The sequence below is a fragment of the Pteronotus mesoamericanus genome, unplaced genomic scaffold, assembly GCF_021234165.1.
Source record: "Pteronotus mesoamericanus isolate MK-2021 breed Mesoamerican mustached bat unplaced genomic scaffold, CSHL_Meso_final contig_164, whole genome shotgun sequence".
Classification (NCBI taxonomy): Eukaryota; Metazoa; Chordata; class Mammalia; order Chiroptera; family Mormoopidae; genus Pteronotus; species Pteronotus mesoamericanus.
In genome coordinates, this window is record NW_026555065.1 from 5652953 (window position 1) to 5724768 (window position 71816).

The following is a 71816-nucleotide window of genomic DNA, read 5'->3' on the forward strand; positions in this document are numbered from 1 at the left end:
GCAGGAGCCCAGAGCTCCAATATTTTATCTGGCTTTGGGCTGGGAGCCATAAAAACCAGATAGAAGAGAAGTAAGACACTAGACTGGAAGAGGAGTGAGAAGACAGGAAGAGAAAGGAAAAGGAGAGGAAGAAAATGAAAGAAGGAAAAATTTCCACTGAAAACAAACCTATAAACTAAATTTCTAAAACATGAAGGAAAATATTTCTAAGAAAGACTGGCAACAAAATCAATAATCAAAAAGTGAAATCACCTTTGACAAAAGAAAGCAGAACAATCTACAGGAAAAGTAGGAGGTGGAAAAGAGGCCATTCCTTGGCTAAAAATAAAAATATGGGTTGATAGAAAACAAATATATGTATATTTTAAACAATGAGATACCACTATATACCTGTTAGAAAAGTCAAAATCCAAAACATAACAACACCAAGTGCTAGCGAGGATATAGAGCTACAGGAACTCCCATCCATGGCTGGTGGGAATGCAAAATGATACAGCCACTCTGGAAGACAGTTTAGTGATTTCTTATAAAACTAAACATATTCTTTCTATTGATCCAGAAATCATGTTCCTTGGCATTTATTTACCCAAAGGAGTTGAAAACTTACATCCACACAAAAAATGTGCGCATGAATGTTTACAGAAACTTTACTCATAATTGCCAAACCTTCGAAGCAACCAGGAAATCCTTTTGTAGGTAAACAGGTACATAAACTGGTACATTCAGATAATGGAATGTTATTCAGCAGTAAAAAGAAATGAGTTACCAAGCCATGAAAAGACATGGAGGAAACTTTAATGCATATTACTAAGTGAAAGAAGCCAATCCAAAAAGGCTACATATTTTATGATTCTAACTATATGGCATTTTGGAAAAGACATAACTACAGAGACAACAACAAAACAATTAGTTGTTGCCAGAGGTTAGAGGGTAGGGAAGGATGAATAGAGAATAGAGAATATTTAGAGCAATGCAACTGCTTTGTATGATACTATAATGAGGACTATATGTCATTATACATTTGTTCAGATCTACAGAATGCACAATGCCAAGAGTGAACCCTAATGTAAACTCTGCACATTGGCTGATAATTATGTGTCAGTGTAAGTTCATTAATTGTAACAAATGTATTACTCAGGTGTGGGATGTTATACTGGGGGAGGCTATGTATGTGCATGGGCAGGGGGCGTATTGGAAATCTGTGTATCTTCTGCTCAATATTGCTGTAAACCTAAAGCAGCTTTAGAAAATAGTCTAGTTATTAAAATGTAGGGTACAAGTGAAATAGTGATGAGTACTGACAGGAGTTCAAATCACTACACTGGTACTGACTGAAAAAACACCAAATAAAACTTGTCACCCTCAGAATGTTTTCATGTCTTTTCCTGAATGTGGTTATTGCAGTTTCCAAAGCCCAATTCAAGTGCTGCCTCCTGCATGGAGACTTTCTTGATCAGTATCTCTTAAATGTTCTTTCCTCTTTCTCGATCCTTTGTTTTCCAATTATTGCCCATGTTGTTTGTTCTGATTTAGATTGCAAATCATTGAAGGCATAACTTTGTCTTACACGTGTGAGTTGTTTTTAAAATTTTTTTAAAAAATTTATTGATTTGACAGATTTTGTTGTTCTGCTTATTTATACATTCATTGGTTTATTCTTGTATGTGCCCTGACAGGGGAATGAAACCTCAGCCTTGGTGTGTTGGGATGATGCTCTAACCAACTGAGCTACCCAGGCAGGGTACATGTTTGTGTTCTTTGTGGGTTTGAATTTGGGTGGTGAGTTCTGAACCTCAGTTTCTTCATCTGTAGGTTAGGACTAATAATAATGACATCAAAGTTTTGTTGTGAAGAGTAAGTGTGCTTCAACCTGTAGAAAGATAAAATATAAACTTAGGGAATAATAGACTGGTTCATTAGGAGTAGAGATTAGAACAGTTTATTCCCCTTTAATAATATTTTCAGTTAAAAAACAAGATGTCAGCTATTAAAGCCCCTAGTTTTTTTTCCACTACATGTGAACTAATCTTCCAGTTTATACCTGCACAGTTTTTCTTCCTCCCCATGTCTCTTTCCCTCAACTTGTCAACTTAATTGTCTGGTCACTGCCTTAGTGATTAAAGGCAAAATAAGAATTTAATTCCTGTCATCTGAAGATCCAGCCTGTACTTCCCCTGGATTGGGACTTATGGAAAGTTAACAGCCCTGTCTTGAAATGTTAGAAAGACCTTTTTAAAGAAAGTGATGAAGTCATACATGAGCGCATTCTCAATGTAGCAATGGGAAATTTAAACTCTTGGAACCCGGACCAAACCCTGCAGTCCTTCCATGTCTCATCGCTGCAGATCAGCAGGGGATCTGAAACACTGCTCTTAGCTCTGTTGCTACAGTTGACTGTGTGTCTCCTGAATTAGGTGGAAGAGTGTGATGGGTGTCACACATCACTGATGAGCAAGTTGTTCAGCAGAAGGGAACTAACAGAGGGTCTTTCAGTCAGGCAATTTCTCCCGTGGCCTTAATAACAACTAGCCCCAGATAGATTTGCCTCCTGGGGAGGTGGGAAAGAATTGTCTTTAGGTCCCAAGAGCAAAGAATGAGGTAACAGAATGCTGTAGGCATCTGTTTTAGTCTCAGAGCTCTAAACAATTTTCTGCCACAGATGTTAAAATATCCAGAATCCATGCAGAACAGAACAGATGATATTATTCATCCTGCCTCTGCTGCTCTGAGAGCCTTCTGCAAATCACAGCATTTGATGACTCGTGTGTGGAGCAACCCTGCCTATGCTCACAGGCCGTATTCAATTCACTTTAGCTTAGAAAACCTTTTACAGAGAGTCACTATGGGGACTGGTTTCTACACTGGGGATGTACAAAGATGAATGAGCACCAGCAAATACTCAGGAGCTCACAGCAGAGAAGACAGGTGGAGGAGCCCTGCACATGGCCAAGTATGCTCTGCTCCGCACCAGGGTGCCTGGGAGGGGGCAGTGGGCTGAAATTCAGCCTGTGCTCCTATTCCCAAGCTGTGTGTCTGACTCTGAAGAAGGGCTGCCTTTTTCGAATATGCACAAAGGAGCAATGTGTGCTCCTCGCAGCCCTGGACCGAGGTGCCGATTTGGAACTCATTAATGCAGAAGGTTAAGTGTTATAATAGAGACAGATATCAATAGCTATGGGAAGGGAGGAGAGAGCAGGTGAGTCTCCCTAGAGTAGGAATTAAGGAGAGTGATGAAGAGGGAGGGCACATTTCAGAAGGGCCTTGAAGAAGAACAGGAATTCGCCCTGTAGAACTGGTGAAGGAAAGACAAACAAGGCAGAAGAAACAGTGAGCGACGGTGCAGAGGCTCACCCTGTGACGCCTGTTTTTGGAACAGGGAGTAAGTAGCTCAACCTGGTCGGTGGACTTGAGGCCAGAGGGACGTAGAGCCAGATGGTACAGGCTTTACAAGCCACACTGAGTGTTCTGAGTTTTAGCTCATAGGCTGGTGGTTTTGAAACCTCAGTGTTATTTGAAATCCATAGAAGGTTTGTTACAAGTGTACATGGTGTCCTTGATCATAGCTCCAGAGACAGGTTCTGGTTCTGCAGGTCTGAGGAAGGGCCCTAGAACAAGCATCTTAAATGATTTTCCAGTAGGATTTTGATACAGTGTTCAGAGGAGAAAGAGTGCTGAGCTGGAAGGGTTCAGAGGGGTTTAAGCAGCAGAGGGTCTACTAGGTTCACTGGAACAAAGACCACCAGCTGCAAAATGGATAATGAAGGATTAGTTAGGATTAGTTAGTCCTTAAGAATGCAAAAGACATGTTGAACTTGCTATTGGTCAAGGAAAGGGAAACACCAGAGTGGAAGCTCTGACCAGGAAGGCCACGCATTTACAAGATGCCCCTCAGATGAGGCTGAAGCCATCGGTGTCAGGCCGACATCCCCATGCTGCCCCTTACGCTGTCGGCACCTGCATCCCGGTGCCCGAGGGTTCTCTGCTGCTGTAGCCTGCCCTGCCCACGAGTGCTGCAGACCCAAGGTGTCTGGGCATTAATGCCATGCCCTGCCCCCCAAAAGGATTGATGGGACTAGATGTATGCTTTAGCTCCCTTGTCCCTCAGTGTGATAACTGTCTCCTAGAGTTCCCTGGGGGTTAAGCTCCAGATGGGCACAGTGGTAGACTGCGTGATCACACATCTTTTCTCCCCTCTCACCTCTCCACTGGTGTTTCCTGGGACTGTCTCCTGGACAAACCACCTGTACCGGAATCCTTGTCTCAAGTCCTACTTCTGCGGGTACCCCAACTAAAACATCAGGACACTGGGAGTGTGATTGCTGGGGTCATCAATGTGTCCGGGGATTAGAAAAAACACAGGGCTACCCTGGGGCTTACGGAGCTATAGAAGAAGTAGCTGAAGAGTCTGGCATAAAAAGAGATGAACTCAGGGCCAACTCATGGGGGTTGGTGAGGGGAGGGAAAGAGTGGGCAACCTTGTTTGGAAGCCTACTCTGTGTTTGATGTTAGACATACATGAATATTATCTCTATGAATCCATACAACACCACCATAAACTAGGAGATGTCATCTTCATTTTATAGTTTTGGAAACCATCACTGGAGGAAGTTAAATAACTTGTTTACAATCATGGGACTGTGGAACAGCATAGAGAAGGGATTTGAATTCAGGCCTCTTTGGTACCAACTCTATATTCCCAAGAGCTCACCTAATAGCCCACACATAATAAGTAACTATGAATGAACAGTGTGGTGTTTGTGAAGAAGAGCCAGCACTGTTCCTTGGGCCAGGCCAGGTTTCCCAGGTGGAAGGACCTTAAGGATGTTGAGGTCAGCCACACTGGTTCTTAGTAGATCCAGAAATTTGATTGATCTACATCCCTGGCAGTGATCTGGCTCTGGGGAACTGAATGAAAATAACTAAATTCTCCAGAGACTCATATATGATCCAGGTACTAATCTGTTTACCAGAAATTCATGTTAGTGTATGTGTCCTATGGCTGCTGCAACAAATTACCACTAACTTAGTGGCTTCAAACTACAAGTATCTATTATCTTGCAGTTCTGGAGGTCAGAAGTCTGAAATCAGTTTCACTTGCCTAAGATCACTATGTGGGCCTGGCTGCGTTCCTTTCAGAGGCTCTAGAGGGAAATCTGTTTCCTTGACTTTTCCAGCTTCTAGAGACCTCTCTCATTCTTTGGCCCCTTCTTCTATCTCCAAAGCCAGCAACATTGCACCTTTAGTCTTTCTCTCTTTCCCCATCTCCTCTTGCCTCCCCCTTGTGGTTACATTTGGTTTATCTAATTAATCCAGAATAATCTCTCTATCTCAGGATCCTTATTAATCACATCAGCAAAATCCTTTTTGCCATATGAGGTAATAAATCCACAGGTTCCAGGGATTAAGATATGAACATTTTGGGGGACCATTATTTAATTTACCACAGTTGGCCAGTTTTTTTTCTGTTCTCTGAAGACTTTGTGTAGGGCCAGCCTATGGTCAGAGGCTGCTTGGGGAACCTGAAACCAGAACACTGGGGTGTGGGTGACCTCCACGAACAGGGTCATGAGCCAACTGTGGGTGAGCTGGGCACCAGTCCTCTGTCCCACAAATGGGGAGTGGGACTTCTGACACTCAGACCTCCTTTCTTGTACATGCCACATTCTGACTGTCAGTTAGTGCTCTCTGCTGATAGATGCATGTGGCTCTCAACTCCCTAACCCTGGCATACTTACAAATCAGCTTTTATGGTTGCTTGATGGGACCCGTCTTACCTGGGGTCCCCTTTAACTGTGCCCATTAAAGTGACCTGGCAGACCATGTTACAAGCCAGTCTCTAGAGAGAGCATTCAACCCAGACCTCTCAGCCCCCTGCCCTTCTCTCCTTATTGCTCTGATTTTAACTACATACTCCGGGTTCCAAAATTCGCTTTGCCCTTCCTCTGTGATTTTGACAAGATGTTAAAACTTTTTCTTCTGCATTCTGTGCACAGATTATCTCATCTATTATGTGTTGGTTTTTATGTGTAATCTTGTCTTAAAGTTTGGGGAATGGCTTACCTTAGCCTCATATGTGCTGATCTTTAAAAACAAAAACAAAAACTTCCGATTCACAGTTGTCTGTATCCCGCTCAGTACCTACCTCTTTGAAATTCATTCCAAGAATGTTCCGTGATGTGTCAGGCACTGGGTAAGGGCCTGGGGACACGATGGTGAGCAGACTTGCTCCTGCTCTCAGGGAGCCTAGAGAACAGTAGGAAAGATGGATCTTTATCAATTCATAATCACACTTATGAATGTGTAATTAAAAGCAGAGGTAATTGCTCTTAAGGAAAGAAAAATGGTTAATGAAAATTTAAAACAATAAAATCTGCCCTAGATTGGGGGTCCTCAAGGGAAACTTCCTTAAGAAGTGCCCTCTGAATGGGATCCTCGGGTGGATGGAGGGGAGAGATGGGAAGCTGGGCAGTTAGCGTGCCTGCGGGCAGAGGTGACTGCACAGGGAGCGTTCTTCATAGCAGGAGGAGGAGCCGTCTCTAAGCCCAAACCACCAGCCAGAGGGGGCAGGCCTTAGAGTGCGAGGCTTACGATAAACGGGAGAAGTTTGGGAATCCAACCCCAAGAATGCTGATCCCTTTTGCCACTTGCGACTGTCTTTTGAACTTTAGGATTTGGCAGTCATTCAAACCAAAGAAATATAGGGTGCAAAGGATGATGGAGTCCAGAACAATCTCTGCCTCCTTGTTTCAGATCAGGTGTCTTTAACAGGTATGTCTCAGAATCCTTGTCCTTTTCCCTTTGCAGTTAGAACAGACTCTCTAGTATAATGAGAATCTGCATAAACTTTTTTTTTCTCAACATGCTTTTCAATTTCAAGTAATTCAGTTGCTTCATTGGAAGTGAGTTCCCAAGCTTTTAAACTCGAGTCTCCGGTCCTAAGTATCCTGGTGGCACCACTTGAATGTTCTAATTAAAGTCACTTATTAAAGTGAGTGGGCCCCTTGGGAACATCTTGTGAGAGTCTGCTATCCCAGGGTCAGAGAGCTGGCCTCCTAGCTGAGCAGAGGGGCAGCGGGGAAAGGAGGGTGAGCCCTGGGAGGAGTGCTGAAGGCTCTCACACAGGAAGCATGGCCAGCAGGCTCTGAACCCGGCCATTGTGTATTCTTGTTCAGTTTTATATTATGAAAAGGGAAAGGAATGAGGAAAGTACGTTAACGCTTGATTTAAACCATGGCATCCAACACGCTGTTAAGGCTCCAGTATCTCATAGCTGGGATCTCTGCACCCTGACACCTGACTCTGACCGCACCCCCTACTTCAACATTAACTTCTGTGATTCTCAGTCTGAATCGTGTCGGGTAGGGCTGTTAAAAAACAAACTAATGCCTTTGGTAATTATTTAATTCATTACCACATGAGATGTAAGTCTCCCCAACTCACCCCATTTGTGTCTTACCTGATGGCCCGCAAGGCAAGCTGTGGCCAATCAGGTCCTGTGCTGTCACCTGTTCCACTGGTTCGGCATACTCCTTACACCAATAAGGCACTCACCCATGTTTCCTGTTTGAGCCCAGTCCCCACACCTTATCGTAGCACTGGAACACTATGCTATTTCAGAACATAGACACATCCACCCCTCTGGCTCTCTCTTTTCCGGCTTTCCCTAATCCTGGCTTCCAGGAACAAGATCTTGATGCTGACCTGCTTGGTCAGTGCCTGCACCTCCCCATGGGGTTTTAGGCAGCTACTTAGATCCTCATAAGCGATTGAAAAAGTAGGAACTAATATGACCTCCTTTCTACTGATAGGGAAATTAATGTCCAGAAAGGTTAAGTGATTTATATAAGGCCACCTAGCTCTGGGCTTTTCTGCTTTTCTATAATCTGAAGAATTCATTATGCTAATTTTAGCTGTAAAACATAAAAAAAAATCATTACCCACTTACTTGGATGGTGAGGATTAGACATATTTAGATACAAAATTAATGAGAATAACATAAATAAGCTTGGGTCATTGAGAGCCCAGTAAATAGATTGGGGGCATTAAATAACTATGGACGTTTGATTGGTGTTTCTCACATCGATGTTTCTCTCTCTTTTCCTCCCCCCCCTTGAATGAGAATAAAATAAACTTTTAAAAAAAGAGTTTAAAATGCCATAGACTGAATAGCTTAAGCAATAGAAATTTATATTCTCGCATTTTGGAGGCTGGAAATCTGAGATCAGGGTGCCACTGGAGTACTGTTCTGGTGATGACCCTCTTCTTGGCTACATCTCAGGGCAGTCTCCCCCATCTCTTCCTAGGAGAATGCTAATCCCATGATATCAGGCCCACCCTTGTGACCACAGTAAACCTTAATCACCATGCTGTAGGCCTTATTCCAAATACAGTCACATTAGGGGTCAGAGCTTCAACATACAAATAAATTTTCACTGAAAATGTTAAGGTATAATGGGTTTATTATTGTCACTTAAAAATAAATTAGGAAATACATTTCTCAGTTTTAATTTCTAATACATAAATATTGATAAATATGTAAAAATTAATAAACAGAAACCTCACTTCAAGTGAAGTAGGGAGGCCAGAAAGGGGAGCTCTCATGCCTCATGTCTACCATGAAGCACAAAGGGAGAGCTGTTTGTTTGTAACAGCCCTTGCAGCTTCCTCTTTCCCTGTACATTAAAAAAAAAAATTTCCTCTCCTTTGTTTTAGTGAACTTGTCCATGGCTTGCCATGGTTTCGTGTACCAGATTGCAATTCCTTGTTTTTCCTGAATAAACTCATTTACGCTGGAGAAATACTTATCTGGCTGACTATTTGTTTATGGTCAGTATATTTAACACACAAGAGTAAAAAGCTCTTTGGAATTCGTAGTAATTTTTAAGAGTGTAAATGGCTCCTGAAACCAAAAAGCTTTATTTATATAATGTTTTGTGGTGGTCTTTGGCCTCTACTTGTTTACACATTATACACATCTCTATTCTTTTTTCCTCTGGTTGTGACAATTCAAATAGTATTATTTGGCCTCAATATTACCTAAATACAGTGCCAATGTAGACACTGAAATTATGGTATGGTATTCTGTGGTTATCCAGATAACCCAAATCTGTAAACATAACTTTATTTTAAGTACGCATCAAATGAAAGTTAATGTGAAAGTCCTTATAGGACACCCACAGAACCCTGAGGGTGAGCACGCAGATCCCAGCTGCAGAAGCCTGAGCTAAGCCGGTTCAAGCACAACGGCCCAGAGCCACATGTGGAATGAACCTCAGAGATAACGGCAGTGCTGCTGTTCTTACCACCAATTATGTGGTTACTTCATAGTTTCTTAAAAGCTATACTTAAATATCATTTTAAGAGTAACTCTTCTTATTGCTGTGACTGGAGTCTCGGTTTGAAATGTTTTCCTCTGAGCTTCCTTGATTAACGGTGGATCAAAGATCTAACTGCAGATTTACCCTTAGTTCTTCTTCTCAAAGTCTCCACCTGGCATCTCAGAAGGCTTGTCTCCCTCTGGTAGATGCCCCCTTGTTCTTGGGACAGAGGTCCTGAGTCGTCATCTTCAATTGTCCCACGCTCTGGCTTCACCACCGACAGGTCATTGTGTACTTCTCCCCAGGAACACTAAATATTCATGTCCTACAAAACAGTCCTTTCTTCCCTTAAAAAGTCAATCAGTATTTTCTCCATAAGCCCTGTACTTTGGAGTTGATATGTGGATGTTCACTAAGAGTCTGGTCATGTCCTCATATGTAAGACAATTGTCAAATATTTAGTTCCAGCTCTTTCTACTTACTAGCTGTGTGAACTGATCACATCGTTGAGCATTCTGGGCCTCAGTGTCCCCACGTATAAAATGGTCATAATCCTACATGCACTCCTTGCCATGTGGAGTTGTGAGGCACAAATTTGATGAAGGGTGTGAAAGTATTTTGAAAAATGTAAAATGCTAATCAAAGGCAAGTTGGTAGTACGACAGACATTGACATATTCAATTGTCACTTTATGATTCTTCCTATCAAGGCTAGACAAGAGTGTCATCTCAGCAAAGATCAAAATAGTGAAGATTTAGGAACACAAGATATTTTCCTGCATGGTATTTGTTCCTTTGAACTGTAATATATCATATTGAAACATTGTGGTACTTAATAAAATTTATTTTGCAACATATTACTAATGGAAATGGGAAATCACTAGCCTCTTCAAATAGACCCCGACTGTATCCCTGCCCCACCAAAGGGAGCTCTGTAGAGTAACTAGACTCAGCCGAGAGGGAGAGTATCTGCACCCTGAAAGGCCAGTTTTCTTTCTATAATGTAACTATATTAAAGGCAATTTGGAAGTAAAAAAATAAAAATAATCCAGAATCCTATTATCTGAATACAACTCTGCATACTGTCCCATTACAGCCCAGTTGTCATCCATAAGTACATATGGCTTAAGATAGCCATAGTTATAAGGCATATACCAAGAAGGTAAGAGAGTGAGGTGCACCCAACCTCCGTTCTAGAGAATGGGAACACCCAGAGCTGCCCCTCACGTCCACGTCACATCCAGGTCTAGAGTACGCAGTAGAGTGGATAGTCCTGAAACAGTTTACGTATACTGGCCAGACTTCACCAATGGAGAGTTTCAATTTTGCTGAATTATATTAGCAATGTAAGTTGCAAATATCTGCAGCAGGAAGATCAGATTGGCAGTGTGAAAATTTATTATCATCCAACTACTGGCATCTAGACCTAGTCAGAAGGAATTTTCAGGCAAACAGAATCTGGTGTGATGTTTACATCTGCTGAGAGGGAGCCAGGCCTCTTAGCTTCACTATTTACATCAGTTCCCAGGGGAACTGGAGTGGCAACCCCCCTCCGGTTTTCTCAGTTTTATGTGGCCCATTTGCTACATGCCTTGCCTGAAAGAATTGGTGTAAAACTTGTGAACCAGACTCTTGGAAATAACTCAGACAGTCTCAGATAGAACTGGCAATTTTAGATAGAAAAGCTTTCTCCATTAAAAATCAATCAATCAATCAATCAGATATGTTTTCACTGTTCCACATTCTGCTTCACTCTTAATAAAATGCAAGAAAATGATTTGAGACTTAACTTGGAAAAATTCAAAATAAGTAGAAAAAAATAAAGGGAAATGCTTTACTAAGAAAAAAATTTTTTAATTGTTAAAAATGTTAATGTAAGCAGAGGTGATTTTAGGCATTTAGGGACGTCTGTTCCCAGTCCTACCTTGCTTTTTACATAGCTAACTTCTTTTCTGCTAGGAAAGTAGATTGTAGAAAGAAATAGAATCTCATTTTGTTACGAAGACAATTGTATGAAGCAGATATTATGGTTGTCTTCGTTTTACAATGAAGTCTCAAGGAAGCAAACGGCCTTGCCCCAAAGTTGCCTGGCACCGGGAAAAAGCCCTTGGATGGAGAATGTGTGAACAGCAGGGGGCAGCAGTGTCCTTGGAGTTTGTGGTTGTCCCCTGCAATGCCCGGAAAGCAAGGTCCATAGGTACCTATCTCCCACCCCTCATCCACCTCCTGCTGAGCCAGGGGGCCTGCCTGTCTTCCTGTAGGGTGTCTCCTTGAGGAATGCATGGGGGAGAAGAGTGGGAAAGATGACCCAGGAGTCATTTACAACGGAAAGACTCCCATCTAGATAATTAATGTCTTGTATAATTGTGTGACCTTGGCATGTTACCCTCTGTATTCTTTGATGGCCTTTTCTGTGAAATGGTGATAATAATGATCACCTGCCTCACAGGGTCATGGAGATGATTGAAGGAACACAAAGCCTTAGAGCAGCACAGTGAATACAACTCATGCTACTTGTCAGTATCTGTCTTCGTAGAGGGTTTTCTCATCTGTAGTGGGCCTGCATGCCTATCATCCCATTCCATCCTCCCTCCATATTTTGAAATGCAGATATCACACCCAATTAACAGAAAAGGACTCTTAGATTGAGCCACAGGAAGAAAAATCAGCAGGAGCTTTGATATCAAGCAGATTGGAAGTCAGACTTCTTTGAGGTGTGGGACACGTGCAAGTTACTTAATGTTTCAGAGCCTCGGTTTCTTTGTAAAATGTTGATATTACCTAACTTGTGCATTGATTATGAAGATTAAATAAAACAACAGACATGAAGCCATCTGGTGTAGTTTCTCTTCTACAGTGAACACTTAAAATTCCTAAAATGATGTCATAAGATAAGAAATAGAGTGAAGTTATAATAAAGGCAAATAAAGTTATAATCCCACCACCCAGAAATTATTATTGTGATGTATTTGTATGTAATATGGCTGAGAGCACATCAGGTATGTACAAGTAACTTGACTAAGGTGCTGCTTCTAAAGAAAGTACAGAGCTGGGCTTACACACCAGGCAGATGGCTCTTCTGTATAACCACTTCCTACGTTGCCTCTATGAAGTTCAGGCTTAAAACCCTTTTGAGAAACTGATGAAAAAACATTAAAATCTTTCAAGTTTGAAAACACACACCTAAATTCAAAAACATATAAATCATCCATGTGTAGCTAAAACAATCCTATCACATAGTTAGAGGCTAGAATTTTGCCTGGAAAAGTAGTGCTTCAAGGGGAAAATTTTTTACTTTCTACATATTTCTGTCTGGCCAACATTTTAATTGTTAAAACATTAGTGTTCAATCTGTTACAATTACAGTGGGTAAATTTGGTAAAAGCAGTAAACTAGTCATTTGACAAATTGATTTCAATTGATGAATTGAGTGAATTGATTATTCAGCAAATTGGATTTGGAGTACACTTATTTTTGTCAAATTGGCTTATATCTATTGGACATAGAATAGTGCTTAATATATATACTTGAGTGAGTGAATATGTAAATGAATGGATAAACAAATGAATGCATTGAATCTTGCCATAAACGAAATGATCTTTCCTTCTAAAGATCAATGACTTTACATGATGTTAGCATTTAAGAGCCTGGACAGAAATTCTGGTTCTAGGATCACTCATACTCACTGTGTGTGCACCTTGCTCCAAATCTGCACTCATCGTCTTCCTGGTTGATTTCTGAGAGCTGGTGTTTTCCTATAGGTTCATGTCAAAGCTCACATGCTATGGACTTAGAGTCAGAAGAACCAGGTTCTAATCTCACTTGGCTCGTGTACTTACCAGCCACAGAACACTGGCCAGACAGCTCACCCTTGGACTGTTTCCTCATCTATACATTTGGCATAGTTCTGATGCCTGCCTTTCCCAGCATCACTGTCAAGATTAAATAAAACATGGAGTCATTCTTTTGGAAGTTGGGAAGTGCTAGATGAACGCCAGCTCATTACTGTTGAAACTATTAGACCTCTGGGTCCAAAGTGACCGTGTGTGGGTGCAGTGGAGGGAGTACTACTGGGGGGGCAGATCTCCGGGGGAAGAAGGGCCAAGCAGGTCACTCTTCCCCTTTGCTCTTTGGCCTCTGCCTTTCCGGTCGCTGACACCGATGATGGACACACAGAGCTCCTAAAGTGGCTCCCCCAGGGCGGCTGTCATTGGAGAGAAGGTAAACGTCAGTGGCCTTACGACACTTCCTCTCTGATCACTTCAGGCCCGAGGTCACAAGGTGAGGGTGAGGAGAGGAGTCTGGATTCTCCCACGGTCACTCCCAGGCCTATGAGGCCAGGCTGGCGAGCTCCTCCTCAGTCTGGTCTCTCCTCTGTCCACCACTCATTGCTCTGAACGCAGCCTGTGTGGGTTCCGAGAGGTTGTCTACTGGCCACCTTCGCTGCCTCACAGAAGAAAATGCAAATTCAAAGAAACCTGGCTGGGGAGGGCTGGAGAAACGGGAGAACACAGCTGAGTGTGACAGGAAAGGGCATGGAATGATATAAACCTGGGAACAGGCCAGAGAGACCCCCAGCATCTCCTTGCCTCACATCCAGGCTACCTGACCTATGCAGGCCACTGCCACCAGCCAAGCAGTAATTTACCACCCACCTGTTGTTGTTCATTTTCTCTTTCACAAATTATATGAACCTGAGCAGAGACTTAAGAGTTCATTACACTTGTGAGGTGCTTCTTTCTTCCAGAGAGCTTCATATCCAACATCTAAAAGCTCAAACATCTGAACAGCTCTTTAAGGGTGAAAGCACTCGCGTATATGTGGACTCTGAATGGGAAGGTCCTGAGTTCACCTCATTCAGTTATTATTCACTCTCAGCTGGGGGCCCCTTCTCACCCCCCAGAGGTGAGGTTCAAGTTGGTCTAAACCCCAATTCCCAGGACTGTGAGCAGGGCTGGTTTCAGAGCATTCCTGGCCCCAGGGCCTTTTAATGGTGGCATCCACATTCCACATTCTATCAAACACACTAGAGTATACCCATATTTAACATTAAATGTGACATTTTTTGCTGTTATATTTAATAATCAAAAGAGTTTTATTAATTTTGCTTTTGAGCTACCAGTCACTCCTTTACGATACGATTGGCTATGGTTTCTGGGCTGTCATCATGCGTTCACAGGAGATTTTATAGAGTGAGAAAATCAAACTGTAGTATTATTTTCAAATAGAAAATATTCATAACACTGAATTTTAAAATGAAGTTCACATAATTATATGTTTTATAGACATGTAATTAAAATGTATCACTTTTAATTTTATACTTTTCTCTTTGTATTTTGGATCCATTAAATTTTTTTCTCATCACATGTGTTTTCCCAGGCCTTTGACAAGAGCGCATGCACCAGGGGCCCTGTGCCAGGGGGGCCTGCTGGCCAGATGGCCCTGCTTGTGGCTGTAAAAAGCCCTTCCCAAGGCTTTGGCTCAGTCTCACCTCCCTTCCAGCATCTCACCGAGTCCTTGCTCCTGCATATCGGCTCATGTTTTGGTTTCTGCTGGTATCAGAACAGACACAAAGCTCAGCTCTTTCATTGCCTCCTACAAAATATTCAACGACACAGGACAAGTTGGTAACTTGACAGATTCTGGGAGCCATGGAGAGAGGGCACTCACGTCCTGTGCAGCCTTTTGCCATCTGGTTGCCTCCTCTCATTTCCACCCAGTGCCCACTTTCCCTCGCTCCACTTCCTCCAAACCACCTATGCCAGCCGCGTGGACACCCTGCTCTCTGGGGAGCTGATGTGCCTCACCTCCTTCCCTTTTCTGGCTCCTTCTCTCTCAAAAAGCAGACGTGCCAGGAATGCCAGGAATGCCGGTACCCCCTGCACCCCTGGAATCTTCTCATCCGCTTCACACTATCTGATGCACTCATTCCCTCAGGGCACCCTGAGCAGGAGCCGCTGCTGGACGTACCAGGATGGGGACCTCTTCATCTCTCAGGTTTGAGGCTTTGGCTTGCCTTTGGCTTGTTTTCTCTGTTAGAAAGTAGTAAAGTCAATCTCAATCCTAGTTTCATTGAACCTTCACTTCTGCTCCTGGCCCCGCCTCTGGCTTCTTTGACCTTCAACATACCCCTGAGAGACAGAACTGTGTCTCCCTGGGACAACTGAGGAGGCAGTGGGAAAGTCCCAGCTGAGAGCCAGGCCTCTGGACCGCCAGTCCTGGGCTGTCTCAGGTTCTCCCCGCCACCCCGACCCTGTCTTTAAACTTGGCTTTCTTCAGGGAAGAAATGCACTGCACTGCGAATATCCTTTGGCAAATACAGACTCTCTGCTTGGATGGGCGAACAGGGCCGTGGAGGGTGGGATGGAGCAGAGGGTGCAGGGTGATCAGCAGGGCCAGCTTCTTCTCCATCAGGCACAGGAGGCGCAATGCCCAGGGCCCGTGATGCTTTCAGACACCCACAAAAACGGCTTAACTTCTTTCAAAACCAAAAGGAAAAAAAAAAACCTTTTAGGTTAAAGAAGATGTTTTAACATGTAATAGTAATATATTTGTTTTCATACAGACTTAAAATGTAATTTTATTTTTTTTATGGAGGGAGGGAGCCCACAAAGGCGAGCACCTGGGGTCCACACAGTCGGAATGCGGTCCTGGTGGGCAGGGGTCCCCAGTCTGAACTTTACATGTGAGAGTCCATTTAATGGGACAGTTTTGCCACTGGGGGAATAGAGAGCTGGCACCTCCTGGACTATGAGCGGTCATCTCTTCCACGCGGTGAACCAGATGAACTAATTAAAAGACTGATTTTGTCATCAGGGTCCACATGCTTTGGGTCCAACTGCCCAATCCTCTTAGGGAATTTGCCATAAGAGGAACTATTACACAGAGCATGGAGCTGTTGATTTTCTTCCTGACAAAGGAAGATCACATAAAAACAGCCCAGGTTTCAGATCGAATTGGTTCTTTATCTCATATCAAGTCAGTGGGCAAGGATACACTGCTTTGCCCTGGGCATCAGAGAGAAGGGAAGCCTGCTCTGGGGGGCGGGGATCAACTTCCTCTGGTTGCGGAGGTTTGTTTTCTCCCCTGGACTTTCACCTCAGTCACAGGTCAACCTACAGCTCCCTGCAGGACAGACGGGCAGTCTGTCAGGAGGCTTTGGAGCCTTGCCTGGCTCATTCTCGAACTGGCCACCCCACTGGGTCCCTCCTCTCCCATGTTAGCATTCTCAGCAAGGAAGCAGCATAAAATGGTAAAAAGACCTTGAGCTTTGCACACATACAATCATGTGTTCCAATCCCCGCTCTACTACTTCCCAGCTCTACTGCTTCCCAGCTCTGTGTCCTTTCAAGAGCCTGAATTTTGTTTTCCATTAAAATGGGGTTCTATTACCTATTCATATAGTTGTGCGTACTGAATAAGATAGTCCACGCAAAGCCAATTGAGCCAGTAGGAGCTTAGGTCTGAAAGCAGGGTCTAGGGTATGTGTCCTGAAGCTGTGTTTTCATACTTTTCATAATATAAAGAAATAATCAATAGTTTGTATCGAAGATGGACGTGTGCAGTCCTTGGTACGTTCTCTGTCAGTCATAGAATAGTTTTCTTTTCTTTTTAATGACTTGTCCCACCTACTAATTATCTGCCTTCATGATTCTACCTGCCACCCAATTTCATGAGCATAACAGGAAATGCTAGGTCAGGGACGCCGGATTTTTTTTTTTTTTTAAGCAGTATGCCTCTAGGTTGTTTTTTAAAGATTTAATTCATTTACTTTTAGAAAGAGGAGAAGGGAGGGAGAAAGAGAGGTAGAGAAACATTGATCGGTTGCCTCTTGCAGGCCCCCAGTGGGAGACCTGGCCCGCAACCGAGGCATGTGCCCTGACTTTTGGTTCACAGACCAGCACTCAGTCCACTGAGCTATGCTAGCCAGGGCCGACCCTGGATCTAATGTGAACCTTGTTGCCCCTTAGATGCAGGATCTTGGGGAACTTGTTTTACCAATCTGGTCTTCAGTTCCACATCCATAAGATTAGGTCGTCCTTTGTGAAATAATAAGAAATATGAATCTCAATGTCTATGTGTCTATCTATCCCTCATTTCAGATACAGAGCTTTTAAAACCCTTGTAAATAGGGTCCTGGGAGAACCTTTTGTTCTAAAATTTAGTCTTTGACCCCAGTTCCTGACCGCCTTTTTAATTTTCTGAGTGACAGGAGTATCGTTTATTCTAATGAGGTGATTCTTGAGCCCTCCCCGGATGGGGGCTAGTCCTCAGAACGACCAAGCCATGATCAGAAGCTGGCACTTTCAGCTCCCCTCAACCCTTGCCCCTTTCTCTGGAGAGGGCAGGGGGCTGGAAATGAAGTTAATAATCAACCATGTCTACACGAAACCACCAGGAGAATTCCAAGAGTATGGCATTTGGTGAGCCTCATCTGCTTGCTCGGAGGGCTGCGCATCCTCAACTCCTCAGGCACAGGAGCTCCTGCCTTATTATATACTTTGTAATAAACTGGTAATGATGTTTCCTTGAGTTCTGTGAGCCATTCTTGCAAGCTGTTGAGCCCAAGGAGGGGGTCACGGGAACCCTGATTTATAGCTAGTCAGCCAGAAGTACAGGTGCCTGAAGCGAGGGCAGTCTCGTGGGACTGAGCCCTTAACCGGGGGGGGTCAGTTGTTAACTCCGGGCAGATAGTGTCAAAACTGAATTGAACTGTAGGACACCCAGCTGGTGTCAGAGAATTTCTTGCTGTGTGGTGTCAGAAGTGTTTTGAGTGTGGTAGTAGTTGGCCTGAGGATCCTGGGCAAATGCAAAGTTTGTTCACATTGGGACAAATTGGGGATTCTTTGTTTCAAGGTATTCATGACATACACCACATTACACTCTGAATACGGGGACATGGAAAACCCCACCAGGGCAGGCAGCGTAGAAGTCTGCTGCCTTGCACGAACGCCTCTCAGTTCATGTCCTGAAGGCGAAGTTGACCATTAAATTGCTCGCCAGCAAAGAGCGGGGAGAAGGCTCCCGTGCTGCTATTGGCGGTGCCCTGCTGGGACGTCCTGACTAAGGTGGGAGGGAGAATGGAGCTTCGAGGCTCACACTGGTGAGACCAACAAATTCTCTCGGCCAAATCCAGGAGAATCTAGAATTCCAAAGAGCCAGGGGAAATCACAACTTTCAGACCAAGATCAGGCCTCATCAACCTTCCCACCTGGGAGCTGACATCTAACTTGAAAACCCCTGTGCTGCCAGCTCAGCCAGCCCCAGTTCACTTTCCTTGAAGCTGACAAGCTGCAAACCCAGAAGTTTAGGGAGAGTCCACATGGGGGCCTGAATGGGGGGCCAGAATGACCATTCCACATTCACCAATAAACTTGAGAGTGGGGTGGGGGACAAGGGAAGAAATACCAGTTCTGGAATTCTTATCCTTGTGTGTTCCCACCCCCTACGCCTTGCAGGATGGAAGCCACTCAGCTGCTGAGAGTTTCCCACTCATATTGTTGGGACTACCCAAAGTAAGTCACTTCCTTCTCTACCCCTGGGAAAAAATCTCTCCCTTGCTTGGACCATAATTCAAACAATCTGCCTCCAGCAAACTGAGACTGAGGTTAAGTGTGGAGTGCACCAGTGCCAAGGGTCTGAACCCCAGGAATTTGTGAGCAGTGAAAAGATAAGAGGAGGTAATTCTGGGGTAATGTAGTGCCTGCTTCAGACAAACTTGACCCCCACAAGCCCAGGAAGAGAACGTTTGCACTTCTCTAAACCTAACTAATTTTTTAAATAGAAATACAGAAAAGTTAAAATTACGATTTTATTCTGAAGATTTCTATTTACACATAACTATCTTATAGCAAGTGTTGCTTTCTCAGTAAAATTAGAATATATCTAGTGATTTTGTAAAAAATACTAGAACAAGATGATGAGATAAGTATGAGCACAAAGAGCCTCCCTTTAGAGTAGGGGGCCAACGAACGTTTTCTGTAAAAGGCCAGATAGTCAGTACTTTAGAATTTATGGGCCACAAACCTATGTGACAGCTTCTCAGTCTGTCCTTGTTATACAAAAGCAGCCATAGACATCACATTAAGTGAGTGGATATAGCTGTGTTCCAACAAAACTTTATTTATAAACACTTAAATTTGGATGTCACATCATTTTAACATACCATGAACTATTATTCTTTCTTTCAGATTTTCTTTCCCAACCACTAGAAAATTTAAAAACCATTCTTAGTTCTCAAGATATACAAAAACAGGTGGTGGGCTAATTTGGCCCGTAGACCATGGCTTCTCCGGTTTAGAAGATTTCCAAGGCAAAAACGCAATGAAGGTAAAGCTTTGTTTTCGGTTAATGTAATCCTTTCCTTATGGCTCTGGTACTTTAAAATAAGACAAGTGGGTAAGCAAAATGCAAGTCAAAGAAACACATTATTAACAAAGGAATTTCAAGAAGAATAAGGGAAAATATTTTGAAGAAGGTCCCTAATTGCCACCGTGTAAACAACTACTGACTTTACCTTCAGGGGGAATAAGTTTCATCTCTGTCAAATTCAGCAGACTTTTACTGACCTCTATTATCATCTAGGAATACACCAAGCGCAAAGACGATGAAGACAGGCCCTGCCCTCTCATGGGGGCACAGCTATTAAGTAATGAAGTGTCCTTCCTACTTAGGAATAGGATTAAATTGTATTTGAACAAAACATCTTTGAGCATTTTTACTACCTGCCAAGCTTCTGGGTTAGGTGCCAGATGTTTCTAGATAAGTACATTCTGAAGATATAAGTGGTTTTCTTTCTCACTTTCACTTTGTTATCTCATTTTCTTGAGGGGAAAACAGAGGCACAGGGGGTCAAGATGGAATATCCACAAGGAAAGCCAACGCCTTAGCAGGTCTGGGACTAGGGTGAGGTGAGGGAGGCCTCTAGGATACAAAAGTGAAGCAGGCACCCAGGTGCAAGTAATGGCATGACCTTGAGAATGAACACCTTCTTACATTTTTTATTTAGTACTTTCCTTGCCTCCCTCTAATCCTGGCTGGTGCCTTAGCTCCTCCTAAATCCTGCTGTGGTCCTAGGAGGGCTAGAATAGGTATTTGTGGGTTTGGGATTCCTTCCTAAGATGCCCCTGTTTCCCGGTGAGGAGTTACTTCTTTCTCACTGTCCAGTCTTGTGGAACTTTCCAGGGCCTCACGCTTCCAGAACATGGGTTGGTGTGGGCATCACATGTTCCCTCCCTGTGACTCCGGAGCCGAATGGGTTGGTTTCTGTTTCTTACCCCCACCGGCGTGACAACCCCAGTCTCTCTGAGTGACGCCAGTGTTATATACCTCGTCCCACCTCAGAGCTCGAGCCTCGCTACTCCAAGCGCAGCCCAGAGACCAGCAGTGTTCGCTGTGATGGGAGCTGGCAAGAAAAGCAGAGCTGCAGCCCAGCCTTTACCATAGTCGCAATCTGCATTTTGACAAGATTTTCTCAAATCTTGCTGCTGTCAAATCTTAGGAGCGTGCTGTACTCACTTAAATGTGGGAAGCTCAAAGCTACCCCTTTCCCTCACCCCCCACCACTGTATCTCCATCGCTGCTGCCCTGAGCTTCACAACCGCAGGCTCCTGGAAAAGGGGCTGTTTCTGGAAATACACAACTTGCTAAAACTCAAGAAAGCTCAAGGCTGGCTATGCCCTTCCCAGATGGGCCTTGCTCCCTGAGGACACCGCAGCCCGGCGCTTCTCAGACACATTTCGCCTGGTCATTAGCTGATGGCTGACGCTAAAATAGAAGAAAAAATTAGGCACTGAGTTCAGAAAGTAAGGACAGCACCCTGCTTTGAAAAAATCTCTCTGCAGAGAAACCCCTCCTCTTTAAAATTTTGGGACAGTGGAAGCAGGAGACCCAACAGTCCATTTCAAAGGGTAAGGTGCCCCTACAAAGTCCCTCAGGCTACTATGGGATGGCGGTGGCTTTTCTTTTCTTTCTTTCTTTCTTTTCTTTTCTTTTTTTTTTTTTAAGAGAAGGGACCTGTTCTGTCTTCCTTTTAGAATGAGCCAGGAGTGAAGAAAGGGTATTAACGACACTCATAAATGCTGACAGCCTGCCAAATGCCAGGCCCTGGACGTGTTTTTTTATTCTTTAACATAACCATAAAGGACAGGCTTTTCTAGAGAAGGATCTGAGATTCAGAGAGACCAGGGAACTGGCCTCAGATTTCCCAGTTGTTGGCTGGGAAGCACCAGGGACTAAACCCAGGTTTTATCAGTGCTGCAGACTCCCCAAAACACATGAAACATAGCACATAAGCTGTCACTGGTTGGTGTGGACATGGGTGACTGTGTGTTGGAGAAAGGTGGGGTGAGGTCCTCAGGAGAGTCAAGGGCACAGCGAGAGACTTACAGAGGAGCCCAGCACTTCACGGCGGGGATCAAGGCGTGGATGGGGCGCGCAGCCTGCTTAAGACACGCTTCCCACATTTGTCATTCAAAATAAAATTGAGAAATTCACTATAAAATAAGTGGAAGTGGACCAAAGATATTCCGATTTTTTTCAATGATGACTTCTTCAAAACTTTTTTTGGGAGGGGGACTATAAAATATTAAATTCTATCATTTTTTTTTCCTCATTCTTTTGGGTGTCTTGCTTTTGCGGATGCACTCAGTACACAGCCCTGAAGGACCCATCTTAATGCCAGCTGTGAGGCTGAGGAACGGCTGCCCAGCAATGTGGATGGAGGTGGTGCTGGGACCCTCTCCCTGGAAGACCAGTGGGGTGCAGCATGGTTAGGAGGTGAGGAGGCTCAAAACTCCAGTGAGTCACTTCCCCAACGGATTTCTGGAGCGCTTGCTATCCCCATTCCTGGGCTCTGAGTCAAGAATGTAATTGAAGCCTCAGGACAATAGAGTGTGAAAGGAAAGATGTTCCCTGGTGTCAGATACCCTGACCAACCAGCCCCAAAAACACAGAGCAGGTGCTTGGCTTTTGTTGCTGGTGTTGGCTGGGTCCCTCTGCCTGGCCCCACACCCTAAACCTCCCTAGACAAAAGCCACAGCTATGGAGCTGGGCTCCTGCCGTATTCAGGCTCTGCTTTGACTGAAGCCAGCCTGTTTCCTCTTACTGACCCCTTGTTTCAAGGTTAAAGGTTCAGAGGCAGAAGCCACATCCCAAAAGAAGAAACCATGAAGCAGGACCTCAGATCCTCAGGATTTCACCGGAGGAAGATGAGGATATTGTTATTGTCTGAAGAAAGCTTCAGGTGCCCTAGGTAACTTTTCTGTGTCTGGGAATAGGATCAGTAACCAGGTGAGCTGGGTTTTCATAGTGTCATTGAGAAGTCCCCAGGAAACTAAACCCGGAGGCAAACCCTATCATGCCCTGGTGGAGACACAGGACCTGGGCATTCTCAACTGGATGCCACGAGGAGGCAGTTCCCAGACAGCTGGTGATGGCTTGTCATTCCCTCTGTCATTCAGAGTCTCCTCAGGCCCCTCCCGACTGGCCTCCTTGTGATTTCAGGAGGACGATCCAACTGGGCTATCTGGCCCTGGACCATCCTGATGAAATAGACATCAGAGGCAGCTTTGAAGGAACAAAGGCAGCACCACAGGGCAGCCTCGCAAGTGAGAATGGAAGCAACAAAGGGCAGCCTTTTCTTTGAAGTCTGGGGAGGCGTGGTCTAAGGGCTGATTTCAAGGATACAAGACTCAGGTGTGTTTAAATAATAACACGGCAAAAGAAGTTGTCCATCATTGAGAGTTTCCTGTGTCAGGCGCTGTACTGGAAACTTTATGTGCAGCATCAATCACGCCCCGAATGCAGGTACTGTTTTTTTATCACCCTCATTTTGCTGATGGAGTAAGGAAGGTAAGTAGCTTACTCAAAGTCAGGCGACCACTAAGTGGCAGAGGAGACTTTCAAATTCGTCTTTTGGCAAAGCCTGGGATTTTAACCACTATCTTAGACTGCAAGCAGTTTAAGCTTCTGTTATCTTTTCTTCCTCCTTTCACTGTTCATCACCACTAATTAAGGGTCTTCTCAAAACTGAGGCAAGAATGGCCCTGGCCAGTACCTCTGAGCCCACACACCCATTATTCACTTCCACCCACTTTGGGTCTAGCCATGAGTTACAGGAAAGAGCAGGGTGGCTGCTGAGAAAGCATCTCTTCATGTTCAAGTTTGTGTGTTCTGTTGGTGGGAGGAAGGGGGGAGGTGCAGAGAAACAGAGATAACATTCTAGATTTCTTAAAGGCCTCCACTCCAACTGGTTTGGGGAAAATTTTTTTTTTTAAAGTATTTTTATTCATATCTCCTCCAGTCTTTTTTTTTTTTTTTAAAGATTTTACTTATTTATTTTTAGAGAGGGGAAGGGAGGGGAAAAAGAGGGAGAAAAACATCAATGTGTGGTTGCATCTCATGCGCTCCCCCTACTGGGGACCTGGCCCACAACCCAGGCATGTGCTCTACACTAGGAATCAAACTGATGACCCTTCGGTCTGCAGGCCGGCGCTCAACCCACTGAGCCACGCCAGCCAGGGCTATTTCTTTTTTTAAAGAACTCGAAGCCTGGAAATCAAATGGGTTGTCTGATCCAGGCTGGAGCCGAAATCACTACATAATTAAAGAGCTATACAGGGTGGGACAAAATTAAGTTTACAGTTGTTCATATGGAACATAATGCAATAATTAATAAACAATAATACAAAAATAGCCCCGGCTGGTGTGGATCAGTGGACTGAGTGCCGGCCTGTGAACAGAAAGGTTGCTGGTTCGATTTCCAGTCAGGGCACATGCTTGGGTGTGGGCCGGGTCCCCACTTGGGGGTGTGTGAGAGGCAACTGATGGCTGTGTCTCTTGTACAACGTTTCTCTCTCCCTCTTTCTCCCTCCTTCCCCTCTCTCTCTAAAAATAAATAAATAAAATCTTTAAAAATATACAAAAATAAACTCTGTGCTTCATGTACTCAGAACTGTAAACCTATTTTTACCCCACTCTGTATTTAGGGTATACTTAAAAGGAAAAGCTTTTTCTTTTTTTTTTAAAGTATGTTTTCATTTCCTACAAATCAGAACATATTCAAATTTCCAAAAATTCACATCAGTTCTAGTTATGAAAGCAACAAATCAGAAATAACCTAAATGATCAAAAAGAGGAGAATAAGTTATGGCCCTGTAGCCAGATGGAATATCATACAATATCATGAGGACTAACTTAGCAACAGAGGAAGGGGCTTGTGCAAAAGTTTTTGAATAAAAAATCGTTTCAATAAAAAGCTCTGCACACAGGCAAAATACATGGAAAATATTTTAAGTGGTGGTAAGGTTATGAGTGACCTTTTACTTTGTGGGTTTTCTCTATTGTTTTTGTAATGTTTTGTGACAAAAAAATTCAAAATATATACAATTATATGGTGGCTTGTACCTTATGTGTACATTTTGGCTTATTTACCTTGAAACCCCATATCCTAATGTGGCAAAGTGCTTTCCATTTGAACTTGAAAATTGCTGCATGAAATGTACATTTCCTTTAAAATTTAACCCATATTTATTGCTCTTATACAAGTTTGAATTAATTCTTCAAGTTAGTCTTTTTCATCCAGATTTCATTATGCCATGTTTATCAGTAATACTTTCTCTTTCTTGGGTGGGCACCAAAACTAGAAAAGCACTTAGAACCCCAACAGTTCCTATCACATGGCAGTGAAACCTAATCCTCCCTGGCACACACCTTACTTTTCATCTTTCCTGGAAGGCTGGAAAATGGATTATCTGGAGATCCCCAGGGCTGCTAGCCCATTAGGAGGGCTGAAGTCTGGCAACCCCAGCAGATTAGGCCACTGTGTTCTCTAAGGACCACAGGAGTGAGCACTAGGAGTCTTCCCTGGAAGAAGGGTTAGTGGTGACTCTCATTCCCTCCAGATCTCCCTAATGGAGTAGAAAGCAGATTTTATAGTCTCTAAGGGTCTACATAATTATTTTTTTATACTCTGTGTTCTGAAGGTTGAGAGATATTCTAAGGATAAAAGCAAAGGAAGACCAAAAATTAAAAAAAAAAATTAAATGGCATAAAACAAGGCGTGGGGGTGGAGAATTTTAAAATTAAGTCCATCAGAGGAAACCTACAATAAAGGAAAAAAATGCTTGGTGACTAGGGTAAATAGAAAAATCAAACTGGCAGAGATATTATTTCTAAGGTTTGACTGGTAAGGGTGAGTTGTGAGCTACTTGTGGCTGGAGGCATTTTCATTGATTTTGGACGGTTGATAAATCTTCCAAGAAGGGGGCACAGTGTCTGTTTTCAATGTATTCTTGTTAACTCTCAATTTGCTATGTAATCATATCCTTTTGTTAATGTGTGTGCATTCTTCTCTAGATTACAGACTCCTTGAGGACAAGAAGTCTATCTACTTTAGCTTTTTCTATATTGTCCTATATCCCCCTAGATCTTAATTTCCATATATTCTCTAGTGACTAGAAGACAGTATGAAAGCCCTTCCTGTATTTAAGAGAAAGTGAGCAGAACAAGAGGTTAGAGAAGCAATTTTCAAATGGTGTGCCACAAACACCCGTGTGCTGCAAGAATCTTTAACCATGCAATACCTGACTTCTTAGGGGTACTAACCTCTTCTCCCTGACTCTCAAATAAAAAAATGACAACAGCCAACACAACAATTGAAGTCCGTGTGAATGCCTTGTCTTGAACCATAAATATATAGATCATATAATAGAGCTGCATTGTACTGGTCACATCACATAATGAGATTGCATTAGAATGGTTAATTCATTTTTTAAAAAAGATTTTATTTATTTTTAGAGGGAGGGAGAAAAAGAGGGAGAGAAACATAGAAATGCATGAGAAACATTGATTATTTCCCTCTTGCATGCCCCCAGCTGGGAACATGGCCCGCAGCCCAGGACTGTGCCCTAATGGGGAATTGAAATGGCGACCTTTTGATTTGCAGGCCAGTGCTAAGCCACTGAGCCACATTGGCCAGGGCTGATTGGTTAATTCTTGATACAAGAAATCTCTATATACAAGTATAGGCACCTGATTTTTTAAAAAGTCACTTAGGAGCAAAAAGGGTAGGTAATTACTATTATTTTTTTTTGGAAATCAATAAAATTATACCAATTTTTTTTCAGAGCAGCAAAAAGTATATATTTTTGTGTGCTGAAGACTTTTAGTAATTACTTTATGTGCACCATGAGAGGAAAAACATTGAAAATTGCTGGGTTAGAGTAATAAAAAATGTAGCCGAGGGAAGAGAGCGCAAGACAGAAAACAGTAGACATTCCAGGTAGGAACTTTCAAGAAGAGGATTAGTGGTTGAAGAGATGTATTTTTCCAGGATTTGAGACTAGGAACACTTCATTGAGACACATTTTCTTTATACTTAGTACATTCCTATTCCTAGGCAAATTATTCTGCCATGTTACCTTTTAATTTCTTGGGAAGGTGCTAAGGCAATCCTGAAATGTTCTAGAAAGGGGTACTTTCTAAGGACACAGCAGGAAGACAAATCACGGAATGGCAATCTTCAGTTGAGTAATCCAACAATTAATCATGCCCTGGCTGGGTGCTGAGGTACAGGTATGCTAGCCATCCCAATGATGTCACCTTAAAAACAAAAATGAAAACTCTGCTGCCTGGGTACTGGTTCACATTTCTAATAGGCTTATCACTGGGCTTTTAGCAACACTACTGAACCATTTTGGATCAGATAATGGTGTTGAAGGGGTTCAGAATAGGCCTCCGCAAGATGTGCCACTTTGGCATGTAAATTATTTTGAACTGAAGATAATTGAGACCCTGTGGGCCCATGGAAAACTTTTAGCTCTCAAAGTATTCAAACTTGGGCTTTGCACAGAATAAGAGTTATTTCTAGAGATAACTTTTTTAAGACTTACCTACAGAGCAGGGTTGACATCTACTTACTGAACATCTGCTTTTCGTACTGTCTGCAAACTACCTTTCTCCCTTCTGAAGCTCCAAAGTGTCCTAGCTCATCCTTACTCAGTCATATGTACCTCATTTTAACCTTCTATCCCTGAATCTCTCATGTATGTGAGGTTCCCCCTATGAACGAACATATGCAATTAAATTTCATTATTTTCTCTTGTTAATGTCTCATGTAGACTAGCTAAAAGAACCTTCAAGGGCAGAGGAAAATTTCTTCCTCCTGCAGTGTCCTTAGACCAAAGCATGATTCAAGCAGTTACGTGGCAATTTGTTTTATTGTGAAACATGGTTTTCACAGAAGTGGGCTTGGGATGGGATGGGGGCTGGTGTGGGGTGTGGTCAGTATATCAAAATCTGGTTCATTGGAAGCCTACGGGGCTATATTATCCCACCGCATGTACCTGGGAGTTTAATATCCGATTTATGGGTCTAGGCATCGAGAGTTCCCCACTGGAAAGAGTTCCAAATCCTCAGTATGTCCTGAGTTGAAAACAAATCAGGGTCCCTCACCTTCTCATCCCCACCCCCATGCAACAGCTGGCCAGAGGAGCCGGCTCTTCTATGACTGTGGCCCAGCCAGGTCCTTCGGGAGACAGAAGGATCATCCCTTGGAGGGAGAGAGACACACACACACACCGCCTCCCCCCCCCCCGGCTTTTACCTTTCCATCACTAGCTTTCCCTCTGAAGACAGTGGATTCGGAACTGGTCCTGCCTTGGAGGGGCGGGCGGGGGGGCGGGAGAGAGAGAGAGAGAGAGAGAGAGAGAGACACACACACACACACACACACACACTCCCCCCCACCCCGCCCCTTTTTTACCTGTCACTAGATTTCCCTCTGAAGACAGTGGATTCGGAACTGGTCCTGCCAGGTGGTTCCTTAGGAACGAGGGAGGGTTGAACTGCCCTCATTTACATCTGCAGCAAAGCCTATGAGCAGGATTCCACTTTGTGTCTCCTTTCACTCAGCAACACATACTCATGCGGTTCATGAATGGAGCAACAGAAACTTACTTTCAAGGGCCAGTGTTTTGCTTAAAAATGAAATTTGAATCTATTACTTTGAGACATTCTTCACCTCCAGGTGATTAACGACTCTGGAATTATTACTTCAGCATTTGTGTCTGGGCCATTTGTCCTGTGAACAAAAGTGTTTTGAATGTCTTGTATGTGTGGGGTACCCTTGCAATGCGATGAGCAACCTCTGGAGGAATGGTACTGGGGATTTTCATTTTTAAAAGGAAAAAAGTTAGCTTTCCATTTCCTCAAGGACCCAGTGCAGTGGCATTAAAGGCTCAGGGCTGAGGCACAGAGAGGGAATGGAGGGAGAGGAAGGGGGCGCACGCTACGCCTATTGCCTCGCCTTGTTTCATTCTCAGCCTTGTGAAGAAGCGCACAGGCATGGGAAGAGGCAAAACATCCATATCCTCTAAGGACACAGAAATTGCTGTTCAAGTGATAAAATTAACCCGGGGACACACAGTGAGTGGTGGAGCAGGATTCAAAGCTGGCCCCCGCCCTCCGCTTTCCAAGCCTCGCACTGGGCTGCCGGCCCCACAGGAGGGCTGAACGCCTTGAGGCTGACCCAACTAGCTGAATGACCTTGCGCAAGCCACCGAACATCTCTAGGCCCCGACGGGTATGAGCCTCTTCCCGGTCTGAATCAGCACTTCAGTTATGGCATCAGGCCTGGCAGGCTCTGATAAGGCCTTGACTCGACTCTTTGTTCTCCCCAGCCTTGGTAACAGATGGAAATAAAACTCACAGGCAGCAGGAACCAGTTCCACCCTGGGGGCCGATACCGATTTGTCAAAAATTTAGCCAAAGATGCATCCGTATTAGTGAAAGCAGAGCACAGCTTCATTAATTGTTTGACACAAAAAATTTATGACATCTGTTGGAAGATCGTAGCTCTGAAAACCTTCAATGTCAAAAAGTATATACAATGGAACACTTCTTGAGCTGTCTGACATTTCTTTCCAAACCCGTCTCCAATTCTTGAAATGATGGCTCCCTGAACACCCCAGGATTTTTTTTTTTTTTTAAGTTGGAGAATTCAGATTTTTCGGACTACAGATTGAAAAAAAAAATCACATTTACAAATTGAGTTAACAAGTAGAAAAAATGGTGAACATACACTCAAATATTTGTTCAAGTAAAAAAGCCATTTCTGCTCCCCACCCCCACAGAGGAAAAACAAACCAGACCCCAAATATTTAAACTCTGGAAGATACACACCAGAGCACACCAGTGATCTTTAGAAGCAGCAAGTAGGGGAACTGTTCTCTTCAGTGCCAGCCTTGGAAAGGTCAGAATGTATCCACAAAGTACTTTTCTTTCATCCTTAATAACAGACTGTAGAACTCTCATCACAAATTTACGTATTTCTGGAAAATACTTATAATCTTCTCTAGTCTTCCTCTGCAGAGTTCCACAGCACTTCATTATGAACAGGGCAACTTTTCTAGCTGTTCATTCTGAAATCTGGGCCTGCCGAGTTTCAGCAATGGAATTCAGAGTATGAATCTTGAGTTCTTTCTCTGTGCTTCACGGTTTCCTAAACGGCAATCCTATCAGCCTCCGGCCTCCGTGTTCCCACCCTGAAGGGCCCCAATCTCTCCCCCCACACCTCGCAGCACAGCATGTTTACTTTATCACACTGGGTCAGACCCAAGGTGTGTGTCCTGTGGAGCAAGGGTGTTCTCCCTTTTCTATTTATCAGAAAGATCAGGTAGTAATTCTTTGAAATGGCACGATGTTTCCCTGATTTCATCTGATCCCTGGGACCCAAGGAGGACATTAAATCACCCACTTGTGATCACCGTCAGCTACAAGCTGACTTAACCTACACCTTTCCCCTCTCCTCCTCCCAAATATTCCTGCTGCTTCATCTGTTTCTACCTACGCCTAGTAGTTGCTTTTCCTCTCGTGGAAAAACGTCTGAAACAAGAAAAGCATCTAAAAAGGGCTTTGCTGTCACACAGGTCTTGAGTTTGGAACCCAACCCCACTACTTGTGAGCTATGGAACCGTGAGCAGGTTGACTCTGCCTCCCGGAGCCTGTTAGTAAAATGGGGATGGGTGTGAAGCTGAAAGAACACTTCTCAGGTGCCTACAACAGGTCCTGGCATACGGTATCTGAGAATAGCATTAATAACCATCATCATTTGGGGCAAAGTCAGTGTTGTCCCAGCTTCACCATGTAGAATAAATACCCTCCGTGGTGGTCTCTGGAGCACGTGTGGCAGGCTGCGGACAGCAGCAGTTCATGGCATGCTCCAGGCACTCTGCTATGTACTGTACTATGGAGGTTACACATTCAAATTCCACAACAATCACCTAGGAGCTAGGTACTCAACTCCGTTTTCATAGATGAAGATTCTCAGCCCTGGCCCGTGGCCCAGTTGGTTAGAGCATCGTCCCCATGCAACAGGTTTGTGGGTTTGATCTCGATCCCTGGTCAGGGCACACACAAGAATCAAGCAGTAAATGCATAAATAACGTAGAACAACAAGTTGAGGTTTCTCTTCTCCCTCTCTAAAATGAATAAATAAAGTTAAAAAAAAAAAAAAAAGAATCTCAGATTCAGGGAGTTGACAGGCCAGGCAGCCAATAAGAGGAAGCCAGGTCCGGCTCCCAAAGTGAAAGGGGGCCGGGTTTTGGAAGGGCCTCTATGACTAGGTAGGCAGAGAAGCATTTGTCCGATGAGGACCAGCAGGGGTGAGTCTAGGGTGGTGAAGATGTGGGAAGGTTGGGACCCAGAGCACTTATTTGTCTTACACCCCTTCTTTCTGTGAAGAGAAAATACTTGATAAAAGGGCTTGGAAGAACAGTTGCAGAGATATTTAATACTTTTCAGTGAAACTATTACCCACGCATCCAAATGGAGTTTTCCTTTATTTCTATTCTACCATGTTTGCTTTTCATGAGGACGTCCTCCCCTCCCCTCAACTAATATTGTTGTAAATTTTTTGTTTGCTTAACGTCTTCAAGAGCAACTTAAGATATTATTAGTTTCCAAGTCGGAGAAAATGAACATGTATTAGAATTTAGAGCTCACTTTCAGAAAGCAGAAAAATCACATAGCCCCTTAAAGCAACACTTTTAAGTGGAACCACAGTGCTGGGGGCAGCCCCGGCCTCAGTGCGTCAACCCACAGTTTGTTGGCGTGTGCCCGTGCCACTGCTGAAGCCTTAGTAAACCAGTAAAGTTACTGCGAAAGGCTCTCTTTATATGCAGATATACACCAATGATGGGGAAAAAGGCTTTTGGAAAGAGTCTTTGCAGATTGTGGTAACTTTAACAGACCAAAGGGGATGCTGCTTTGAATGCTTCTGGGAAGGTAATACTTGAGACCCAGTTTTCCCTAGACTCTGGGATATTGTTTTGCTTTAAGAAACCATTCACGAGGGAAGGTAGGTCAGTCCCATGATCTAAAATTCACAAAGTAAAAACATACAAATGACAGAACCACCAACTTTAGAAAATGTCCTACAATGTGCATTTTATTCCATACCATTATACAATGTTTATATATACAGTAGTTCCCCCCTTATTCGCAGTTTCACTTTTCTCCATTTCAGTTAACTGCAGTCAACCATGGTTGGAAAATACTGAATGAAAAATTTCAGAAATAATTCCTAAGTTTTAAATTGCACGTCGTTCTGAGTGGCGTGATGGAATCTTGTGTTGTCCTGCTCCGTCCTGCCCAGGGCGTGAACCATCCCTCTGTCCAGCATCTCCACACTTAGTAGCCCTCTTGCTTATTAGATCCATTGTCTCAGCATCGCAGTGTTTGTGTTCAAGTAACCCTTATTTTACTTAATAATGGCCCCAAAGTGCAAGAGTAGTAATGCTGGCAGTTCAGACATGCCAAAGAGAAGCTGGAAAGCACTCCCTTGAGGGGAAAAGGTATGTATGTATTGGAGAACACACATAGTATGTAAGGTTCAGTATTATCCGTGGCTTCAGGCGTAAGCTGGGGGCCTTGGAATGTATCCCCCGTGGATAAAGGGGGCTACTGTAGTTTTAACTCTTAAATGTTTATCAATTTTATGTAGTGCCTAAATTTTCACTTTAACACGGAGAAATGAAAGGAGTGGAAATCCACATTGAATGCTATCCTATGAGTTGAATTGCATTCCAAGGGCGCCAATTAGAGGAAATAAAAGTCCTAAAAGAGCAGTGTGGCTTACAAACCCTTGGCTTAGTGAATTCAGACATACAGAATCCATAGTCTCATCTCACAGTAAAACTCAAGAGAAAACAAGTTAGTGTTGGACAGAATTCTAAATTGTACAATATTGAATGGAAGACCACAGTGGGACCTTTTGTTTAAAGTAGCACCAATCCACACCTAATTGTTTCCAACAGTAATTTTATCTTCCTGTTGAATATATGTTGTTGGCACTTTGAGTGGAAATCTTTCTGCTTTAGTGAGGATTCCTAGATTGACTAAGCATACTGTGTTGCTAAACGCTCTACAAAGTGTGGCAACGTCAACCTGGGGAAATGGCACATTTAAATCATCGTCGCTCTGACAGGGGCCTGCCGCACACGCGTGCGTGTGTGCGTGCGTGCGTGCGTGTGTGTGTGTTGCCCACCCCCGATGTAGCTGGTATTTGGTGGAGGTTTCTGTGACAGTGGTAAAAGTAAATAAAAATGCATTTAAGGGGTTTCATGGTAAGCATGGTGTTAAAAAACAAAATAAAACAAAAAACAACAAAAACAACATGAAAGAATGTGGTCGCAGCTAAGGAGGTTTTCACATGTTGTTTAACTCCAGTAAAGTCTGATCCAGCATCTGATGCATACTAAGGTTTTCTTCTTTGGCATGAGCCACTTTCTCTGTGGTGGGATTAGAAAATTAAGTCATGAATAGCTGCGCTTTGGACACAATGGTGGTTTGCACATTTAGGCAGGCAACATCAATCACAAACACAGGATGAGCTGATTAGGACTACGCATGCTTGTAAGGCATTACTCATTTCTAGACAAGGACCTACAAAGAAGGAAGCCGTCTTTGACCCGAAGGAACTACAGGCACAGCAGGTTCTCACAGAGCAGTCACGCGAACCTTCCCCAACATTCCACTCTGAGAATAAAAGGCAGGTGGGTTTGGGGAAGGTTCACTGGTCGTGTGCTGTGGGAACAGGGAGAGGTGCTTGCAGCACTGGAGTTAATGACAGCAGACATTTTGGGGTTACAGGCAGTTAACGGTCTGGGAGTTGTGCTGCAACACAATCTCACAGAAAACAAAGGTAATGTAAATAGGTTTTCTGATGACTTTTGAAATAATTTATTTCTGTTGCTCATTAGAAAAAAAGTATCAACATGTTTCATGCACACTTCAGTAGGACATTCTCTTACTATTCTTACAGTGGTCTATTTATTATCAGCATGACATTCTCATCAGGTTCTTACAACACCGTTAGACTGAATAAAAGCATACCTTTCAGACAACCAGGGACTTCTGACATGAGTTCCTGTTTTCAAAAGCTATTTCGCCCAAGCATAGGTACATTTAATCATATTTCAAACACTATACCAGATATTAAGAAGGTAGGAATATGAACAGGTAATAGGAATATATATATTATATATTACACCCTATATATAATATATATATAGTTATACACATACACACCCCTCTGCTTTGGCTTTCTAACTTAAAGTAGGACTCAGTTCTCTGTAGAAAATAGAAAACATTTTTTTGAGGTCTTCATTATATACCAGTTCAAATAAGAGGACCTTCTGCTGCAAAGAGGAGTGCTAAATTGTTGTAAATATTTATTCATATACATAACGATTGTATTTTACCATAAAAGTTATTTGGGGGTTAGAGAGAACTGAATTATTCCAGATATAAGAGGAAAATGCAGGCAAGGCCAGCCTTTCAGCTGAATCCTTTCATGAGCATTTCTGCAGAAAGCAACCCTATAGTTGAAGGTGTAACAGTCTTAGATTTCCTGACCATGGGCTCAATTCCTAGAATTCAGCCCAAGTTCTTTCCCACTTAAGTTTAATCCTCATTCAGAGCCAGCTTTAGTTGGTTAGTTAGGCGGCGGTTTTGCTCAAGTTGCTGGTAGAGTTGATCTGTACAGGTCAGCAAGCAGGTTAGCAGAAAAGAGGCAGAAGAGGAGAAGTTAGCTAGAGTTGGAGAGAGGGAGTTAACAGACAGAACACAGAGATACCTGACACTGGTTACTTGCTGAACAGGTTACCCTTACCCCATGGTCATCTGTCCTGTGCCCAGGGAGGTTGATGGAAAAGGCCTGGCAGACTTAGGAAGGGCCAGGACTTCCCTCTTGGTGGGAAAGGGTGGGAAGGAAAAGGAGCAATAGGGTGTGAAGGGGAGAGAGAGTGGATGTTCCTCTTGCACCTGACCGCCACTGCATGAGCCGAGCTGAATGCAGTTTCTGGCAACAGCCTGAGGAGCCCAGGCAGGGCTGGAGTCGAGCCCAGCGCGTCTCCACTCCTTGCCAGTGCCCAGTGGAGACCTGCGGCAACGCTTTGCCTTGCCCATTTCTGCTCAACCCCATTCCAGCCCTTTTCATCTCCATGCCGAGGGCTGGCCTTCCTTTCAGGTAGTACCAAGGAGGGGCAGCCACCCCTGCTGCATTAACACTTTCTGAAACGCAGAATTAAGCTCCCTGTCCCTGTCCCCCAATCACCATCATACGGGGTACAGATTCTGAATTCTCGTCGTTTTGATACAGGTGCATGTTATCCTACTCGTAACAGCAAAAGTACAGGCACTTATCTCCACCCAAAACTGACTTAAAATTTATCTTTACTTCTTGAAGATGGCATGTATGTTTGGAGCCAGATGTGTGTATATATAAAATGAACAAATCTCTACCCTCCACACAGAGACCAGCATGAGATAAATTTTATACATTGGCATGTAATCTGCTCCCATGGAAAGGAAGCCAACCCCAAGAATCAGTCTGTAGCTGATGATCCGGGGGAAACCCAAACAATGAAAAGGCCTGGAACCTACCACAAAAACCCGGAGGGCGCAAGATTGTTTTGAATGATGGTGACACCCTGAACCCAGAATTTCTACTTAATGACCTTGAAAAGCTGACAGCCCCTACCCCTGGGGGAAATGAAAATGTCCAGTCTCTAACCCCCAGGTCTGTGGGGAAATCAATCAGTTCTTATTTGAGCTCCCTTATAAATGGCAGGAGATGGGGAAGAAGCTTTCTAGCTTAAGACACCTCCTGCCTAGTCCTCTTTGTTCAGGCAAATTTTCTGAATATTTGAAACCCTGGCCCAATGTCATCTCCTCCAGGTAGCTCCCAGTCAGAAGTTTTCTATCTTCCTCTTTTACTAAACACATACCATTCATTAGCTCAGACTTGCTTCACTCATCTGTCCGCCCACCAGATGGCTAAGAACACTTCTGGTTCATCTCTTTACCACATCCCAACTACCTTCCATGGTATGTTGTGTATGGCATATGCTTGGGGGTTTCAAAATCAAAATGCGACTAGTACATTCACTCTCTCACATGTTGAACTACTGCCAAGGGCAGGCAGGATGTTTCAGGTTGCTGAGCCAACATTCAGCCAAGCTGGATTGGAAGCACCTTGGAGAAACCCTAGGGGATCCAGAGGATCAATGTGAATTTGGCTTAAATGATAGCTGTCCCTACCACATCCTCCTTGGGACCTGTTCCACTTCACCTTCCATGGAGCTGATATGCCTGGGTGGCCTGAGGGCAGGGACCAGAATCGGTTATACACTTGCCTACCTTCCCCTCCTGTCCTGCCTCCTAGATGTCTGGGGCCTCTAGTGCCCAGACTTGGCAGTGCTTTTGGTCCAACTGAGGCTCTTGGCAGCAGCTGCAGCTATGGCGTGGTACTATGAACTAGAAGCCTAAGCTCTGACAATTTCTTGATAAAACCAACTTGCTGTTTAACCTCTTGTGTACCCACATCTTCCTGGGCTACTCCGGATTTACCTTCCCAATCTATCAGTTCCTCATTCCCCCCTGTAGAATAAATATACAAAGTGCAAAGGTCTCAGGGAGGGTTTCAAAACAACAGATGTGCCTTCAGAATTAACTGAGCACATGCTCAGCAGAACTTTCAGACTTGGTCTGTTGAAGGAAGCAGGGTTACTTAGAAGGGCCCACTTCTATTGCTCAGAATTTTAAAAAAGAACAAGGCAGAATGAGAGTCAAAAGCAGGCCCATGGAGCCTTAGGAAAAGAAAAACATGAAATTACAGAAGTCTTCATACTCTCAAGGGAGAGACTTTGTCCAGAATCTAAATTTCGAAGAGCCTACTATTATACCATTACTAGAATATTTTAATTTACGGCCTTATTTATTATCTTCTCTGAAGTCTTTGTAGAGTAATATTATTTTCAGCTTGTCCAAATTTGAATATAAATTGAGCATAAATAGTGGTATACCAAAATATATGAAATAGTTGTATATCAAACCTCGTAGCCTAACAAAAACTACACACACAAAGATCGCCCATATTTAAAATACAGGAGAAATGCACCCAGACTGTTGAGGATGGAGAAATGTTGGGAATTAGGAAACAAAAGTCTGCATCATTATAAAGTTCTACTTTTTTTTTTAATCACTTGATTGTTGTTTTTGAAGTGAGCAGAGAAGCTCAAATAAAATGTAATTGTATTCTGAATAATTTCCTCTAACTACTTTTGCAGGAAAAAACCCCTCAAGAATTAATGTTAATGACTATACTTTAAAAGCATCCACAAATTTAAAAACAGCTATCATTGCAAAGATTATGTATGCACAGCCCCTCCTAAAGAATACAGGATGTGCTTCAGAGCACAAAAATCTCGGCTTGAACATAATCAGAATTAGAAAACTTGAGATGTCATTTCATGATCAAAATGAAGGTGGCTAAGTAAAGAAGAGACTTTAAAAAGCTTTAACGATCCTTTGTGCTGTAAAAGGAGGATCAACAAGAACCTCAGCTTACAGTTTGATCCAGTTCTTTTTCCCCTTTCCCAATATGTGAATTCCCAGCAATGCGGGGTGGCTATGGAGCCTTCTTCGTGGGCCTTTCATTAGTTAGCCACAGCTGCTGAAGCAGGGCCACCTGAATGTCAACACAGAAGGCTCACCACATCCACAGCTAGACCTCTGGCAGAGGAAGATGCTGCTCCAGGTGGATCCTCTGACTCCAACAAGGAGGGTATCCTGTGCAGAGGTTCTAACCCAGCTACATACCAGAACTATCCCAATCCCTAAAAAACCCACAAATGCCCAGGGCCTCACTCTAACCTTTAGAAACCAAAACTCTGAGAGGGGCTCAGGCATGAGTATTTTCTTTTAGAAGTTCCACAAGGAACTACTGCCTTAGAAACTCTTGATACTAACGTACAATGTTCAGAATGCCAAAACAAACAAACAAAATCCAACAACAACAAAAAAAACAACAAAGAAAAAACCCAGCCAAAAATTATCCCTCACATGCGTGAAGCATATTTGTAGTTTTATTCAGTGTTGAAACTAAAATGTGAAGCAAAAAGAATAGCAAACAGAAATAGCTTACACAGTGTTTATTTTACACTGAAATGAAGAGCTTCTGTACAACAGGAAGCACAATGTGCGCCTGGCCCTGGGCGGGACGCTAAGGGAAAGAACCAGGGTCAGCTGGAGGAGAGACAGACGGCAGAGCTCAGAGAGGTGGAACATCCAGCTTGATGAAGGGGTCTTGGGAGAAGTGAAGCAAAGAAATTTATCTGCATGAAGAGAAAAGGTGGGAGAAAAAGAAACAAAAGTGGCACAATGGAAAAAAGGAAAACCAGACTAACAGATGAGAGCAGTGCTTGAAACACAGGCGAGAAGCAGACATGCACACCTGCCGCCAGCTGCACCCGTGGGAGGCCAGCCCCCGCCCCACAGGGTCCGGACCGGAGGTACCACAGGGCTCCCTGGGTAAGGGGCCATTTTAAGAAAAACCATGACCAGAATTTAAAAACAACTTTTGAGCTAAACCCATCTTTTAGAAAATTTATTCATACTTGATGCTTTAATTTTTTCCCATAGAACTACCATTTGTGGTCAGATGGAAAAGATTGTGGAGACAGATGATCTGACCCACCCTCTCATTTATAAATGAGGCCAGAGAAGATGAAATGCTCTCCGGTTTCCATGGTGACTGTCATGTCTCTAAGGGTAATGTGGAGATTCTATGAGCTGTAAGGCAGCAGGCACATGCCACACTCTTCAAACTACCATTTTTCTGCATGGGTAAAGGGACAGGTGGGCCTGGAAAATTAAATTTCCAGATTATCTGGGAATTCAGTGCCAGATTATTACAATGACAGGAACCCTCTGTGAAACATTCCAGGTTAGAATTTAAAGAGGCAGAACAAGTTTAAACATTTAGGTTTGGTTAGTAATATGTAAATTAGTTGTATATGCTCAAGGTTCTCATGAGAACAAGACTATTTACTTATTACCTCCCAGTAGTAAAAGCTGGGCCATTAACTCCCAAAATTCATATTGTAATATGTTTATGTCCCATTTCTTCGACACAAATTGTGGGGTTTTGGGGGGATTTTAATTTCTTTTATATAACCAGAAATTTAAAGCCTTGGTTACTCAGCAGAGGGTTCACTTCTCTCTATAATTCTTAACAGTGTGGAAGAGATATTTTACAGCTGTATTGGATAATTTCCTTTCCCTCAGAGCCTCAGTAACGGACACTTCAGGGTTCCTAAATTTATATTTCCTTTTGGAAAATAATCATATTTTATTTAATTGAATCTCAGGAAATTAATTTTTGATAGTTCTTTGGGAAGTTCTATACAACTACATGGCCTTTTAATTTCACTTGAACCTAGTTTAATTTCCTGAAAGGACAGTGCTCAAGGTATTCATATTCCTGTCCACTGCCTGGTGGGGACAGTCTAGCTTAGAGATTGAGAATGAATGGATCCTGAAGGGAAAATGATTTCTACAGACAGACTTAATCTACTTGGCCTTTATATTAGTAGAATGTGAAAAAAACAATGACTATTCTAGGTTATGCAAAGAGAGTAAGCAGAAAGGCGTAAAGATGGAGATTCTGGAGGCACAGGAGGGAGCAGTGTTGAGTCTATCACATTAGCACGAGCGCACGGATGTGAGCAGGCAGGGTGGATGAACATTTACATGGAAGTCATATCGTTGAGAGCGTGGTCCAGCTCCTCGCTGATGGCTTTGTACTTCAGTTTCTGAGCATACAGCTCGTCTATGACCAGGAAGTGGAAGGCAGAGGTGCAAGGACATGGAGAGTGATCAAGAGATGGAGGGTGAGTGAGGGTGGCACGGGCGCCATCCCGACACAGCAGCAAGAAAAGGGCAATGCAGGAAGGAAGTGGTGCCGCAGCGGGTGGCCAATGCAGGAGGCGTGCGTTTTGTTTTTAAATGAATTGAAACAAAAACAAAAAGAACAAAACCCATTAGAAAATAAAACAAGAAAGACGCAATATGAAAATCATAACAAGTATGGTAGGTATATCAGTAAACTGTGTTAAGCCCTAAATAAAACCACAGAAGGATGTCTTCTGGGTGGGTAATAGAACGTCTGTCTTTTTTAGAGCTGTATTTTAATTACACTGGAGTCGTCAGCCGACTGCAACTATAAACAGTGGAAAAAATATCCAAGGGCAGTGTTTTGGAAGGACAGTTCATGACTATAGTCTGTAATCCTTATCTGGCTCCACCTTCAAACCACTGACTTCCTGACCAGACTAGGCCACCGGGACACGGACTTCTCAGCGCCATGTATGCTCCTCATGGGTCTCCCCACTCAAGCTGCCCTGCTGGAGGTCCAGAAGGCCTGACAAGCGAGGAGAGCCACACTCTTTATGGCGTCTGCAATGATGGCTTCATACTTTGGTGCACCGGGACAGACTGTTTGCAGCCACTTGTTATCCTCTCCTCCCCACCAGCTTGGTTATCGTCTGCAGTGACCTCCAGCCCCTTCTCTAGCTCCTTCAACCTTGGATGTATATATTTTACGTAGTTTTTTCATTCTTTCTTTTTTATTGCTGATCCTTCATAAGCCTCTAGGCTCAACACTTAGGATTTCTTTGAGACAGAGTGAGTGTTACAATAAAACCTGAACACTTTAGGGGAGAAATGCGTAAGTGTAATCTCAAAATACAATATCCTACCCCCACTCCTCCTTCAGTACACAGAGCCTTTACCACGGTAATTAATGACAAAAACCCCAAACCCTACACTGAATTCACACTTGAAAGAAGATGGGTTGCATCTAAGAACAAATCCATACCTTTTTGACAATTAAGGGGTACGTATCACTAACGACAGACAATACCCTGGAGTCATTCTCACCTACAACCACCTTACCCATGATGAAAAATAACCTTGCCACACATCTGAGGAGTATGAGGTAACATGCATGGCGTCTGCCATCACAAAAAAAGATGTCCCCGTCTGGTGGCTGACACTGATCTGGTGAGCAGAGGATTCAGGTCCAAGAGCTTAAGAGCCACAGAATGAAACCCCAAGGACAGACAGGAGGAATGTGCAAGAGCGAAGGAGTATATTAAGGTGAATGTACTTGGATTAGAACATTGTTTTGCCAGGTCACTACTCAAACATAAGAATTAAATGAAAAACAAAACTTAAGATCTTACCTTCTAAGTCATCAATGCTCTTCTCCAATTTTGTTACTGACCTCTCTGCAAACTCAGCCCGAGTCTCAGCCTGCAATGATTCAATTTGTTTTGGTCAAAATTGGGATGTTTCAGATTTCCACAGGAAAAACAAGAAAATGGAAATCAAGCGCAGTATCCACAAAAGGGGTTCGACACTACTTGTCAGCCAGCCACTACATGAGGGGTGGTGGCTAGCACAGCACAGGAACTCTGAGACCGCCTCTGGACATTCCTGATGTGGATCAGCCCAACTTTAAAATGAAAAAGCCCTGAGCTGCTCCGTAAAAACAAACTCATTTAAAATTCAGGTGGCTTTGCCCAAAACATTCATAACATTACCTCCTTAAGCTTGTCAGAAAGGACCTTGATCTCTTCCTCATATTTGTCTTCCTTCTGAGAGTACTGTAATTAGAAAGAACATTCCAGATGTCAGACCGCAGCTCACTCTATACTCATGTCTTCTAATACAAATAAAATGCCAGCCCAGCAAACAGATGTTGGGGCTCTCTCAGGAGGTAATGGAGCCTCGGAGATCAAATGGCATACTACAATACAGTCTCTGTTCTCCTGCCTATTGTTTTACATGGGATAAGAACAAGATAACATCCACTTGGCACTTGGTTTAAATTAAATTGTTACAGATGACTCATATACTCAACATAAGATATATTCTCTATTAAAGAAGAATCTGTTATTCAATAACCATCAGGAAATCACGTCAACACGATGCCATTTACTAAAATGCCTAACGGACTGGTGCTTTTAGCAGGAGGGCCTCGGAAGAGAAAAAGTAGGTGTCTTTTGAGCAGCTCTGAGGAGGTGCCTTTTCCCCCACACCATGCTCCTGGCCTACCTTCTCAGCCTGAGCCTCCAGTGACTTCAAGTTGTTCGTCACAGTTTTCAACTCTTCTTCAAGCTCGGCACATTTGCTAATGTTTTCGATCAGAGGCAGAAAGGGTGGGAGACAAGCCAAAGGAAGGAGGAGAGAAAAGGGAGAGGGATGGGAAAAAATGAAAACTGAGTCCTAGAGAACAAAGGGCTGCCTTAAAGTAGCCAAATCATCAGGCAGTAAAACACTCAATTTCGCCATGGACAGCCTTGTAAAAGCAGAAAGGCAGGGTGACAAACTCCAACAACTTTGAAGTGTGATAATTTGGCTCCTTTTTTGGCTGCACCGAAGAGCATTTATGAAGGAAAAACAAAGGAGTATAAAGAGCCCAAAGAAAGCACTTAAAGCAAGATATAAGACAGCAGAGGGTGTAGTGAAGGTGCGGTCTTTACACCAAACGAACCAGTAGGTACTGGAAGCTGAAAGACGTCTGGGTTGGAGTTAAACCTAAAAACCACACATGAGCCATCAGTACCTTATCCTCTGCAGCCATTAATGCTTTCAAGGTCTGATCCATTATTCTTAATTGTTCTTCCAGCTGTCGAACTTGGCTGTTAGTGGACACAGGAAATGCACAAGGCCATTCTCAAAATCAGTGTGCAGGTAAGGCATGCAGTGATACACGCATTCATACACAGACACCCCACACAAGTCCTCCATGTTCTAGACTCGTGGCTCATCCATGTCAAATGAGCACATAAGGAGCCCGGAGCTGAAACAGGTAAATGTGCAGCTGCCAGAAGGTCATGCTGTTTAGTCACTGTTCTGCAGCACCCCACACACAGCGACCTGGCGCCGGGCCCGCTTACCCTTCTGAGAGCTCAGCCCGCTCCTCTGCACGTTCCAGGTCACTCTCAATGATGACCAGCTTACGGGCCACCTGCAGCACGACAAACACAATACACACAAACACCATGGGCTTGCAAGCTTTGAGTAAGGGGGTGGGGATTGGATCCATCAGCCCCCAGAAGAGCTTGTCTACAAGTAAGATGATCCCCTTTCTTGTGGCCTAGAGAGAAGCTACTCTCCATCAGGAGTGCCAGTGGAGGGGATATCAAAGACCCAGAATGGCTAGTTATGGATGGGCAGTCTCATTTGGAGTTTGACCCAGATGAAGTCTCTGTAATTATACAGCAGCCAAACCAAAGTGTGGAAGAAGGGAGAAATATGAAATTCACAATCTCAAAAATAGCAGGATGATGAGACATGATGCATTTTAGGCCAAAAGGTAGAGGCTGCCAAGAAAACACTGTACCTCAACCTCCTTTTTGTGGAAGAGGGTAAAAATGCCAACAGAATAGCAAGAGAACTAACATGAGATGAGCTGGTGTGATGACTAAGGAAGTCAACTCTGCATTCAGTGAAAGAAAGGACTTGAGAGACAGGATCTTTTGAAACATTTCAAAATTAATGCAATCTGGAAATGATGATGATAATTGTAATAAAAAGGAGAGTCAACACCATTTCAAAATGGCCATGGTACATTAAGGGCAAAACTAAAACCTTAACAGTTAGGTTGCTTGTTAACACAGGAAGTTGTTTTCATGGCGACATGCTCAGAGGCTGATTAAACTGTGAACCGACAATGATAATGGAAGTCTACCACTTTGAGGAAAGGGGAGGACAAACGGAAAATATCCTCCACTAATCAATCACCCAAGCAAGTACACGGTCCACGTGTTTATGCTGCCTGAGCTGGACCATGCCAGGTGAATCACTCCAAGAACTGTTTGCATGGTGACAGCATGAGAAGCTCCTTCCATAGACACGAGAGGCCCAACTCTCCCTTCTCTGGGCCAAAGATCTTCAGTCCTGGTCTTTAGGGTGTTGTGGGAAGGGGCAGGAGGAGAAGCTTTGGTATTTCCCAGTGTTACTGAGTAGCTTCAGGATGAAGCCTGGGTTCCCCTAGCCAGATAAAATGAGAACCATTTTCCACAGACAAAAGAAACCTGCTTCTCCAAACCACCCATTTCTGCCAAGGAAGCTGATCCGTTCACTGAAGAATGCAAGGCTGTGTACACTGCTCCGGCCACCCACCCACCCCAGGCCACTGTTGGGGGTCCACAAGGCTTTGGGCCCCAGGATCTGACCTCTTCATACTTGCGGTCAGCATCTTCAGCAATGTGCTTGGCCTCTTTCAGTTGGATCTCCTGAATTTCCATTTTCTCCTCATCCTTTTGGGCCCGACTTTCAATGACTTTCATGCCTCTGAAAAGGAAGACAAGCAACAAGACTCAGGATTTAGAGTTGACCTTCGCAAACCCACACAATGCACTGCAGTGGTCTCTGCGGCTCAGTGTAACTGGCAGATCAAAATAGAGTACAGAGCCACTTTTATTTTCCAAGCCATGAAAAAAAGAGTTTCCAACGCTGAAGGCCGAAAGATATGTACTTCTTTTTCTTGCGAATGAAACCTCACACTTCAACTGTCTAGGAATCTAATGTTAAATAAAAGGTACCATGTCAGAATCTTGTGAAACTGGGAGGTAGGGAAACAGGAGAGCCAATATTCTTTACTTGCTATATAAATAATGGGATTTATTTTCCTGATGGGCAGCTTCAGCTTGAAAATGGACCAAAGTTAGAACAAAAGCACATTTATCTTCATATACTTCCTCCCACAAAGAAGGTAGTTGTTCTTACCTCATCAGCCACAAATGTAAATATCAGACTGGACCATATGCAATTGCTGATATTTGACCATGCCAGACGCATAAAAAACAGCAATTTCATATGGGTCAACCTAACACTTTAGATAGGAAGCTATGAGTTTGCCTTTAATGGAACTCGTTAATAATAGAGGTGTTGATAGGACTGACACCACCTCCTATGCTGATATGTATGTTTGGATCCTATCGCATGGTGTTAAGTTTTAGACAATGTTAATTGACTTATAACATATTACAGACTTACGGTATAACAATTCATGTTAAAATGGCATTCATGACCAAAATCTAAGTAGGCAATAAGATAAATGGGCCACTGTTTTTTGACGAGGCACTGCAGCATGTTTTAGGAGACTCAAGTTCTAGCCTTGACTCAGCCATGAGCTGGCTGTGACTTTGGGCAGGCCGCATCAGGCTGAACCCAGCGCTCTCATTTGTAAAACCAGGGGCTTGGAGTAAATGGTCTTGAAATTCCTTTTTACTCCGAAGTCTAACTGCCGGATTCAGACTGCCTTTTACGTTCATTAACAAGCGTACTCCAGGAAGAAGTCAGCCGCAAAACCACTGGTATGTGTACACTGTTAGAGACGATGAGTCATCTTAAAGAATTCCAAAACTCTTGGTTAGAGAAGAAACAATAAGCAGCAATGAATTATGAGCTGAAAACTTCAGCTAAAAAGCTTCTTTAGTCCTCAAGTCTGAAATCATTCTTTACCCATGGTGGCAGGGAACACAAAGTTACTTCAAAGATGGAGAAATGGACAAAATGATCGACTGCATTCACCTGGCCAGCTTACCGCACAGACCGACACGTCCAGTGTTCTGAGCCACCACACTACTCTGTCACCCCTATGCAGCAGAACTCTCCCTCGTCTCACAGAGTGTTCCTGTGCAATATGAATACATTAACTTCAACAGCTGAGCATAAGAGAAAATGCCTTCTAAAGTACATAAAGCTGTGCTGGTCTGCGTGGCCACGGTGTTCCTTTTCCACCACAAAGCTCAGCCTTGGAGCAGTGAGGCAGGTAGAGCCACGCTGCAGCGGGAGCAGGTTTGGAAGACAGAAGTGTCTGACTGTACTTATGGGTGCGTGGGTCTCATTAGCATTACTAAGTCCCAAATGATTTACTTTTGCAGATCATATTTCTGTTTCATCTGTGTTTTCCCTTACCCCTGTTTGTTGGGCTACTGGACAACGGATAGTCCATTTTTATCTAAGTCTAAGTCTTCTTGGTGTGCTTTAAAACAGTTATCTTTTTCAAAATGTGTAATTGCTCCAGGGTCAGCAGGAATGAAAGCACCTTATGTATCCCTAGAATTTCTTGTTTACAGGTCCATCTCTCTTGTTGGATGGTGAGCTCTGTGAGGACAGGAATAGGATCTCTTTCTTCTCTGTAACCTTGGGGTTTCAAGCCCCTATATGCTTTGTCTAAAACCACCCATGTTAAACAAACAAAACCAATAAATTAACCACTAATGTTAAATGAACCAAACGAATAAAGTTACACCTGGGATCAAATGAGGAAATGATCCCACTAAGGAACTGCAAAATCCTTAACCCCAAGATCAGAGAAGCCCTCCTATCCCCCCAAGAGGAAAAGCCTAGGCTAGGAACGGGGCCGAGTGAAGAGCCCTCACCTCTCACTCTCATCTGCTGCCTTCTCAGCCTCCTCCAGTTTCTGCAAAGCTGTTGCCAGACGCTCCTGGGCTCGATCCAACTCTTCCTCAACCAGCTGGATGCGTCTGTTCAGAGAAGCTACATCGGCTTCAGCCTAGGCAAAGAGTGAAAGGCATTTCAGAGTCAAGGGGAAGTGAGAGTAGTGCCTTCAGGAAGTGGCTGAGACTGAAACACTGATACCAGATAGGAAGCCTAGGCCTTGTGGTGGGCTACCCCTAAGGGCATTATAAGCCCTGGTCACCTTTGGAGCTCTCCCGTCCATTCATACATTGATTGATACATGCAGTGCCCACATGTGGGCACATACAAATCTATACCACTGTCCTCATTGGAAAGAGGAACCATTACCAAATGCTCTCACTTAGTTCCCTTCTTCTATAGATTTCAACACACTGGCTTTACCTTACTACGGCCACCTGAGTCCCTGAGGACCTGAGGTGTGGACAGAGACAACATGGCCTGTCCAGGAGGCAAGAGCAATCCAGCCAGAAATCAGACTTGGAATCTCAATTCTCCTTTCTCCAGACTGTTTTCTCAAGGGGCCTTGTAAAGGAACTAAAATATTTCAAAATTCAGGGCTTCTAAAACATGTATCATCCAGACACGACAAAATCCAGTGTCCCCCTCCTTGCCCCCTTTTCGGTAACCCCTTCAGAGTAACTAGTCACCCTGGAACAGGGCCAATACAAATTTCCCAAGGGTTTTCAACAAAGCCTACTGGAATTTCTTGTAAGTCAAGGTTACTACAAGAAAAGTTTCAGACTCCTTAGGAGAAAAGCAGTACAGATACTGTTTTTATTTGTATCTACCTCTGAAATAAGCTGTTTCTGTCTTGGGGAGGCAATGATTGCGGACTGTTGTAGGCATTGTTACTATGAGCCTCAGAACACTTGGAAGACTGATGGTCCATTACATATACTTGCACTGGTAACTGTTTAAATATTATGCCTCAAAGTGAGATATGGACTTTATCAATCAGGTTCTATTTCTTCATCGTCACCCACTTTGAACATCTAGCTCTCATGGGGTGATGAAGTTTTTGGGACACATGGGGAGTTTTCTAAAAATTACAATACACGTTCAGGGATCTATGCTAGTTCTTGATCTACAGTCCTTTACTCAGCTGTAAACTTCTTACACGTAGGGAATCATAGCTCTGTGCATAGCGTATGAGCTCAGTAAATAAATGTCTACTGAATAAAATGAGTAAAACCAAGCTAATTTAAACAAAAGCACCTTTCTTAGCTCACAGACCCATGATACATCCAGTCTGAAATGCACATACAGTTTGGAGGGAGGCTGTGATGATGACCTTGAGTCAGAAGAACACAAGTACATTCAGCTCCTGCTCATCTGTGCCAAGTTTTATCTGGGAAAGGGAAGTGATTAGGGCGTTTGGTGAAGGACTCTTTATAAAAAACATTCAAATACACTTTTATCTTGTCAAAAATTGAACTACGTAGTACAAGCTGGCTGACAGAGGCGGGGAGTTGGGGAGGCATGAAATGGGTCTGAGGAGGACGGTTTACAACCGGCCTGGCCCAGGAAGGAAATCATTATTGATGCGCCGTGAGTAAGGGGCCCCGCTAAGTCTGACAGGCCGGTGACTGGTGTTGTTTTGGAGAAGGGGTGAGTGTAACAGGAATAACACATTTCTTAAGTAGACGGAACTGTCTTTTTAAAGTCTTTAGCCCTATTTTTTAAAAACCGGAAGGAGTTTACATTAAGCATACTTTTGAGTCAGGTCAGCTTTCTTCACTTTTGTTTTTTCCCTGTTCAGTAAAATTCTATTCTTTTATGAATGGGGGAAACAAGTAAGCAACTTTAAAAGTTAAAAACAAAAATGAAGAGCAAAAACCAACCAACCAACCAACCAACCAACCCTCAGTAGAATGTCTAGATTATATATGCAAAAGTATCCCCCCTTTCTTTACTTATTATTATTAATATAAAGGCAAGTACCTTGTTACAGGTGGTGTGGACAGAGAAATGTTAACAAAATTTTTAAAACCACTTTTTTGGGGGGGGGGCAGCCACTACATTGTAATTTCCCTGCTCTGCTTTCACCCTGCGCCCCAGCCTTCAGGACGCTGTAGTCATAGAAAGGAGAATGCTTATGACCTAGGAACAGAAATTTGAGGGTGACAGGCCAGTCTAGGTCAGCTTCCCACACAGCTGGAGCACTGGACAGTAAGGAGACAGTATCCCATGTTTATTTCCACCTCTGCACACAAGACCTCCCTCCCTGAGAAGTCCCCCCTATCAGTCTGTATCTTCCCTCTTACTCTACTCCTCCCTCCCCCATTCTTTCCTTTAACTCTGGACACTGTTTTATAAATGTCACTAACTCTTTTTTCCCCAGGAGCACTTGGCAGAATCTTATACTTCTTGACATTACGGGTTGTAACCTATGGAATACCAGCCAACAGGGCCTCACACAGGGCACACAAGCAATGACTGGGAATGGAGATCTGTTCTTGGAGCCGGACTGGTGCACACGGAGACCTACAGGTGGCCTGCAAAACAGAGGCTTCCATTGTTTGGCTGGAAGGACTAGCTAAAACATCTAGCTAGGCATCTTCCAGCAGTTCCCACAACTGGCTGAGTGTCAGAATCCACTAGGAGATGTGTATCAAGGATACAAACTTCCAGCCTCTATCCCTAGAGATTCTAACTCAGGTCAGAGGGGAGGGCAAGAATCTTCACCGCAGTAAAAAAAAGCAGCCTGTTCCATTCCTCCATCGTCCCTGCCCACCACCTAAAAGCTGACAAGTCCTGTGGGAAACACTCTCCTAGCTCTTCCTTCAAAAGAAAACAGGAGGAGGGTGGGATCTCTGACCCAGTACGCTGAAGTATACTCAGGTCCACAGCCGTCAGCGGGGGACAAGACTAAAATCCAAGTGGCTGGTTCGCTGTGTGCTGGCTGTCACTTCCCTGATGGCCTCTGGGACCTCACGGGAGCCCTGGGACTGGTGGTTCTCACCCCTGGAGTCTTTTTTCTTTCTAAGTCAGAGTGGGACGTCCTCTACAGCTACCCCCACCCACACAATGGCCTTGAGTGACAGAGACCAGCCAGGACTAGGAGAACAGTTACTGTATTAAATAGTATCTGCTAAACAAGTCCTCTCGATCCTTTTTGAAATAAGCTGTGGTATAAATTGAAAACCGTCAAGTAACACTCGTGGGTAACAGCTCACATAGGGACGCGGTGTACTTGCTCTCAATCCTAGAAGCAATGCCCACTGCCCCGGAGGTTTCAGAGCTTTGTCTGTATAGTCTACAGACAAAGGTGCCTGTAGATTACAGCCTACACTTGAGAGCAATGTTCGGGGTACACCTACCTCTGTAAGGTTCCCCTGGGAAAAAATCTGGGCTCTCACTGGCTTCTCAGGTCCCACCCTACTAGTCTGATTGCAGTTTTGTTTGGTTACCCAGAGTTCATCTCTTTCTTTCTCTTATTTTTCCTTTTTTTTTTTGGAAGGGGGAGAGAATTATGTTTTGTGTTCAAAAGGCCCACATACCTTACCTTCACTAGCTTTTATTTCTACTTTTTTCTAAGTTCTGAGTGAGGCACTGTCTAAGGCACAGCACGTGGGCAGTTTGCTTAAGACTTTACCTGCTGTTGCCTCTGCCAGTGCAAGCTCACAGCCGCATGACCATCTGTCATTTAAAATGCAGATGTAAATAATAAAGGTGTTTGGGAAGGGTCAAGACCCCAGATGCAATTTATTTCCAGGAACAGAAATTACCCTTAATGTGCTGGGTTAGCTGCTTCTAACAACAGCCCATGTGTTGATGCTGCTGGTGAAGTCTTTCAGTTTGGGATGCTACTTTCACTTCAAAAGAGCTATTGTATCCCAGCATGTAATGAGCTACGCAGAAACGAGACTGTATATGAGTAAAGACTACCAATTGTCCTCCTGCAGTTTTGCTGTTCAACAACCACCAGGAACTCTGCACTTGTGAAGTACCTCAGAGTTAGCTGCATGGTCAGCCCTGTCTCCTCCTCTTTGTTCCCCCTGCCCCACCGAGGAATTAACCACCTACACAGAAAATAAGGACAGACATACCGCTTCCCTCCCCGGGCCACCCCAACAAGGTTACTACACAGCAATCAGGAGCATGCCTGACCCAATATAGCAAAATATTACCCCAAAATCAGATTTGAAAAAAAACTTTCATGAGACCTAGATTTTCAGGGTACCCAGGTGCTTTAGACAACACAACTCAAAAAAAAAAAAAAATTAAACATAGCAACAGATAAATAATTGTGGGAGAACATTATGATATCCTAAAAATCTGGAATATTTTCAAAGTCCTGCCTGAACCAGAGAGGAGCAAGGGAGGATCAAAGGTCAGGTCTTTTTATTTCATGCAAACTGTAGTTATACAGAGGTTTCAACCGACTTGCTGTGTAATACCAAGTGACTACAGCCAAGTTAAACTTCTGCCCTTATATGGTAAGGAAAGGGGGGGAAACACTGATGACATTAAGGGGCACTCCCATGGATAACAGATAAACACAACCTCCTCTATCTGGGCCAAGGCCTATAATTTATGAGGCATGTTTGTATAATGAGGGAGAACGGCCATGAACGGGGCATTGTAGTGTCTCTGCCTTGCGTACATATGAAAGCAGAAACTGAGAGTATATATTCCAGCTCTTGCCACCCTGGAGGTGCCAATGTGAACACAAAATGCATCCACGGTTTCCTGGTCTCAGAAATATTTACCAGCTCTAAAGAGGAAAAGGGCTGGGAATATTGTAAATTGGTTATTTCCTTGATTTAATAAAGTTACCAATTAAGAACCTGCAGGATGCAATTTTAAGTCTCCTTGTTTGCTGGGTACTATCCCCAAAGGAGGAAGGATTGACTCCTCCTTGCTATTTTTTTCCTCTGATAATGACAAAAACAAACAAAACTCTCGAGTCACAAGAGGTAGCAGTCAACCATTATATCAAGGCAAGTAGCCTCATTCCAACAATTTGAAGGGTCCATACACCTCAGAAAAGTAAACCAGTAGGAAATAAGGAATGGCTGATTTTTCTAAGGTAAGTGCTGGTATAATAGGGCCAATTAATTACAGCCTCTCTGAACTTTTGAGAATTTGATTTTAGGGCCAGCACTCCAGTTAAATTCCCTCCCCCCTTTTTTTTTTGCAGTGGCTTATGGCTTTGTCCCTAAACCTCCATCTTCACTGACAAGGAAAACTGTGACTGCTCGTTTAACTCACAGCTGTGCCTCATCAAGAAACCACCTTGCACTATCTACCTTGAAGTTCCAGTTTCAGAAGCGAGGAGCCACTCTCAATCAGAAATTCTCTTAATGGCTTGACCCAGCCCTCAAGTTGCTGTCTTAAAAGGTTCTATGTCCAATCACCCAGGCAGACTGTTTTCAAAAATTACTTAAAAAAATTGAAGCTATTTAAGCTTTTACTATAATGCTTTGGAAAGAATGAAGGCATCACCTTTGGCCAAGTGGCACAGAAAGATCACTTATTAAAAAAACTCACAAAAGAGAAGGTGAGTCTAAAATTAACAATGTGCCCTTCATACAATTTATCTTCCGTGACTAACATCAATCAGTAGGCCAGGAGTCAATAAAAGGCTCTCTTGTACAGAACCACATACTCCCTTTCTTAACAGGGTGAGGGGAGTTCTACCGACATCCACCACTAGTACCACATCAACTGACCCAACACTCCTTTCAGGCTGCCTGTTTCCTCTCTCCAAGTTCCAAAAAGATAAAGAAATTATTGAATAAAAATTTAAATGTAGTGTTTTAAGATACAATGCAATGAGCAGTCTATTTCCAAGACCCTTTGATAGGTGGAGGATTGAAGGTGAAGAAGCGATGAGCTATGTCGAGTGCTGTGTCGTTTTAATACCAGCTGACACACAGCACCTATTCTGTTGTGCCTAGAACCACTATAATTCCTTTATACCACTAACTCCTTTCCCTCTCACAACAGGTAAGTGCTATTATCATCTACATTTACAATTAGAGAACTGAGAGACTGAGAAGGTAATTAGCCCAAGGTCTCAGAGGTAGTAAGCAGTGGAAGATTCAAATCCTGGCCATCTGGGCCCAGAGTTCGTTTTTACCCATCATGTCCCATTAGTTCGAATGGTTCAAGGGCAGCTGCTAGCCAGTCAGAAAGGCAGCTGGAATCAATTTACAGCCCAGTTAAATTCAGAAACATCCATGGGGGTCGTTTCTGACTTCTCCTCTAGAGAAAACTGTTTTGCTTATTGATTTTGATTCCTGTCTGCATTTTATCTGAAATTTCCTCTAGCTAGGCCTTCCTTTTAGGAGGAGCTGTTTGTTTTTACGTATTTCATGCAAAACAGGTCTTGTAGTTTCTGCAGCCGGCTGTACACTTAACCAATAACAATTTACTCAACTGAGAATAGGCTGGTATTAAGCATAGCTGGACACCATATTATCACTTGCCATAAAACTCTTGAGGTGTTTTGAGTATTCTAGTTTAATACACACATACACCGACTCACAAATCAACAAACAGTAAATGCCTAAACTACCTCTGAAATCCTGTTCCTGTTTGCTGGATACATTTGCCTTAGGAGAAAGGAAGCCAGGTATTACATTCAACATGGGCGAGGGGGAAGCCAGCAAATGAATACACCCAATAACCGTTGACAGTTAGCCAACTTTTTCCAAGAATTAGTCACAAAGGAATTATCCATCTGCATAAGAAAATGTGGATGGGTAGAGAAAGGGACAGGTCAAAGTGCCACCAACTATATAAGTCAGAACCTGGCGCTGTCAATGTCTCAAGCACAACAGAGAAACAGCCTTCTGGAAAACCAAGGGTCAACGGGGATGGTGGAGGTTAGCATCCCCGGGTCCCAAAGTCTGGCAGAGCCTCAGACTTGACCTGTCGGCGTCCCTTCGCAAAGGAAGGGATTTCCCTCTTCCCTTCCCACCCTCTGAGTAAATAATGCCAGTAGCTCAAAGTGCATATCCCGGGGGATCCGAGACACCCGGCCCAAACGCAAACACCCCAGAAATGGAGCCCTTTCTGGGAAAGTACTGCTTCCAGAACCTTCTCACCACCACTCCTGCTTCCCCTCGGAGCTTTTAGTTTAGATCCGAGATGGAATGGAAGGACAGAGAAAAATGGGGAGGGCCCCTCCACAGAGCCCGACGCCAGCAGACCAGGTGCGCCCCGGATCGTGGGGGGCAGGGACAGGTGGGCTCCAGAGGGCTCTGCGCCCCCGGTGGGGCCAAGCGTGGAGGAGGCGCTTCTGGGTGGGGGGTGGGTGATGGGTGGGTCCCTTACGGTCTCCCTCAGCTTCCTCTCGTAGTCCAGCTCGCGCTGCAAGCTGCCCGCGCGCTCCTCCGCGGCGTCGGCCTGCTCTTGCAGACTCCGGATCTTCCTCCGCACCGCCTCCAGCGAGCTGCTCCCCGCCATGGTGCGGGGCGTCGGCGGGCGGGCTACGGTGGGAGAGGCCGGCTGCTGCGCCTCTCGAACGCCCGGCCGCCCCGCCCAGACCTCGCCGCTCAACCGCGGCGCCCCCTGCGGCCCAGGACCAGCCCGGAAGTCGCGGTCTCCGGGGCAGCGCAGGGGAACCGCAGGCGAGTGCGCGAGCGCCGGGGGCGGGCACAGCGGTCGAAGCAGGGCGCGCGCCGCGGACCCCGGGAATTTGCACACCGCCGGAGGCGCTGCGCATGCTCGTTTCAACAGGGATGGCAGGCGTTAGGGGCGCACTACAAGACACTTGGCGGACTGGGTGGGTCCTGCAGGAAAGGAGGCCACTGCTCGAGGGATTTTACTTCAATTCCTACCGCCCCTCCCCGGCTCCGATTTGTCCCGCAGTAACGGGCCTGGTTGCTCAGGGCTATAGTGCCGCCTACTGGTGGCCGGAGCGCTCCGCTCCGGATCCCATATTCCCAGGCCCAGAAGGGAGAGCTGAGCTAGGGGTTTGGGGCCTTAATGTGCCCCAAAGTGGCTGGCTGTTCCTCGTTGTAAAGAACCTCAGAACACAAGATTCTAGAAATAATAGCCCTCCCTCTCCAAAACTCACTAAATGAAAACCACCAACATATTACATAGTGGTTAAACCTATTCTAAATGCAGTCTTCTTAGCTTAGAACCTTGCTCTTAGTTCTTTCCTAGCTGTGTGACTGGACAAATAGCTTGATTTCTCTGGGCTTCATCTGTAAAAGTGGCATTAATGGCAGTACTTTATCAGAGTTGATATGACGGTTATGAAATAATTATTATAAAGCACTCAGCACAATACCTGGTAAATACGTTAGTTAAAAACTCAGATGAAAGCTTTAGTTAAAATACAGGCAGGTACTGTTTTAAAAGTCAGGCTGGGGCCCATAACCAGCTGTTTATCCCAGCCTTTCTGGGGCTCACTTTCCTGTCCGTAAAAACAATCATCTCAAGGGTTCTTTCTGGTCACAACCTCCTCTGATTTTAGATTAGCCTCTGAAAGCTTTTGGAATCTGACCAATTCTGGGCTGGACTGGGCTGCCTTTAAAAGGCACACGAAGGAAGGCTACAGAACCCTATGGGAGCGTCTGGCTACAGCTGAAAGAAAACCAATGTGGACACAATCTCTGGGAACTGTCCTCTGCAAATTTGCCCCTTGGGCTGTGTTTTTAAATGCGTGCTAAGTCTCCAGGCTTTCAATCCTCAGCTTTCTCAAAAGAGGCCCTTCAAGTCAGTTCTTGATGTTTAAGTGTGGGAATAATGAAGAAAAAGAAAACAGACTTGACATCCCTTTCCTCCTCCAGAGCCCTAACCACAAACCTTAGCTTTCTTGACTCATTTTTCTATGGACTTTCACAGCCTCTGCTGAGATCTCCGAAACCCAAGCACGGGCCCTCACATCCTGTAGGTGGAGCCTGTGGCTTTGTTTCCACACAGTTCATCTGGCCTGGAGGGAGGTTACAATGCCTACCCTAACGGAGTGCAAGACCGTGGTCCTCCAACTTTGATGATGGGGGAAGGGGATGTCTGAGGCTCCAAGAGGAGGCTGGGAAACTGCTGTCCAGCTTTTCAAACACCTCGGGAAAGCCAGTTTCAGGTGAATTCATTTTCATGCTAATGTCATTATACAAGAGTGTTGGGCAGTTTGCAGCCTTGGCTGCACATTGGAATCACCTGGGTATTTTAAAAATACTAATACCTGGGTTCCAGCCCCAGAGATTCTGATTTAATTGGCCTGGGGTACAGCCAGGATTTTGGGTTTTAAAATCTCCCTAGGAGATTCTGCTTAGATAAGGTTGAGAATCACTGATTTAGAACGCAGTGACCTACAGGGAATAAATATCAGATACATACAGTTATTGGAACAGAGGTTGGGAGCGAGAGCCCTCTATCCCTTTCAGCCTCACTTAGGTGGAATGACAACAAAATATTCAAAACAAAACCATTGGGGAAGCTACCTCATGAATTACCACTTTTTAAGCTAGGAAGAGCCCACTTCTGGAATAGGATATGTAAAGTATAGGTAAATTAGAAAAATGTTTTTAGTAGTAGTAGTAGAAAAAATAGAAAACTGTTTTATGGTTCTTAACTATATATGTACAAGGTAATGACAGGGAAATGCCCTAATCATAGATGTAATATAATACTATCTCAGGAAGCTGACTTCTCTCCCACCTCCCCTTTTCTCTAGTGACAGCTAGTCACTAGTTAGGAATCACTTTAAATACAGAATTTCTTCACAAACTTTTTCAACATCCCAGCAGGTTCCAAACAATCTAACATGTCTTACAGGGAAGGTGACCAATATAGACTACCTAAATAAATAAATAAATAAACACAACCAAAACAGGGTTGCAAAAACCGCCCTCCTCTGCTGGCCCCGCCCCCGCCCCCTCCCCCCAGCGGGCTTTAAATATCCTGTTTTCTACTCCTGTCCCACCTTGTTCTTAGGCTCCCTTAAATGAGACTTTTCCATGAAGACCTGTAGCACTATGTAGTCACAAAAATTATGATCTATTTTTCCTTAAGAATTGTAGTGTCTTTTCCCCCCTTCTCTTGCCTTCAGCCTTACTGAGCTATTCTCAAATTCTCTGCATTCTTTACCTTATAAGGAATATCTCTCCTTGATCTATCAGCGGCTCTTTTGAAAAAGCTAAATAAACGTCCTGCTGGAGAATTTTGGGGAGACAGACATCCTCCATTTAGCCTTATACGGAGCAGACATCTGATCTACATTATACAAAGCAGGCAGAATTATGTGTTCTCTGGCTCTCTTCTAAAGCCAGGTAGTTTGTAACTTAAATATTTTAGTTAAGTCAGTGCTTCCCTGAACCCCCTTCCTAGAAATCTTGATTTTCACTGCAAAAATTTTTTTTGTCAGCTTCTAAATGTCCCAAGTCTGGATTTTTCATTTACAAAATACACTGGGAGATTGCATTTCAAGTCTTTTTCATACCACAAAAAGCCTTTCCTGATTTCAAGACCCAAGACTCTCCAGCAATTTGCATTTTACCCTCAGACAAAATAGTCTACCAGTTCAACTTCTGGGCATAGCTTCCCGGCGGCCTCACCCCCCCCCCCCCGCCCCCCCTCCCCACTGCTCATACATTCTTGGAATTGTTCCCAAGGAATTCTTTCCTAATTGGGCCTCTAGGCTTAATTAGCTTCTAGAATGGAATCCAACGGTGTGAAAAGAAGTCTTTTGGAAATCTAATGCATGGCTTGACTTACACAGCAGAAGAGGCAAGCTCTTCTGTTAAAAAGATCCCTCCAAAGGGCAGTGAACAGAGTGCTGGCAGAGCTTTTACATGTGTGTATCACCCCTGAAACTATGTGGTGGTTGTCAGAAGGCTGACAGGTGGGGGTGGGGTGAGCAGGAGGGGCAGGGGGCAGCTAGCTCACTATACCATATAAAGCACTGAGCTATATTTAACCCCCAGCTTACTTTTTGGATCTAGTGCCCTCAGACTGCAGACCCAAGCAAGTATCATCTTCCCAGACAGATCTTAAGGGCTGAATTAAGGTTTCCCTGGTGAGAGAGGAAGCCTCAAGGGTCTATGTGCCACACCATCAAGCTCAGCCTTCTAAGCAAAAGTAGACCCAAACGATTCCTTCAATCTAGAGGCCAGGCCCTCTGTACCCTGCCTAGACCCATCACTGAAAACCAGGCCTTGCCACCCACTGAAGATGGTAAAAGGAAATACAGTGAAGAAGCTAGGCATTCAGCCTGCACAAACCTTGGTACGGACACTTCAGAGGTTTTCTGCCACAAGGGAGGCAAGGTTCACCTCCAGCATCCAATTTCAGCGGCTATGTCTTCCCAGCTTCTCACCCTCCCCCACACCCCAGGGGTGGGGGCAAAGAAGGAGAAAAAGAGAGAGGAGTGGATGAAATATGAATGAATGTGTGCTGTAGCAGTCTGAGGCAGCATCCAGTGCTCTGGGCCATGGCAGGGCTATATGCAGGTGTCCAGCAGGAGGAAGTGACCTTCCTCCACTGCTCTCTGGCCCCTGTGGTGACTCCAGAGTGGCGATGCAGCGCGGCACGAGGTGAGGGAGGCAATGTGTGCATGCACTTACGTCGGTGGCCTTTTTCTCTGCCAGCTCCAGCTTCTCCTGGGCATCTTTGAGAGCCTCAGAGTATTTGTCCAGTTCATCCTCGGTGCCCTTGAGTTTCTTTTGCAGCGACACCAGCTCATCTTCCAGCTGGGAGTTGGCCGTGGGGGATGGGGAGCGGGGGGTGGGTGCAGCAGGCAGCGTGATACCGCAGGGGAGGGGTGTGGGTGCACAGAACCAAAAGGACAGGGACAGTGGGACAGAGAGAGGGAAAGACAGGGAAGGGAGAGGGAGAGAAAGAGAGAGACAGAGTTAGCCATTCGTGCGCCGAGCCGCGCGCACGCCCCGGGTACCTTGGCGGCGGTCTCATTGGCGGCCAGGAGGCTGTCCTCCGCCTTGTGCAGCTCCTCCAGCACCCGGTCCCGCTCGTCCTCCGACACCCGCAGCAGTTTCTCCTTTGCCGCGATGTCCTCCTCCAGCTGCGGGGCAGCGGCGGGCGGGCGCGGGCAGCCGGCACGGACCGGGTGTTAGACACACACACAACACACGGGCGCCGGGTTGGCTGGGGCCCCTCGGACATGGGGCACCGCCGAGTTAGGGTTCAAGGGTCCCCAGGTAACCGTCTCTCGCCGGAGCTGGAGGCGCACAGTGGCTCACCCTGCACCCCGACCTCCCCCAGGACGAGACTCCTGCCGAGGTCTCGGCTGGCTCAAGTCCACAACTTGGTGCAGAAAAACACACCTATCTTCCTGGCCTTTGGGCCGTACTCTTTATTCGGTCCCATCTTTGTTCCATGACCCTCACCCCTACTCTCCAGTCGCTATCCCAGTTGAAGGGTTTATTCTTCCCAGGCAAATGAGACCAGGAGAATTTATAAGACTTCTGGACTTGATTCCCTTCAACCCCCCACCCTCACCCCTCCTCACCCCTACGGATCCAAAATTGATTCCTGATCCAGAGAATCAGGTGCCTCTAGGGCTTGAATTGACTTCGCGGGCTCTGGGAAGCAGAGAAGGTTAATATGCGTCCTCAGACGAGACTGAAAAGTTAGAGTAAGCCCCAACTCAGACGCGGGTCCGCGGCTCTACTGGGAAAGGGGTGGCTCCCTGAGTCTAAGTGGTGAGAGGCTGGGCAGGGGTGTCAGCCCAGGTCCCAAGGCTGGGACACCCGGGCGGGCGGGCGGGCGGGAGGTGCAGACCTGCTTGCTCCTGTCCTCCGCCGCCTTCTTGTCGGCCTCCGCCTGCTCCGCTCGATCTAAGGCGTTCTCCTTGTCGAGCTTCAGCATCTGCATCTTCTTCTTGATGGCGTCCATGGTGGCGGCGGCGAGGGGCCCGGGGGCGGCGGCGAGAGCGGCGGCGAGGCGACAGCGCGGTGCGGCGGCCGAGCCGGAGTGCGAGCGCAGAGCCGCCTGCTGCTCCCAGATATGTACTTTCCCAAGGGGACGACCGCATTCCTCAAGACAGCCAATACTTTTTTGGAAAAGCTTTTTTCCCCTGCCCCCTTTCCCCTCTCCTCCCTCCGCCCCCTGCGCCCTCCCCGCTCCTCCCGCGGGGGCTGCTCGCCCATTCGCTGCCGCCTGCCGGCCTCCCAGTTGACGGTGGATTTGACTATATATGGGGACCCGAGCCACCGAGGCGGCGGTCGTCCCGGGCCGCCCTCTTTCCGAACCCGCGCGCCAGCGAGAGGGCTTCGGGACGTCGCTGGGGCCGAGCCGGGGGCCCAGGAGCTAACCTCTGCCCTCGGCGCTCCTTGCTCCGGTAGCCAATGCCCTGCCCTTAGGGTCCCCAGCCGAGCTCGCCCGAGTGACAGGAGTCCACGGGAGCGGGACAGGTGGTGGGGGCGGGCGGCCCCTGTGAGCGGCTGGACCCCAGCGCGCTCAGCATCAAGCCCCCGCGTTCCCCAGCAGACTCCGCACCGGCACCCAGGCCCGCCGCTCCGGGCACCCACCCAGCGCTTCCGAAGCAGCATTCAGTTTGCCCGGTGTCATCCCGGGCGCTCACTTTCTGGAAACTAAACTGGAGCAGAGAAAGAGTTGAGAGCAAGATCTGGGGGCCACTGCTGGGACTTTACTCTGCCGGTGCCAGTCAGAATGTATGGGAATCTGTCTTCTGCGTGCCCTTCCCCTCAGGAAGGGCTAGTCAAGATACTTTAGGGGCACAGGACCCAGTTGGCTTAGCTCTGCATGTGCCTGGGCAGTGCTCCCCGAAAGGGCAGGGTAGGTGGGTGGGTGGGAGTTGAAGATGAAAGAACATTGAGTTTAGACTCAGGCAACTTGGTCTTTGGTCTCTGTCACTAGCAGCTGTGTGACCAGAGGAGTTAGGCTCTGCGCTGCAGTTTCCTGATCGTTAAGTTCAGGGGGTAGATGATCCCCAAGGTGTCTCCAGATCTAACTTTTTATCATTTTTCTTGCACTGATTTTAGGGATTTGGCTGCTTGCCATGTTAGACACTCAGGTACCAGGTTGCCAAAACGTGGGATAAATATTAACCCAGCGAAGTCACTGTATCCACAGTCTTGACTCTGAGGAGGGAACAGGCCCAGCTCTGTACAGTGAGTTCAGCTTCAAGGCAGCAGGATTGCCCTTAACATCTTTTACTCCTTCTAGCCCCCAGTGGGGAAAAGCCTGCTCTTTTCAGAGGTTTGGTGGGAGGGAAAGAAAGGGGGCTGCCCCAAGGCCCTGCCTGAGGCTGGTTGAGTCAGTGTTGGTGGGGGTCTTGTTAATAATCCCCACAGAATAATTCACAACCTGTACTACATGGATACCGAATATTCCCTGGACGGTATCTGAGCAGATTAGGCAGGCCAAACAACTTGTAAGTCCTTCAGAGAAAGATCAAGTTCCTCTCCAGGATTTTATCAGATTTCTTCCACCAACCCAACTGCCCAACTGGAGGGAAAATATACCCTGACCTAATGGTCAGAAGAGTAGATCTGTGTACACAGGGGCTGCGTGGCCCTGAAACTCACCAGAACCCTTTAATCACTGTATGCCAACCCAGCCACTGGACCATTGACAAAGTTCAAGGCCTATGAGCAATATACTCCCCAGCCTGGAGCTCAGCACAGAAGGCAAGAGTAGGAACTCAGGAGTTCGACTCTGGGATCCTAACCTGACCTAGCCTCTTCCTTGCAAAGTGGCCTTAGCCATGTTACAACCTCTTTTGTAAAGTAGGTGTAAAAATTCTTCCCTTTTAGGGTTGTTACAGGGATGAAAAATAAAGAATGAAAAGCATCTTGTCTAGCACACAGCAAAGTGCTCAGTAAATTCTGGCTGCTTGGGTGGCAGAGGGCCAGTCATTTCTCTTCTCTGGGTTTCAGTTTTCTCATCTATGAAATGAGGCAACTGAACTAGAGAAACTCTTGGAGGGACCATATATAACTGCCTTTCCTCCACAGACCCTATCATAGCAGAGGAGCTCGTTCAAGTTTCTATAAATGAACAGGTTCTATAGACAATTCATCAAACACACCACTGGTGAACACCAGCTGTACGAGTCATATTCCTGTTCCCCAGCTGACTGACCATGACTCAAGGCCAGATCCCTAGGCTGAAAAGAGACCTAGTGTTGTGGCCTGTCAGGCAAAGATGGACTGGGACACTTCACTGCAGTTTGAACTAAAGGATGTGAAAAGTATGGATCATTAGCTGAGGCTGTTGAAACAAAAAGGGTTTGCAGTCTTGGGCTGGAGATGCCTGTATGGGCATGGTTAAGGCTATTCACAAATACGTAAGTTTTCTCCCCAATCAGAGTCTTGGTAGAATTGCACATCTCCACGCACCCTTCCCCAATGAAGTTTCGGATGGTCATTTAGTTTACTTTGGCCAAGGAAACTAGAGTAGAAGTGGCTTATGGCGGACACTTACAGAGTTAGCATATGCCTCACCATGTTCATTTTTAAGATTGTTGCTACTCTGTCATTCTTGGTTCCGAAGTGGCTATGATCGGCAGAACTCCCCCTTGTCCCCTCAACTAACCCTCAGTGGACATGTAGCAAGAGAGAGCTATAAACCTTTGCTACTTTAGGTCACTGAAATCTGGGGGGTTGTTTGTTTACTAAAGCATGACTAGCTTTTCCTAACTAATATACCACAACAGGCCGTGCATCGACCTGGTCATGCATCGGGGAGCAGAGAAGTCTGGTGATAGAAAAAGGAGAATGGAGCAGACATAGCAAGATAAACAGGAGCACCATTGAGAGAAAAACTGGGAGACTATGACCAAATTTCAGTTCTAGCGGTTCTTATAATAACCCCCTTTCCTTCCAGAGGTTACATGAGAGAGTCTGTGTTCCATGGGAGCCTGGACAACGTCCTTGGCCCGGAGGTTCTGTGTGTGCATGAAGAATGTTCATGGAATTTCTAGGTTTTCCCCAATGCTTGGCATTTAGTCATTTCTCAATACATGTTTGTTGAATGATTGTTTATTGGCTATTATCTATACAAATAAGTAGGAGAAAGAGTGTCTGGGGAGGAAAGATTTAAAAACTAGGCTCAAAAGACTTATTTCAATTCAAAATACAGAGTCTATGTTTTATTTTCTGAAGAATGAGTATAAATACTGTGATAGGGTAGGGCAAATGTCCCATAAATATTTACTGGACGCCTTTTGTGTGCAAGCCATTTAACTAGACTTTATGGGGTCAAGGAAGATGGATAAGAGACACAACTTTTTTCCTCTAGGAAAAGTATATGTTGAACCTTTCTCTCTCTCTGGGAGTCCTTTAATGTGTATTTCCAACCATGTGACCATTGTCCCAAATGCTGCCTGGGCTCCCCTGTAGCTGTGAGGATTCCAAAGCTCAGGTGTTCTAGCAGAACATTAATAGTAAATATACTGCCCTCCCACATGTAAGAGTACCCATGCCTGCCATACTACATTTCCCAATATTTGTTTGGAAAAGGGAGTCAGCACTCACTTGAATATATACATCACGGTTGTTTGTTCAAAAAAAATAAAACCAAAAAAAAAAACAACAAACAAACCCAAAACAGAACGAAACAAAAAGCTCATTACATGATAGTCACACCTTGTTTAACAGCAAGAGCTCTACCTGTGTTCCGTGACTCCCCCAGAGTCAACAGTATTGACTCAGGCAATTAAGGGAAAGTGAAGAATCTATAATTAAACCCAGAGACAATCGCTTCTTTACTGGATTCTGGAATGCAGCATGTTATGCTCAGGGCTCCTTGTCTCACAAAACAAGTTGCAGCACGTTCTCTTCATGTACAATACAAGGGAATTTTTTTTCCCCCCTCAGGGATTTGTGATACTGCCATCAGGACCCAAGGAAAATATGCTCTGCTTCCAGGGACGGCTTGGCACTTGGAGAAAGGCCTTTCGACCATTGTGGATGCCTTTCCCCATTGCTCAGTAATGCCCACTTTGTTCGGACTCTGCTGCGAGGCCCCTGGGTGTGCTTGCTACCTGGGGAATTTGCACAGGCAAAATGGCTCTCCCAGTCCAAAAACGTCAATGAAGTTTCCTGCCCAACATATCATCATTTTTAAAAAAGATTTTATGTATTTATTTTTAGAGAGAGGGGAAGAGAGGGAGAATGAGAGGAAGAGAAACATTGATGTGTGAGAGAAACACCGCTCCATTGCCTCTCACACACCTCCAACTGGACGTCGCCAACCATGGACTTGGCCCACAACCCAGACATGTACTCTAACCAGGAGTCAAACCGGCAGACGACGGTCAACTGACTGAGCTACACTGGCCAGGGATGACATCTCACCTTCTGTCTTTCAACCATAGCAACTATGTAGAGATTCAATCAAGCTGACGTGTGGTGGAATTTAGCTGTCTCAAGAATGGCAATATTGCCTAAGTATGTAAAATTTAAAAAGTGCTTTCAAGTTCATAATCACCTCACAACCTCTTATGAGCACCACGATGAGTGCCATTAGTCCCACTTTACAGATTAGAGAACCAAGGGCAGAACAAGCAGATCACCCAGCTGGGAGGTGGCAGTGCAGGGACAAGAGCGAGGATGTCCTAGGCCCCGGCCCCAGTGCTCTTTACATGAACCATTCCCCCACCTGTTTTTACATTAATATTTGCTTTTATGTTTAAAAGAACACATTATAAAGTGAAGGGGGGAGGCAAGGGGGCTGTAGTGGTCTTTTCTACATATGAACATGGTTAAAAGATGAGAGTAATGAGGCTGGGACTAAAAGGGTATCTGATCCCGCATGGCCAGCTTAGTATGCATCCCAGGCTCCTAAGCCCACCCACACTTGGCCAATGCGAGAACCTGGAGAGGCAGTGTGGTCAGGCTGAGGAAGCCTTTCCTGCTCTTGTGTTTATGGCACAAAATGGGACAAAAAGGACATCTTTCACAAAGATAGAAAGGCAGATATGTTAGTTTTGTTCCTAGAAGCTTCAAGGGAGAGTTTGAGGTAATCATTAGAAATCTACACCTGCTTCCCTCAAAACCCTTGGGCTGGCAAAGGAATGAGCACCACTAATCAATCCCGGCAGTACGTTTGGGGGGAAATGAAGATAAACTATGTGGTCAGGACAGCATGTAGTACCTCCTCAAGGCACAGCCTGTGCAGAAATAAAAGCATCCCCAGGCTTTGCAGTCCAGACACCTGGGCCAGCCTCAGGGGCCACATCTAAACTTTGGACTGGTTTTAATCATTACTTCCTGGCAAACCCCACATTCTTTTTGTATTGGAGGCCACCTGTTCATTTTTATATTTTTATACTTGGTTCTCAAGTTTCCAGTGATGTCCTTAACAGGAACATATGTAAACGTGACCTCTGCAGCCTCCTGAGTGGCAAACAGAGCTCCATATTCTTCCTCTGTGGACCGTGAAACCCGATGCAAAAACGCCCTTGGATGTGGACAAGCTCGGTGCCTCCTGATGTCTACCTACTGCTCCTCTGGGCTCTGGGAGGGCCACAGCGTGAGGAAAATTCAATATTGTGATTTCTGAAGTTTTGTTCCTGCGCCTATACCATACCTGCTGCCAAAAGCTTAATTTTCAGTTGATGCTATTTGGTTTGGAGGACTATGGGTAGGCTTAGGTTACCGAAAATAGACAGTGGGCTCCCTTGCTTTTGTAATGATCATTTCTTGAATGACTAGCAAAACGCTTCTTCCCAAGTACTTTCTACTGGGACCCAGGCTTCTCCTTAAGAGAGCCTGTTTTCTTTTTCTTAATTATTAAATTTGTAGGGGATAACATTTGTTGGTTAATAACATTATGTAATTTTCAGGTGTATAACATTATAATTTGACCTCTGTGTACTCTACTGTGTGCTCATCACGGGAAAGTCTAGTTTCCTTCTGTTACTATGTATTTCTACCCACTTTATCCACTTTGATCTTCCCCCTTTCCCCTCTGGTGACCACCGTTGTCAGTTTCTACTCTTTCTTGATTTAGTAGAAATTGCTGTTTCTCAATAGAAATGCTTCTTTGCGTACGTTTTCTCCATAGGACGCTTTCTACCTCAGTAACTTCAGGAGAGAAGGGAGTCAGACCTTACTGCATGAGGCAAAGGAAACCCTCTGTTCTTTTTCTGAGGTCCTGCTGCTCAAGGAGGGAGCTCCGGGCCACAGGCAGAGTTCCAGAAGAGGCTGGGTATTTTTAGCATGATCTTCTTTCCTTACCAGCACCTGCCATGATCTGTAACCCAAGGGGCTACTTAAATGCCAGTGAGATGACTGAGGACAAGACAGCCTGAGCTAATGTCCTAAAATACCACCCCAGGGAGGCTTTTCTTGAGGCAGTCATTTCATGACTAGCTCAGTTCCTTTCCTTATTCTCATTTCCCCCCAAACCATGGAGCTGTTAGAGATCCTGGCTGAGATGTGTGGCATCTGCCCAGGGAAGAGGTTGGAGAAAATCACTGGGTCTGTGTACCTCAATGCTAGATAGTTTTGTTATGTTGGTTCTGCTCTTGGCTCCCCACTTCAGCCTTTCCCTCAACTGTTCATGCCAGATGGACGCAACCAGAGAATGTCTACACCTTATTCCTCACAGCAAAATTTTCTTTTGATATCCATAAGAATATATGAAGATGAGAAGCAAAGTCCAGTGAACATTCTAGCTCAGACGATGGTAATGGGGATGCAAACGTCTTTCTCATAAAGAATATAACTCATTGAACTCATTATACTCTAAAGATGGGACAAGCTGGAAATAGAAATATGTTCTCGAGAGGCCTGATACATTTGTAAAGGACAAATGCACCATGGGTCATAAAGGATAATGAGAGAGTCTTAGGGTGTCTCTAATCCTGGAGTTTGACATCAGCCCATTTTATCCATGCATGCCTTGGTGCTACTGTCAGACGTATAATACTGGGCTGATAAATTCTAGGGCTAGCCCAGCATGGAAATTTTTATGTGCCTCTGATAATTTCTCTGGCTACTCTAAATTCTCTCAAATGCCCCGGAAGGCCTGGTTCTGAAGTTAGCAGCTTATTTCAAAAGGAACTGAGGCAACACTTAAATATTTAAATGGGTTTTGTGCCCTTTAATGTGGTCAGTTCTCAGTTAGTGGAGTGGAAAATGCAAGCAGTAAATCATACAGTGATACAATGTAGTAAAAAATTATATGTGTGATATATAATACATAACATATACACATACAAACAAAAATTTTGAAAAGTTACACATCGATCTGATTGCTGAATTCACTTCCTCTGAGGGTGTAGGAAGGGAAATAGGATTGAATATGGTAGTCAAAAGAAAGTATAGCCATATCTTTAAGGTTTAATTTGAATAAGTGGAATATTTTTATGAATTATATAATTAAATTGTTAGCAATCTCATTTTTATTTACTACTATTTAAAAATATACTTCTGAATGTCTTACAGAAAAGTCTGTAGCGCTTATAATTGCCTGAAGCTCACTTTGGTGTGTACACTACTCAAGGCCACATAGCAATTAAAAATCAATTAAAAAATAAAGTAGTTGATTTTCTCCAGAGCACCTAACTTTTTTTTTTAAATACATTTTATTTGTCAGTCATAACAAGCATCCCAGCATTCTGGCCTTCCATGAGATCCTTTATTTCTAAGTCATTGCCTGTGGCAAACTCAAAATGTTAAGCTACTCACTGGGACTGCCATTACTGCTATTTTACAGCCACCCAATAAAATTAGTTTCATTGCTTTACCGTCCTGTGTTTGCACCAAAAGCAACATGCCCCCAGATCAATCACTTTATCAAATTTACTGCACCTGGTTCCTGACGACTAACGGATGTTTCCGAAATGCCAACCTACCTTCAAAGGATTTCACTCATGAGGCAAAATTAAAAAAAAACAAATGTGCTGGAGTCTAAGAAAACAGAGGCTGCAAGCGTGGATCTCAAAAATACTTTTGGAAATAATAAAATAAAAGAACATACAGCAAAATATTGACTATAGTTTTCTTAGATGATAGAATTATGAGACATTTATGAAAAAATTTTTATAGTTTCCAAAATGAACATGTTTTACTATTATAATAATAAATTAATAAATGTTCAGAAACTCCTTTAAACAGCAGCAGCAGTGTGAATATGAGGCCTCCCAAAGTGACAGTTTTGAAAGAGAGGCATATGGCTCTGAATTACCCGTTAGGTCATATTCTGCATGTTTCCTATTTCACAGTCATGGGCTATTTGTGTACATGTCTTAATGCCTCTCCTAGCACGAACACCCCTTGAGCATCGCCCCACCAGAGCCCAGCTTAGGACTTCCACATTACTTATACCACAAGTAGTAACAGCAGGGGACTCTCACTAAACTAGACCTGAACAAGGCTATGAGTTGACCCCAGTTTGGACTGGTTCACCTTCTTGACCACTAGACTATGTCAGCTCCCCCAGTGCTTGATGGGAATAGACCTACAACACATGTTTTTTGAGCAAACAGATATTCCACATGGATATTAAAAATCACAGTTTTACAAAAAGCAGATTTCTAAAATGTTATTTGTAATAGCATCAAACCCCTGTAAATTTATAGGGAGAAATCTAATAAAATATGTGTAAGACCTCTGCACTCAGCACTGTAAAATATTATCCAATAAAATTAAAGGAGACCCAAATACAGAGAATGACCGTACTCCTACATTGGAAGCCTCAATATTGTGAAGATGTCATTTCTCCATAAATGAAATCCATATTCAATAAATCTCAAAAAAAACCCCCATTACATCTTGTAGTTGCACATCATTAATAGCAATAGGAAAACCAGCAGCCAGAGAAGAGAGAAAGCAAAGGTCACTCTAGCCTGTTTTCCCCTCACTCTTTCTGTCTCAGCCTTGAAGTCTGAGTAGGGGCGGTGAGCTCCTGCTGTGAATGATGTGCTTCCCCCAGGTGTGAGGCCAGTATGGCAGCAGGTACTGCCTCCCTCTCTCTCCTGGGGAAGTCAGTGTGGTTTGTGACTTCTCAGGCATCAGCCAAACTCAGGGTGGGTTTGCTCCTCAGTGTCATCATTTTTTCTTTGCTACTTGCTAAGCTGGTGAACCTGGGCACCTGAGTATTGCCAGAGACAAACAGAAGCCCTGAGAAGTAACGGCACAGTCACTGAGCACACCTGGTGCAGTGGAAGGTCAGGCCACATTCCAGTCCTCCTTTCCAACCCAACAGCCAAGTGGATCCAGTTTCATAAGTCAATATTAGGATGTAGGTTGCTTTGTTTGAGGGGAAAGGTGTTTTCCTCAGCTTTGGGGTCACCCAAGCTAGAGTTTGACTAGGAATGAAGGCCCTTAATCTCTCCCAGCCTCAGTTTCTCCTTCTGTGAACTAAAGACAATAATACCCACCTCATAAAATTGCTAGGAGGATTAAACAATACCAGAACCACCATGGCTGCCATTTTCCTTGTAACATTTGGTAAAATGATCTGCAAATTAATTATCTCCTATTTACCCATTGAAAAAAAATGAGCTCACTTGTCTTGCTACCACACACATGATCTGTCTGGAAAACGTCCCTTTCCATTGTTAATATAATGAGATCGGTTTGTGCAACATCGGTGTAACCTGGCAGCCAAGGAGAGTGGACTGGAATGCGTATGTGTGAACAATGACAACTTCAGTGTACTAGGCAGTGGGGGTGGTAGACACTGTTCAGTGAGCATGTGTATTGTGTGGCTGTTGCATTCAAAATGACTGAGCAAGTAGAGCAATGAATCCGCATCAAATTTTGCGTTAAGCTTGAAAATTTCTCCATGGAAACTATTTGGATGATTCAGAAGGCATCCCAGCTATGGGCAACTGGTGATTGGCAGCCTCCTCATGACAAGGCGCCTGCTCATACATCCCATCTCGTGCAGAGTATATTGGCAAAACACCACATCACCCCGGTGATTCAGCCCCCCTACAACCTAGATTTGGTGCCCTGTGACTTCTGATTTTTCCCAAAACTAAAATCACCTTTGAAAAGGGAGAGATTTCAGACCATTGATGAGATTCGGAAAATACGATGGAGCAGTTGATGGCAATTGGGAGAACTGTTTGAGGTCCCAAGGTGTCTACTTTGAAGGAGACTGAGGTGTCATTGTCCTATGTACAATGTATCTTGTATCTTCTTCAATAAGTGCCTCTATTTTGTGTAGCGCATGGCTGGATACTTTCTGGACAGAACTTGTATGTTGTCAGTATAGTCCAAACATTTTAATCTTATATTTCACACAGAGGAATCAAGGATATACACTTCTGTTTGTACCTTTTTGGGGAGTTGGAAAATGCTATTTTAAAAGTATAGGCTTTGAAATTAGACCAACCCTATTTTGACATAGATTAGCTGCGTGGCATTAGCCAAATCACTAAACCTCTCTGTGTCTCAGTTTCCTCATCTGAAAAATGAGGATAAATAATAGTATCCATTTAATCAGGTTGTTGTAATAATTGAGCCATTTAATGAATGTAAACCACAATGCCTTCCATGTAGAAAGTTTCAATAAATATTACTTTTATAATTATAATGAATTTATCAAAAGGTCCAAAGCATGTGAACATGTGCACACACATATGTGTGTTTGTAGGCATGCATACAAAACATTAGCCCAAACCATTATTATCACACCATATGGGGTTGCCTTCTAGGCAATGAGCTCTTTTCTACCCCAAAACTTTCTTTGCAAAAGAAGGCTGCTTTCCTGTGAGTTGATCCCCTAATTCTTATTCTTTTCTAGGCCACTTTGATTTTTTATTTCAATAAGATCTCTCTTGTATGAAAATTCTAAGGAGGTGGGACCTTGAAGTCCTGGCAGAACTGTATTATGTGGGCTCTGGGGTCAAGTTAAGACCTGACACCTGTTTGTTTTATTTTTAAACTTTTTATTGACACGTACCATACATGTAGCGATGTATACACATATGGCTCATGGAATTTTCACAAACAATAGATCTGTGCAACCAGCACCCAGAGTGAAAATCAGAACATTCTAGAAGCTCCTTGTGCCCCCTTTAACATACCATCTCCCTAAGGGTAACCACTACTCTGATTGTTTCCTATTTTTGAACTTTATATAAATCTGGTCCCTGATTTTGAGCAGCTTATTGTTTCTCCCCCAAATTTACACTGTGGTTAGGCTTCCATCTGGTTTTCATTATTAATTCAAGTGTCCACAAACTTTTATCCAGCAGCAGCCACGTGTGAGGCGCTGTGTTAATTAACTAAAGCAACAAGGTAAAAGAAGTTCAGCATCTTGGGTGAGTGTGTTTTGAAACCTTTGTCATATGGAACCGCCTCCTGGAGCTGTTTCTCTTTGGAATGAGGTCCAAGTTTCCCAGAGTCTCTCTTATCAGGCTTCCGCTCTGTAGCTCATTTATATAGGTGAGTCTTCCTGGGTAAAGGTCCTAACAGAAACCTACCTTTACCCAGTGTATTTGATTTCCAATTCCCTAATTCCAGGAGAGGGTATATGGACTGGCCTGACTTGGTTCACTCTTGGTCATGTCAACTATGGCTGGAGGGTAAGGGACACATGATGCTAGAAGGCTCTATACCTTCAACCTCTGCCCCCCAAAAGAGGGGTGCTGCTGAGAAAGGGGGAGGGGCATGGCTTGAAGTTCTCAGCAAGGACTGTGGTTCACACTGGCCCCTTCCAGCTTGGACATTTCCTTTTCTTTTCAGAGTCCATTGTTGACCTAAAGTCTAAGCTGACTTACCCACCCTCTGCCCCAAATTTGAACTGAAGTGATTAGATAATATGGCTCCTAGAGGACTAGGGCCAATGCTCCCCAAACTGCCATTAGAGGGGCACTTCCGACTCACACATAACAGCCAGCCACTCAGGATGGTGGCTCTTTCATCTGGTTCTGAGAGTCAGCTGTGGGTTTATAGACACATATACTCTGCAGTTTCTCCCTCTGAGGGAGGGGCATGTTCCACCGCAGCACAGACCTGGCCCCTGAAAACTAATTTCCTGGACTCAGGGACCACCAACTGTTTATGATGATGATGATTATTGCAGAGCATCGAAATTCCTGCCTGGATTCCAAAAGTCACCCTGAATCCTGCACAACCTTGTGGCCAGAGTGAAGAGCTAATGCTGGCTCTACAGTCCCAGCTCTGCTTATGTGGCATGGGGCAGAGACAGGCAGGGACTGGGCTCAGTTTGCTTTACATCTGTGAGCCCATTTAATTCTCACTGCAAATCCAAGAGGGAGACGCTATTATTTTTCCTCATTTTTATGAATGTACAGTCTGAGTCAGAGGGTGGTTAAGTATAACACAAGTAAAGCTCATGATCGTTGATAAAGTGCTTTCCTCCTTATTATTTCATTTACAGAGTGAGAAACCTCATTTTATGGATGAGGTTCCCCATTTTGCACAGGTCATAAGTGGTGGAGGTTGGACATAGACTTGGAACTCTGACTCTAATCCCCTAAGGCAAATCCACAAATAATTGTAATAAGAAGCAGATGGTGAAGAATGTCTTTTGATGATCCAGGTAAAATTCTGTGGTATTTCAGAGGCTGGTGAGCTCATCTACAGATGGAAGAAATTGAGGAAGGATAAAGAAGGAGGCGATTTTTAGACTTAGTCCTTGTAAGTGGGCAGTATTGGATAAGCATAATTTGAGGGAAGAGCATTGTAAGAGGGTTCAATGACATGAGCCAAAGCCCAGGAGGCAGAGGATTCTGGAAATAGGAGGAAGTCTTAAATGTATTGGGGGGACT

General features: G+C 44.4%; 1 protein-coding gene across 12 annotated transcripts; it reads right to left on the reverse strand.

The window, feature by feature from the left end:
- Positions 1-31792: 31792 nt before the first annotated feature.
- TPM1 (tropomyosin 1) lies at positions 31793-59115 on the reverse strand. 12 transcript variants are annotated; one of them, XM_054565317.1, is made up of 10 exons: positions 58877-59113; positions 57703-57828; positions 46117-46250; positions 43903-44020; positions 42622-42692; positions 41777-41852; positions 41263-41325; positions 40903-40972; positions 39410-39488; positions 37795-37992 (listed from the first exon to the last, which is right to left on the reverse strand). In XM_054565317.1, exons 1-10 carry the CDS (start codon positions 58988-58990, stop codon positions 37989-37991), a joined length of 855 nt encoding a protein of 284 aa, XP_054421292.1. In that variant the 5' UTR covers positions 58991-59113; the 3' UTR covers positions 37795-37988. The 12 variants fall into 12 exon arrangements, with proteins under 12 accessions (XP_054421302.1, XP_054421299.1, XP_054421295.1 ...); XM_054565323.1 differs by lacking the exon at positions 41777-41852 and adding an exon at positions 42288-42363 and having other exon boundaries at positions 37826-37992; XM_054565327.1 differs by lacking the exons at positions 37795-37992; positions 39410-39488; positions 41777-41852; positions 57703-57828 and adding exons at positions 31793-33105; positions 42288-42363; positions 58032-58157 and having other exon boundaries at positions 58877-59115.
- Between the last annotated feature and the right edge of the window lie 12701 nt (positions 59116-71816).

Bases quoted from the DNA above. Each gene is read 5' to 3' on its own strand.
- TPM1 (XM_054565322.1), bottom strand. From the start codon at position 58,990: ATGGACGCCATCAAGAAGAAGATGCAGATGCTGAAGCTCGACAAGGAG. The intron at 57,829-58,876 runs GTCTGCACCTCC...GCCAACTCCCAG, and splicing joins CGGAGGACAGGAGCAAGCAG to CTGGAAGATGAGCTGGTGTC. The intron at 41,853-42,621 runs GTAAGCGGGCCC...CGAAAACATTAG, and splicing joins CGGGCTGAGCTCTCAGAAGG to CAAATGTGCCGAGCTTGAAG.